We start from the raw sequence: 72089 nt of genomic DNA, 5'->3' as shown, positions 1-72089 counted from the left end.
AGGATCCTGCTCTTTTCCGTGTAAATGTTCTTTCTCTCTGTTTCTCAGAATGTTGTCTCTATGCTTCAACGGCGTGGTAAGTCGGTCATGCTTTCATTCACTTACTTGCCTAAGTCCAGACTTAATAGAACACGCCGCTATAATTTGTTTATGTGATCATTTGGAATAAAGCTGACTGCGGCATTGGCGAACATGCAATCCCTCATTCACTATGTTATATTCTTTTATGTCCACCATAAACGATCCTGCCATCTTCATAGAAGTCTCCATTTTTTTAGATAAGTAGGAGTTCAGCTATTTATGCCATATTTATTATTGCAGACTCTATTGTATTGCAACATGTAATGGTTTTGAAATGAGTACGTGGATGCTGTTGTATGAAGGTCAGTCATATTACAGGAAAAACATATCGACATTTACGGTGATTTGTTATTCTGAGGGCATGGGGTTGGATTTTTGTTCGAGAAAAAATATATTTGCTTTCACTTCTGAACGTCATCGTCATTACAATTTTATTTAGTGCCTTTTGTGGCAAAACACTGCCAAGATGTTGAAACAGAAATAAACACAACATGTGCAACTGTGAAACTGCCGTATAAATATGTCAAATAGATCGCTTTTTACAAATAAACTATATTTCCGAACTCACGATACGAACGCACACATAGGATAAGAAACCAATAGAAAAAACCCATTCAAACGTCTTCATAGATCTGCTTACTTTCCCTGGACCGTGGGTAAAGACTGATGATCTGACATATTTTTCCGTATACCACCATATCGGACAACAAAAAGTAGCCAAGTCGTCTAAGGCGTCACAATACGCTGTGCAGAGCTGCATCTCTAAGGTGTGCCAGACACTTGGATCGTGGGTTCGAATCCTAGATTCGTCGAGATCATGTGTCTAGAAATGTCAATACCATCCCTGTGCTCATGGGTTTCACCAAAGATGTAAACATCCAAAAAACTGCATCACTTTCACCGCGGACTTGGGGGCACGGGTGGCCCAGTCGTCTAAGGCGCCGCGATTCGCTGTGCAGAGTTGCGTCCCTTGGGCACGCCAGAAACCTATGATTGTGGGTTCGAATCTCGGTTCGCCACGATTATGTTTCTAGGTTTGTCAGCACCATACCCGTGCTAGTGGGTTTCACCTAAGTGGTAAACGTCTGAGACTTGCACCTTCCCCCCACATTAAGCTGACACACCGTGATATAACTGGAATGCTGTTAAAAACGGCGTTAAACCCAACTCACTCACTCACTCACTCACTCACCCACTGCGGACTTTCATTTTCTATCAAACTTACACTCGATTGTGTAACTCAAATACTGTCGAAAAGTTTAGTTAAACTAAACTCACTCACTCGCTATGTACAATTTATGTCTGCCTAGATAACATAGCGTTGTCGCCATACACCAGGAACCAGTGTCCAGGGTAGGACAAAGTAATCATGCAACATTTACCCTAGAACATTAAACACCAGAAAGATTTGTTGCAACAGGAACAATGTTCGCCAAGGAATCAATGGTAGGTACCAGCTAGGTACCATTGTCATACTGTGTCAACTACTCCCCCAGTGCGGGTTATAGGTTTCCACCAATCGTTGCTGCTCTCAAGAGGCGACTTGATTGATGGTGTGTGATCGTACCCTGACGGCGTTGATTCTTCCTCACGATATCGATCACTGGATGGACTGGTCCAGACTAAACTATTCACATACCGCTGTCATTTGTAGTAGGAATACTTCGGAGTGCGGCCTCAAACAATATACAAATTGTTACCCACAGCAAATTCTGTATGACGATAATTCCTATCGAAATACTTGTACTTTTACATCGGGTCTTTGATGTGAAAATTCCATATGGTCCATAAGCCATGTCTGGTAGCCACTGCCGTGATACAACTGGTGTATTGCTGAAAACTGTATTGAAACCAGACTCAGTTCTGATCCCTCAATAACTTTGAGATGACTGATTGACGACATACCTAACCTGACTAAGCGATGTCTTTGTTTCTTTTCGGTTTAACGCAACGCTCAATATTCGGTCTGTAAATGATAGGACACGACAATCCAGTGATTGACATCACGAACATCGATCGACGCAGTTGGGATAAGCTGACAGGCATCAACCAGGACACAGAACCTGACCACCCGATCCATATTGTCGCCTCTTAAAACGGGTGAAACGGGGTTTCACGTCGCGTTGAAGATTATTGCTCTCACATAGCGACGTGCATGCGCATGAGTGTGTGTCTGCGTGGCTGTGCTAGCCCACTGAAATACCATAGCGCTGTTTAACATGATAACACTCAGTATAATGACTCCAAGCCGACCAGTCCTTGTTTGAGTACCTTATTGTCGAGCGCCAGGCAGGGTAACAACAAGTTCCATATTTTAACCTCTTATGGTAGGAAGCGGCAGGGTATCGAACCGCGGACCTTCCGCTCTCCAGGCGGACGCTCTATCACTAGACCAGGGAGGCGGTCTCGCCTCTTACGATGTTTGTTTGTTTGTTTGTTTGTTGTTTAACGCCGCACTCAGCAATATTCCAGCTATATCACGGCGGTCTGTAAATAATTTAGTCTGGACCAGACAATCCAGTGATTGACACCGTGAACATCGTTCCACGCAATTGGGATGCGATGACATGCGTCAAGCAAGTCAGTGAGTCTGACCACCCGATCTCGTCAGTCGCCTTTTGAATACCTTAGTCAGCCAACCGATCGATCACACTAGAAACAAATAAAACTACGACAAATATGATAAATTACGTGAAAGATCAAACAAAGTCTTTCATAAAAGCCTTTAAAACTAATGTTACGGACTTTAAATTACACATTGCTAAACCATCTTCAATAATAAACCAATCTCATTGCAATTCGATTCCAGCATGGTTACTTAAAATCGATATTTGAATGAGTGAGTTGGGTTTAAAGTCGCTTGTAACATTATTCCAGCAATACCACAGCGTATGAGCTTGATATGGGAGGACATAACCAGTAAGAGTGAGTGAGTGAGTGATTTGGGTTTAACGCCGCTTTTAACAGTATTCCAGTTATATCGCGGCGTGTCAGCTTAATGTGGGAGGAAAGCCCGAAGTGATGCAGGTCTCAGACGTTGAACACTTATGTGAAACCCACGAGCACGGGTATGGTGCTGACAAACCTAGAAACATAATCGTGGCGAACCGAGATTCGAACCCACAATCATAGGTTTCTGGCGTGCCCAAGGAACGCAACTCTGCACAGCGAATCGCGGCGCCTTAGACGACTAGGCCACCCGTGCCCACTAACCAGTAAGAAGGAAATAGAGAAAAATATGATTCATAAACTTGTATGACGGTCATTGTAATTTTGTGTCATGTTTTTGTTTGATACTATCTAATTGATAGAATTTCGACAAAGACAATCAGGTGATTAATCTTATCAACAATATTGGGGGGCACGGGTGGCCCAGTCGTCTAAGGCGCCGCGATTCGCTGTGCAGAGTTGCGTCCCTTGGGCATGCCAGAAACCTATGATTGTGGGTTCGAATCCCGGTTCGCCACGATTATGTTTCTAGGTTTGTCAGCACCATACCCGTGCTCATGGGTTTCACCGAAGTGGTAAACGTCTAAGACCTGCATCACTCCGGGCTTTCCTCCCACATTAAGCTGACACGCCGCGATATAACTGGAATACTGTTAAAAGTGGCGTTAAACCCAACTCACTCACTATCAACAATATTACGTCCGGCATGGATTGTTTGTTTAATCGACTTATTGGACCGATTGCCAAGCTCGGTTGAATGCATGACTGCCATCGTTCACGGACGGCGTGGTTTGTTGCTTATAATATCAACCGCCTGGTCCAGACTCGATCATTACAGTTGGTTGGTTGATTTGTGGATTTATGCCGCACTCAGCAATATCCCAGTAAATAATCGAGCCTGGACCCGACATTCCAGTGATTAATATCATGAACATCGATCCACGTAATTGGGATCGATGACATGCATCAACCAAGTCAGTGAGCCTGACCACCCGATCCCGTTAGTCGCCTCTTACGACAAGCATAGTCGCCTTATAACAATAACATACACATACACACTCCCACTGACGCACACACAACTACACATTCATGCACAAAAGGAAAAATACATAAATGAAATATATATGTACATATAAGTCATAGAGAGCTGGTTGAACTCTTTGATTGGCATTTAGAGGCAGGAAGGACATGAGTACATGGCAATTTCTTTTGATAGCAACATTTCTTTTCCCTTTGGACGATGTTTCAGGGCGTTGATTGAAGGAGCAAGTAGTTCTGAAATGTAGTGACAAAGAATAAAAGAAGATTTTATGTCGTCGTTTCAGAAGTCGAGTTGAGACGAGTTTGTCATCCAATGATATCAAAATTATGTCATTAGGAGTAGAGTTGGTGTAATAATTTAATACTTAATCAGTTCCGGGTCCTACATTCACGGTTATGCACACGGCATTCGTAGATCTCCACTACACACATAAGGGTGAGGTTGTATGGCTGACATATCACACATCATGTTTGAAATATTCCAGATGGAAAAGGGAAGATTATTTATTTTCTTTGCTGTGATGACGGTCGCCACGGCATGGGATTCCGCCAGTCTCTACCCGAAGAAACCTTACGGTGTTAAGATGTGTTATGAGCTTTGCCGAAGTCTCACAGCATGTGGAGTCTCGTATATAGAGAAATCATTGGCATGTGATTTGAGGATACAGAAACCACCGACACGAGATCTTCATCAAACAAAGGTGATGTACTACCAAACACTTTATTCCGTTAATTTGTATTCAGTGTGTATTCCGTTCACGAGGGTGAATACATTATTGATGATCGCTAAATAACTCAAGTTTGCCACATTGTGTTGTTTCTTCCAACTTGTTATTGTAACACAGTTTACAAATAGTTGTGATTAAATTTCAACTGTATATGTAATAATGTAAGTTCAATTTCGGTCAGATAAGCAATTAGTGTCAAACCAACAAATATAAAGGAAATATATAAGGTTTAATAATATAACTAGGTTTATAAATCTAGATGCGAGATGCGATGCGAGAGGCACGCACTTGCCGACTTATGTAGTTTAAATCCATTCCAGGGAGTTCCACATCATTCTGTATGCGTCCATAGCTGTTCTAGAAGATTCCATATCATACTTGACCCTAAAAGCATCTAAATAATAATCGCTTCCACACTGCTGCTTACACTAGCTAGCACTACATTCTTGACAACTAATTATTGTTAAAACACAATGTTATGAACTTTTACTGAATCTTAACGGAAACAGTGTAAATTATACGGCTATACACAATAATTTGAAATAAAAGCAACAAAAGCATATCCACAATCACAAGAAATCTCTGCAAAAAGCAAAGACTGTTGTGCAATTTCATAATCATGTATTTATCATTCTTAAACACTTAGGGATGATACCAGGTGTTGACGTAAAAAAATAGTGTATCCTGCCTCACCGGTAGTAACACAAACACATTCAAAGGCAAGGCAAGTGCTCACACGAACACGGGAACCTATGGTACAAATTTAATGTAGGGACATGCAGCCGACATCCTTTTTGACATTGATGCGTCAGATGTGGAGTGAGTGCGTCGGGTTTAACACCGCATTATCTTAGTTGAGTGTGTGTCAGCTGAAAGTGCAATCTCATTAAAAACATATCTTAGTTCTCGCTATCTTTAAACAAAGATCTGAGGACATCACATTACGGGTCACGTCACACCGACCTTGCGCGAATTGTGACCGACCAATGGAAGGACTGACAAGAAGTCGTCATTAGCCAATCAGAAGGCAGCTTTCTCGTGCTTTACTTCGCTAAATTGAAATTGGCGAGTACGCTTCGAAACATATTTTGACAAATTCTCGATTAAAAATTTGAAACCTGAACAAAAGAACATTCTGGAATGGCAAATATATAGTCTATATTGTATGGATTCAGTCGTTAAACCCGTAACTATCGTTCTGAATACCCCATGTTAAAGTTTTCGAGGTTGCATTATTAGAAATCACATTCCGACTGTCACCTTCATGATCTGGTAAGCGACGCCTTGATTGGCCGGATGAAAGGTCGTTCTGACATGACCACTAATGGGATGTCCTCAGATCTTTGTTTAGCGGTAGCGAGAACTAAGATCTAATTCTAATGAGATTGCTGAAAGTGATGTGTCGGCTTAATGCCCACATACCTTGAAACATAATCAGGACGAACTAGGATTCGAATCCATGATCATATGTTGCTGGCGTGACCTAGGGACACAACACTGCACAGAGAATTATGGCACCTTAGGTGACTCGTCAACTTTTGAAATGTCCCCCTGCATGAACACTGTAACGCCGATCCAAACACTGCCATTGACGTTTTTTTAATTTGACATACAGATGGATTCGAAGCTCGGTTTAAGATTAAAATATATTTGGATGAAAAGTTTATATAACTCATGTTTTCCAAAACTGAAGAAACCTCACGATAAGTATTGTCTTTTTTAATCGAGTCTAATTTTCTGTCTACTTCGCATACAGGAAGACGTAACAGCAGAGGGAAACGACATTAGACGTTTGATTGTGTCGAGGGGAGGGCAACGACTGTTTGTTTATATTGGAGTGAAGACACAAGAAACTCACATTGGTATGTATTGCAATAAATTTAAGACTTTGACATTCTAATAAGTGGATGTCACATTTATGCTGTGGGAGCAGGCGGATGGAAGAAATACAAAAATAATTAATATAGAGCCTTCTGTTCAGATTACACATCTAGCTATCAGTTGTGCATAGACTTGATCACACTTTCTGTATTGCTGTATCGGTGTTGAAGGCCGTCTTTGTGGCCTGGTGGACAGAACGTCTGTCAGGAGAGCAGAAGGTCGATGCTTCGACCCCGGGTGCATCATACCAAAAGACAGTATACTGTATCTCAGTGGTCTAGCAATATAAAACCGGCCTTACTCCTTTTGATACTATTTCTACAACCTGTCACCCCTACAATGGGAAATGACAAATTCGAATTCCAAGGAATGACTTGTCGAATCCAAACAATGCACAGCTGATTGTGATGAAATTATAACACCTTTCTTTGGACTAAGTTTGGAGGGTTATTTGTCAACATCTTTTTGAATTTTGAAAAAAACCCAATGTGTTTTGAACACTTATTTTAAGCTAGTCAAGACTATGGGTATTTTAATGTTGAACTCTAGCAACATTTGTTACAGATGTTACCTTTTCAGAATGTTCTTCGATAGCAGATACATGTAATCTGCGTAGTTAGGTGTTGCAAGGAAGCACCGTTTTCAAAGCGCTGTTGCCGTCATGGTCGAATGGAGATAAATCTACTGTGTTTTTAAATGCCATGTAGCTAAAGTTCTCGGTTCCAAATTAAAATAAGAGGTACATACTCTACAGTTGGACTACACAAATTTCAAAACACACTAATTGTCCTTAGTATGTAACCGTTTCTCTCGGGTGGTTAATCCAATAGGTTTGTGGATTAAAAAAATCTTGACAACAGAGGTGTCATTTATATGGTTTCATATGAATAACATTTTTATCCTCAGCAGCAGTGCCTAACAGTGTGTTGGCGTCAACGACATCACCTGAGAGTCGCCACGCAAAAATCCATATGAAAAGATTGCGAGTTAGCAGCAAACCCCATGCTGTCATGTCTATGACGCCCAGTGTGACACATCACAATATCATGTACCTCCTGACCCGGTCACACGGACATTACTACATCCAGGCGTTCAATATAACAACTTCCCAACTACTTGCATACAGGCATAAACTGCGCGATAGGGGAAGCAGTACACCTGCACAATTATTCAATGGAACCTGTGTTCGAAATACGTTGGAAACATGTGTCCGTGTGTTATATGCGGACCGACACATTTATACTGCAGCCTTGAAGGAAGAGTCACTGCACCCTCAACTAAAGGAGGATACCAATATGCTTGTTTTAAGGTCAGTTTTAGCTTCTAACTAAACAAAACAAAGGAAGGAAAATATTTATCTCAGTGTTAAACGCCAAATATAATGTTTTGGTGTCAGTGTCTTAGAATGATTGCAGTCGTAGACCTTTCCCACAAAAAGCAAACGTTTGGTGCTACTAAACCATGGACTATTTTTAGGGCGATTCCAGTATTCAAATTTACCCCCAATGGAATGAATACAGGACTAAGGGATGCAACTCTGCACATCCAATAGCTGCGCCTTATTCCACGTGGGCGCCGACACCCACGTATGTTAGAGAGTGACTGAGTAGGTGTGTGAGTTTGCTTTGAAGACGATTTCAATAACATCATTGTATATAAGCTTGACGTGGAAGCGATGCCAGTCTTAAACGTTTGCCATGTTGGTGAACGCTGAGAGAACGTGTATGGCACTGGGAAACCTGGAAACATAATCAGGGTGAACCGAGATTCGAACCCACAATAATAGGTTGCTTCCACTTCTAAGGAACACAATTCTGCACAGCGAAGTGCATCACTTTCTACAATTGGGCAGCCCGTGCCCCGTATCTTGGAAAGCGGAATCGGTTTTGTGTGTTTGTTCAAAATCATATTTCGTGGCAGTCTACACATGTCCGACGCGCATTTTAGCCATCGTTCTGACTAATCTTTGGTTGATAAGTTTGGACGTGACATGTCGGCGTGATGTGATCCCACTGTGCATGTATTGCTGACTGCTGTCACATTTTGAATTCGAGCATTGAGTAGTCTTTCGTCAGCAAACAAAATCGTTAACGTTTGTGTATTTTTCTTCCAGTCTCCATGGTGCTCCAACACTCTGTTTTACCTTCAAGTCCTCGGAACTGTACTGTAGGAATACAAGATCGATCTTCAAGGTCGAGTGCACTGTAAGTGTGTGCTCTGTTAAAAAAGTCTTCCAAAAATTTAGGTTGCCATTCACCGCAACTGATGTCAAAATAGATCCTTATACATGGGGCCGACTTGTTTCTGTAAATAAATATGCCATAAACGTCGGCATCTTTGATCATGGCAAAGTAACTCTCAAAAATTATAAGATACTTAAGATAAAATGCAAGACTGTGGCCTGGCTTAATAATTTGATGTATTATCTTGTTTGAATATTTGTATGTTGTTGAACGCCACAGTCAGCATAATACCAGGTACTCAGTGTATAAGTGAGTGAGTGAGTATGGTTTTACGCCGCTTTTAGCAATATTCCAGCAATATCACGACGGGGGACACCAGAAATGTGTGTGTGTGTCTGTGTCTGTGTCTGCTTGTTCTAGTCCGGACATATGCCGATTTATAGTACTAGCCCACTGAGAAACCATGTCGCAGTTTAACATGAATACCCCACACAGACACAGTATACTGAGTCCGAGCCGACCAGTCCTTGTTTTAGCCCCTTATGCCGAGCGCCAGACAGGGTAACAACAAGTACCATCTTTTAACGTCTTTTTGGTATGACGCGGCCGGGGATCGAACCCCGGACCTTCCGCTCTCCGGGCGGACGCTCTACCACTAGACCACGGAGGCGGTCCTTCACACTTTGTACCCATGTGGGGAATCGAACCCGGGTCTTCGGCGTGACGAGCGAACGCTTTAACCACTAGGCTACCCGACCGCCCAAGTGTTGGGGCCATCTGGTAATAATCGAGTTTAAACAAGTATGTAGTAACTGAAAGCATCATAAAAAAATTAGCCAAGTCAGCCAAATCCCATAACCTGACATCCCGACGTCCATTTTGGCCAGCTCTCAAGCATGGGACCGATCTCCTGGAATCTGAACATCGGATGCCTGTTTGCGAACCAGAATTCGGATCCGGTTGTAAAGGGCATACGTATGTATTTTCCAAAAATAAGAGATCAGCTGGGAAAATGTCAAAAATTGTCATTTCTTAATTTTCTTTATTAAAGTGTAAATTTGTAAATATGTTGTGCGCACCCTTTGTATGCTTCACAACTTCAATCTCTGACCCTGCACTCAGCAAGTTATTTATTTATGTATCAAGATAATATAATGTACATGCAGTGAGGCAACCTCTTTTCTGTACCGCTCCTTCAGGTTAATAAAAAAATGCAAGACACACACAATTGAGCTTTGGGTTATGTTGGCGTTTGACATTGATATAAACACATGAGTGTGCACGTGTAACGACTGTGGGCTTTTGTATAATTATAAAAAAGCATGTGCGCATTTTAATAATAAATTGTTAACGTGTGTATGAATTACACCGTTGTTGTTTGTAGTTCATCGAGTTGAATATGTACTGTTATCTTTCAAGTATGTTTTTTGTTTAATATGTGTTATTTTCCTACTTGTTTGGTTGTCGGTATCGCTTTTTGAAATGTGGCAGCCTTGTTGAAACGTAGTGACTGGGACATTAGCGTTATTCCCAGATTTTAGTATATTACAACAAACCTCAAATAACAAATGCCAGATGCATCAAAATGTAACATAGAACGAACATAAAACATGGGCTTCCTTTAAAGCCAAGGTATCTTTAGAAATGCCAGCTTAAAAATCATCGCTATTTTGCCTTTTACGCCCAATGGAAATTGTTTTGGTGGATAACCGAGATTACTTATTCTCTGGCGTTGATGCTTTATATTTCAATATGAAAACGATATTATTGTGCATCACAATTTGAAAACAAAAGTGAACACTGAATGGATTCTCCTGGACATCAGAAGGGGTAATGCTTTTTGGAAAGTGTTTATTGCTACAGTTTCCTATTGTTAAGATCGTTACACAAAATGAATTGATTTAACGTCTTGTTAAAGCTTTATGAGCAAAACTATTGTTACTATAAAGATCCTTATATGCACTACTAACTTAGTTTTAGTGAGTTATGATGGTAAATATTTAATAAATTCCCATTTTATTAGCCTCTATGAACGACAACTTCCAAGATGGCACTTTAAGAACTACCCATCGACAATGTAACATTCACGTCAGTGATAAAATACTACCTGAATGCTTTAACAACATAACTTTTATCAGTGTAATGCCAGTTCAATTGTTGTGTCTGTTATGTTTAATGCTGCTTTGAACAGTATTTCAGCTATATGATGCCAGAATCAGCTTGATGTCGAAGGAAAGCCTGAAGTAATGTAGATCTTAAGTATCGTGCTAACAAATGTTGAAACATATCAGGGCGAATCTGGGATTCGAACCCGTGAACAAGGGTTTCAAGCATGAGGAACGTAACTCCGCACAACGAATTGCTGTGCCTGATCGACTTTTGCCACCCTGCCAGGGCAATGAAGACCCAAGTGTAGAGCAATTATTTAACCACTGTCTATTTGATAACCTACTCGTTCATATCATTATGACTATGGTAACCATTTGCAACAATTCGACAATAAACCAATATGTGTAGGAAGATCGAGTATAACCTATTGATGTTTGTTTATTATTATAAATGCTGAATGCGCATAGCATCAGTGATAACAATGCGATAAGACGTTATACCTTGTTAAACTACATCATAAAGTGATAACATTGCGGTATCTGAACAGTGGGTTGACTCAAATAATATAATTTCTCAAGTAACTAAATTACGGATTATCTGTCCACCTTGAAAGAAATGCTGTAAATCTTGAAATTAATGCGTCTTCAAGGTAATACGACTGCTGACCACCAACCCAAATCAATGCTATCCAAAGTGTGCAGATTGTTGATGGTCATTTTGGAGACGTAAATGCGAAGTTTCTTTAAGGCGAACAAAGACCACTCGCATTTTTCGCATTTAATTCGCGCTCGCGTTAATTTCAAGATTTACGGAATGTGCATGCCTCGCAAAAATATCGGAGCTTAGGTCATTCATTTACGCTGGACAGAGTGCGGAATTTCTTGTAGCTAGTTGGTTGTATTTTAATGACTTCATATTGGACCTTTTCAATATATTAATCAACAGTTGTTGCTTTTGTACAATGAAACATAATCATATTGTATCATGCGTATCTCCTTCAAAACCTTAAGAACTTTTCTTGACATTGTCAAGGGTCAAATAAAAATAAAAATCGTTCTTATTTGAAGGATAACTGAGTGAGTGAGTGAGTGAGTTTGGTTTTACGCCGCTTTTAGCAATATTCCAGCAATATGACGGCGGGGGACACCAGAAATGGGCTTCACACATTGTACCCATGTCGGGAATCGAAACCGGGTCTTCGGCGTGACGAGCGAAGGCTTTTAGCTATTTCAACATGACTGCTGTGGCCGCCATATTGAAAATCGGAATCGTACCGCTTGAACAAAATCATGTGTCTATGATTTGTGAGAAAAAAGAGAGAAAAAGAATGTGAAGTTTCAGCTTTGTCTAGCATTTTCTGAGGAAAAGTTGTTTATAGACTGCTATCATATACCTGGAATATTGATGATTGCAGCGTTACAACAAACAAACAAACCAACTGATATGATTTAGAAGTTATCTTGTTTTATTCGCATTAAACTGAAGTCAATTGATATAATAGGCACAGCAGGGTTAAACTCAAACAAACAAAATTGAAAAATCACCCCAGTCAGTCTCATTTCACTGATGTCCACTCTGCCGGACGCTATACCCCATTTGTCACCAGTGTGGCGGCTTACATTCAACGGACATAGAAAGCAAAACAGGGACACTGGAGGTGTGCTCAGATCTTGATGCTAGAAAATGTTTTTTAATGAGATGAGAACAAACACAGGTCAAGTTGATTCTGGGGAGAAGAGTCTATGACGGACATTCTCGAATAAGCTTGGAAGGACATTTTGTGATCACCTCAACCACCAACTTTCAAAATATTTACATCATAGTTGGCTGAGTACCTGGTTGTCATATTGAAATGCAACATTAAAACTATCTAGCTGTTTTGGAAAAGATGCTGAAAATGTAAATTGTTCATGGACAATGCCGAAAACGACGGACGACTAGCGATCACATGGGCTAAGCTTGCAGACCAGGTGAGCTATACATTACAAAATCAAGTTTGTATTGACACATCAATGACTGAACTGAACTGAACTGAACTGTATTACACTCGTCGGTTCAAGTATTGGTTATACAAGATGTATGTACATGAACACAGTATTATGGAATCAAAAACATAAATGAGTTCATTCCTCTCTTTTCAAATGAAGGACATATTAACAAATGGCGAAATCATAACCTATGTCATACAATTGGCAGAGTTGGTACTTATTTCAGTCAGTGGCTAATTCCACAGGATGACAATACACTTCGACTGATCGTTTAAATGATTGAACACCTACAAAAATCCTCTATATCCTCGACCATATTTAGTTTTTGGTTCCTTAAAAAGGGGTCTCTCAAAATGACATGATGAACGTTAAGCTTAACAAACAACAGCATCAGTACATGTTGATCAATTTGCAAGTGGGACATTTACATTGCACCTAAGAACTGAACCCCTGGTCAGGTAATTGAGCGAATGATTAAGTTTGGTACCCCGCAGCTTTGAACCGTATCTCAGTTCGTGTGTCAGTTCATCCTAAAGTGATGCAAGTGTTAGAGGTATACCACTTTTTGGTGAAACCAACAAACATAGGTATGTTGTCAGGCCACCCATGAATAAGATGAATATATCTTTCATCAGCCGATATCCCATTTTCCAAAAGTTGATAGTTTCGTCACAACAGCAGATATGTGTAATTGTTGTCAGTACAAACAATCGTACTGTTTCCATAAAAAGATTGTATGATATGTTTTCCTCCGCTACTAAAGGACAGAAGGTTCTGAAGTCCTCTAGGTATTTTGCATTGTATTGCTTTCCAACAACGGTGGGCTGAAGTGAATTTGACTTTTCAACCAGAACTTTTTTCTTACAAGGTCGTATTCCTTTTCGTGGTGCATACTTTAGATGTGCAGATTGTGGTGCATCTACGTGCAACTAGGTGTATTTTATTGGCGATTTCGGATTTTCATCTGCTACCAAAAATAGCGTCTCATCCTTTTTCTTCAAATAAATTTAAATATCCCTGTGATTAACTTTACGATTATACCTCACTGGTTGCACACATTACCTCCACACACGTGGCTAATTTAATAAATAAAATACAATCGTGCTATTGTAATTGTTATCGTTCCTCATTAAACATATATGGTTACATATAGACCAATATAAATTTCGAAAGAAACTGCTCTTACTGATTGATCAATTATTTGTAGGACTTAGCCAAATACTGTACGTGTTTAGCATTCCTTGAAAAGGATTATCCCAAAATATTGTTGATATATTCCGGCTACATTCTGACAAAAGAAACAAAAATCATCCCTATTTTACCGAATTTGAGATGAACATGAACATTTTCAAGGAAACGATGTTGTCAATTTAATTGTGCTAAGAGGGATAAATGATTTGGGGGCCCCTTTCCATTATTTTACATAAGGGTCTATGAATGTTTAACTTACTGTTCCATATTTATCAGTTCTAGTGAGGGATCTTTTCGAAACGTCGACGAAATATTGCATGCCCACTGCTCCTCAAACTTCATTCTTCACATTTGATGCAATGTATAAAATACACACGAGACAACTATGATTTAAAGTGATACTAAACTGGGCGGCAAAAGAAAGTATAGGTCGAGTTCCATGATCGAATTATAATATAATCTAGGGAGGGGTAACAAATGATTGATCAACCATAGTTTGAATGTTATTGTGCAATCACAGGTAATGTAAGCTCAAGGTAAACAAGGTAAACATTTCACCCAAAAATTGTCAGACACACTACAAGTTCATTGTCGACACAGTTGCCTTCAATAGCGTGTATGACGTCCAGCTGCCTCAATGCATGCTGTGATACGCCCCCTCATCGATGTCGTCAGTCTTCTGATGACATGGACTGGAATCCGTTGCCACTCATCTCTCAAGGCCTGCTGCAATTCTTGTCTGTTGACGGGAGGCTGATGGCATGCTCTAATCTGTCTGTCAAGATGGTCCCACAAATGTTCAAGAGGATTCATATTGGGTGAGTGGACAGGCCAGGGCAAAACGTCAACGTTCTGCTGGTTTAGAAAGTTCTTGCAGTATGTGGCCTGGCATTGTCGTGTTGAAACAGTGTCCTCTGTTGTTGGTTTTGTAAGAACAGAAGCACAACTGGCTGCAACACTTGGTCTCTGTACTGCACAGCGTTCAGGTTTCCCTGTATAATAAACAAATCAGTCTTCTGATCTCCACAAATACCACCCCACACCATGACACCTCCCCCACCGAATGGATGGACCTCTCGAATACACGCCGGAGCCAAACGTTCCCCTCTGCGTCGATAAACTCGTTTTCTGCCGTCATTTCGAAACAAGTTAAACCGACTTTCATCAGTAAACAGCACTCGACGCCAATTTCTCACTTGCCAGCGTCGAACCTGCCACGCCCATCGCAGTCTCAGGCGTCGATGTTGAGCAGTCAGTACCATTCCTCGGAAAGGACGATACGATAAATTCCAGCAAGACGAAGTCGTCGTAGTACTCTACGTTGGCTAATGGGATGTCCCAACGCTGTTGCTGCCTTCGCCGTTACGAACCTGTTTCGCAGGTGAATGAGACGTATCTGACCGTCTTCCAGTGGTGTTGTCAAACCTTCTGGCAATTTGGACCTGTATTGCCCCCATTTCGGCCATACCGATGGCTGTCTCTCTCTGCTCCTGTGACAGTCGTGGCATTTCTTTTGTGTGCTTTCTCCACGTGTGGTTATACCCTGCAGACGAACGCATTTATACAGCTAACATGCTCGTGCAGTTTATGCCATAGGCGGGAAACCTGTTTCACCATTTTTTTGTCACCGCACGTGCGCTGTCAAAGGTGGCCCGTTCGGGTGAGGTGTTTTTGGTACCTGTTCTTGGGCAGTCATATTCCCAATAACTACTTTCCACTAGTTATCGCTGTTTTCAGGAAAATAACAAATTGCCAACCTATACTTTCTTTTGCCGTTTAGTTTACATAGCTAACACGCAAATACCTGATAATTTGCTTATCAGACATGTTCTTCGACAGCACATTGGCCCGTCTTAAAAAAACAAGTGTTCCAAATGTTGGACCCAAATGTTTGCACTGAGAAAAGGGGGATCGATTCTGAAAAGAAGTGCTATATAATGCCATCTTGTATAAAGTACACATCGTGAAATTGGAAGCAGCATGTTACCATTTTAAATGCATCAAGATATCTGTGACACAATATCAATTTTCAAATAATATAAAAGGATTTATATTCTCTACGTTCAATAAAATAGCAAAACCATAACGAAACTGAAATTATGTTTTCCATTTTCTTCTAATGAGAGGACGATTTTATTTTTCAGTTTTAGAAAACGAGTTGAGATTTCCGTTTGTACTATAATTTATGATTAACCACTTCCTGGTCACGGGGTATACAAAGCACAAGCGAGATCTCCAAAACATACATAAACGTGAAGTTGTGTTACTGGCATATCACAAATTTAAAATGTTCCAGATGGCAAAGGGAACATTATTTGTTTTCTTTGCTGTGATGACGGTCGCCACGGATTCGGGTTCCGCAAGTCTCTACTTCAAGCAGCCTTACGGTGTTACGATGTGTGATGATCTCTGCCGAAGTCTCACAGAATGTGGAGAAGTCTTTTATAGAGAGAATTCATTGGCATGTGATTTGAGGACACAGACGCCATCGACTAGAGGTGTTCTTGATCAAACAAGGGTGATGTATTGCTAAGAACTCTATTGCTATAATTTTAGTCAGCCTTCGTATCTCAAGCTTGACACATTTTGTTTTCCTTAATATTGTTTGATTCAAGGTTTACAAATAGATAGATATATATATATACATATATTCTTTATTACCTCCAATTGAATGAAGATTAGGATATGCACAGATAATTTAGTTACTTGTTTACAGTAATTTCTTATCAATAACATGACAATTACTGACATAGTTAGCAAGTGTGTCATTTAGGTTATGAGCTGCAGATTATTTAATGACGGAAATTTTATACACCTCACGTAGAATTAAAAACTATCTCTACACACAAATTGATCCAGGTGAACTATTAACATTTCTTCACCCCAAAGTAGATCGTTCTTTTATCTATGTTACACATCGATAGCATCTAATGCAACAATACTAGGTGTGTGCCTGTCGAATTCCTGAAATTGACGTTGTACAGTTTCATGCATGCCATACTCTTTAAGAGAAAGTTTCCACCATACATTGTATTCATAGAGACCACATGATTACCCTGTCCCAGATACCTGCTGCAGATATTGTATTAAGACCACCAAAATACAAGCCCTTGTTATGATGAGCGTTGATAAGTACACATAACTTTTCACATGCAGATTGTGTGCGTCCAGTCGATGATTTAAATGCACCAAGATGGACACCTGTATATTTGATAGATTATTATGTGGGATATGTGCATATCGACAGTTGAGTCATAAGAGGTTTGAACCTTAATATTATGGTACTGCAAATTTAGTTTACATTATATTTTAGTTGCCACATATGAGCATAGTTTTGAACGGAGTTTCTGCAGGCCTATAGTCGACAAAGTAGTGTCATCAACAAGAAGTATCCAAGGGCATTTACCCCACGGCAGGACTGAACCAGAATCTGAGTTTCCAAGTTCATATACATGTAGGAGGTCATTGGTAAATAATGTGAAAAGCCAGGCTGACATTAGTCTACCTTCATCTAATCCTTGATTCCATTGGCAATGCATCAGATTTATATCTACTAAAGCATACACATGATTTCATGGAGCTAAGGGACTCGATGTTATTATCTATCCATTTCTGTATATTATTGAGGAGAAGACTTTCAAAGAGTTTGAAATGCAGACGTCGTGGTTATTCCTCTATAATTGGCAGGTCATAAGTTGGTTTACCTTTGTGCACTGGAAGAATTTTGAGGTGCTTTTTCTTTAAGTCGCTTTACTGTGAAAAAGACTACATCTTCAGTGAATGGACAGTGCAATGGCGACCTGATGTGGTAATCTATATCATCAATTCTTTCAATATAAGCAACTTACTCTTTTACAGTCTGAGCATATACATAGTCACATTTCGCATCAGGGCAAGAAGTAGCCAGTTTATGAAAATAAAATCCAAACAGATTGCAAATATGCTTTCCCTTTTATAGAGACGCTTTTCAATGTTACCCTTGTAGCATTTGTAACGTTCAGTAAAATGCCTTGACATCCACTTCTGCTGCCTCGTAGACCCTAAATCTATTGCTAGATTACTGGTCCTTTGCAACGTTTCTTCCACACGAACCGTTTACTTTCTTAACACATGGCATAAGTAGCATCATTTCATCTAAGACTTTTACTATTACTAATTCACTGGCGGCGACATATTCGCATTTCTTCACGTAGATAAGACCATTTTTTCAAAAAGGGTCTACAGCGTGTAGATGGAATGCTACCGGCAATAGAAGCATGTGGAGGACCTGTGATTAATTCAGTTGCAGTTGGCTTCTCTCTCCTCCTGGCAGCGTATTCCGTTCATGGGGTGGCCTTTCCCTAAGCTTGGAGGTGGATGACTATTAGCGCAGATTGCAACTGTGCAATTTCGTTGGTCATAGCTCGGAGTTAAGAGACTGGCCATAGCTTCAGCTGTGACTGGCCATGAGGTAGACTGATCTGTGGGACAGTTGTCCCAATAATTTGGGTTGTTACCTGCCTCTAAATAGAACAGCATATTTCGGGTATTCATAAATTCATTAATAGCAGAAGCTGTTTTTCCCATTTATGGTTTTGTTTAGAGTCTTTAATTACAATATCTGTCCTCTGGATTTCACTTTTAACATATTGATTTCAGGTTTCATTTTTTTTACACTACAACTGAGCCTGTGAATTATACTGCAGTATATTTTGATTTCAAGTGCCCGCATGTCACACTCATCCATGAACCTTTCACGCGTACGCATATCATCATGAAAACCCATCAGTTTGGTGAACATACGAGCCATTTAGTCCTCATTATTAAAACTACGCTCTGACCTTTTTTTATGTCAGTTTTATGTTCTGTTCCCGTTTTTATGTGTTTTCATGACTTTACACTTGTATCCCAAGAGCTGGCACAGATGAATGATCTGCACAGCAAGTACACAAATCATATGCTTACGTTTCTAGAACAGTTTGACATTCGTAACATTGTATATTGATAGTTGAATATCATTGAGGAGGCCCTCGTCATGTATTTACGCATCACATATCTTTTTGTTGACATGTTTGTCTATCATGCTCGCCATATAGTTCATCAAGTTTTCGTTGAATATCATAGCTCGTGATCTGAGTTAGATAAAATATGGGGGAATTCATAATGCCTCGGCTAACACCTGGATCAACACAGTTGAGCTTTGGATGAAACGTTCTTACGATTAATGCTTTCAACAACTGGATTTCAAGGATTAGTATTGTTTCTAGTAATTTTCTGATAATGTACTTCACATTGACACATACAGGCACACTTCACAGAAGATGGAAACGTAAACGACAGTAGACGTGTGATTGTGTCGAGAGGAGGACAACGAGTGTTTGTTTCTTTTGGAGTTAAGACACAAGAACCTCCTACTGGTATGTATTGTTATATTTGTAAGATTTTAAACAACGAACGAACCATAATTATAATTTGGTTCAAATCCCGACAAGCTGGATTAGTGTTGTTACTGACATGACGAACACGAGGTTACTATGTTGTACACTCCTTAACTCTGCTTCATTACATTTAATTACTTCTTTAGTTTCAGTATTAATTGTAAATATTATCATGGTTATCCTTATATCATTATAAATGTCGACCCGTGAAGAATATGTCTTCAGCAACCAATACTTGAGGTAAAAAACGACTATGCTTGTCGTAAGAGGCGACTAACAGGATCGGGTGATCAGGGTTGCTGACTTGGTTGATGCATGTCATCGATCCAAAGTGCGTGGATCGAGACTCATGATTGTCTGGTCCAAACTCGATTATTTACAGACCGCTGTCATATAGCTGGAATGTGGAGTGTGGCGTTTAACAACAAACAAAAAAACTAAAAACATTATAAATGTCAGTGCCCCTGTAATTATTAGACCTTTGGACATAATTGTAAACCACCGAATTGGAGCAAGTCTATACACCAGTATAACTGACAGATACAAAATGTCTATATCACTCAACTTGCAACTGTTGATGAACATGTTGAATAGATGACAAGTATATTTAAAATTAATATTCCACATGAGCTTCCTATCCTAAAAGATTGTACCATACATGAATCATCTGACAATGTTAGCATCAATGTCCATGTACCAGTATCACAGATACCGATGTAAATATGCCTACACGTGGCAATGTGGGCTTCAGGCTATTATTGATGTTGCGAAATTGAAAAAAATTCACAAGCTTTCATATGAAACAAAGTTTGCTTTATTTGGATTGACAATGTCTGTTGTGGGATATCAACTTATAATGAGAAACTTTTCAACCATCCTCTGTACATCACTAGCTTGATAACGGTGTTATAAAGGACACCGAAATCGCTCCTAATCGTAATAAGGAAGAAGTTCACATATACTATGTCTTGTCCTTACTTAGTACTCCAACTTCTAAATGCCTCTCAAAGAAACTTATTATGAGTTAAAGTTGGTTAGCATCTAACCCATCGATGACTTTATTATCTACAGTTATCTCGGATGGAAAATCTTTCTGTACATTTAAAATACTTGTAAAGAGTTAATCAAAATTGCAAAAAGCCTTCATATGAGACCAATTTCGTTGAAATCAGCCAAGCTGGGTAAAGTTATTTTCAGATAAAATTGTGAGTTGTCATCCCTTCACAAAGTCACCAATTAAAAATCGAGCCGCAATATTTGTTCGCAATTCATTGTTGATCAATACTATCAAGGTAAAATCAGATTGGATCATCTGTCTTAGATTCTTATGGTTTTGAATACACACACCTGTAGACAAATGTTGTGTTTCATAGCAAATATTTTCTGCAAAAAGTAAATAAATAGTGTAAGCCCTCTCTCTACGTTTGATGAAAATACTTGAATGATAATCTGGTAATATGTTAAAATCATTGTTGTCAAATGATCATGATGAAACAAAACTTCACGTTGACTGACCTTATCTTGTTCTTTATGTTTTAGATTTCTAGTGATTCTAGTATTACTGTGGGAAATTGTAAAATAGCTGCAGAAGAAAAACAATTGATTATTCCATTTTAATTTTGTATAAATTAATTAAGGTAATACTGAAAAAATGCATCTAAATAAGTTTGAAGTTTACACAACTTTTCAGAATTAAATATTACTTTTTCTAAATGGGGTTCCTGCTGAGACCAAACAAAAAAGTCACATAATGTTAAACCTTAAACTGGAAGTTGCATTTGAACCTGAAAAATTGTTATGATTTTCCTTAAGAGACAACACACCATCCTTCCTTTTTTAAATCTGGAGCTACAACACTTTTTATCTCCAAGAGACCAAAAGGAGGATCAGCACTTGGGTCGTAAACTTTCCTATCAGGGGATGCTGAAAGCCAGTAACATTGGGGATTCACTATAACATCACATGGGTAGATATTTAGTTCCTTACTCTTTAGATTACTATATGCTTGGGCAGTAACAGACTCGTTGTTGAGTCCAAACTGAAGCTTTGCACCACCTCTGGGCCTTGTAGTCTTCATGTGTTCTAATATTATGGATCTAAGTTGACAAGTGGAGCATGTGGTACTTGCTCTGCAAAGAGAGTATTTTACAAATAGACAAAATGAAGAAATATATATACGATACTTAAGATGTCCCTATAAGAATGGACTCTCCCAAAGGGAAAATTAAATACACTAAAAGTGACAATTTTCTTTCATCATTGTATGGTTGGCTTACAGTTGAAATAATGCTTAACAATGATTATGCACAAAAAAGCAAAGAAAATGTTAAGTGAGAATTTTTTTCTAACCATAAATGGGTAAATGTTTAGTTCCTTACTCTTTAGATTATGCTTGGGCAGCAAAGAAAATGCTAAGTGAGAATTTTTTCCAACCATACAAAATGGACTCTTCCAAAAGTTAACAAGTATGGAAAAATACATGGATACACGCGGATAATATGTAATTGTATCTGTTTTATCACATTCAAATTTAATGTGCAAAACATTGCAAAATAATGTTAAAAAAGTACGGCTACCCACGAGTTGATTACGTACTTGTCCACAAAACCATGAAGAAAAAAACCATGAGCTTGTCAGAATTTACCTGAACCAAATTCATTTCAATTCTCAAAGGTGTTTTCTGAAGAAATATTCAACATATTAATTTCATACCTGAAGAGTGATTTTAATCCGCAATCAAAATTTTCATTTAGAATTACACTCTGGGCTATTGCCTCCAATACATCTGCTATTCTGATAGCGTAGTGTACAACAGTTTTCAAAGGGAGGTCACTCCAGCCTTTTAGACAAAATGCACCAGTAGCAAAATCATGGGTGAAGAAAATGGTTATTATAATTATGTTAAGTTTCAATTCTTTTCAAGCAAATTCTTTTTTAAACAATGTGGGCATGCTATTTTCTGTCATCGTTTGTGTTATGACCATACAAACACGCAGTGAAACCAGAGTTTGAGTCAACTCGTCCGAATTAACGAAGCAAAGTTACGATTTAATGTCCTTTCTGTGTAAACTTTCTTCCCAGTCCATTATCTCATGAAAGCGAAAGTCTAGATTAAGCATCTCTGGACTGCCGAAGTGTTACTTATATGCGTTCATATTCATAACAATTACATTTCAGCAACAGTGCTAAAAAGAGTTGAGTTCAAATCAACGACATCATCTGAGAGTCGCTACCCAAGAATCCAACCAAAGAGACTGCGAGTCAACAGTAAACCTCTTGACGTCCTTTCCATGTCTCCTAGTTTGTCCCACCGCAATATCATGTACCTCCTGACAAGGTCAAACAGACAGTACTACATTCAGGTGGTTAATATAACAACTTCCCAACTACTTGCATACAGGTGTAAACTGCGCGATAGGGAAGGCAGTACACCTGCACAATTATACAATGGGACCTGTGTTCGAAATGCGTCGAGAACCTGTGTGCGTGTGTTATATGTGGCCCGACTTATTTATACTGCAGCGTTGGAGGAAGATCAACTGCGCCCTCAACTACAGGAGGATACCAATATACGTGTTCCAAGGTCAGTTTTGAACAAAATCTCAAGGAAGATATTTGTCTCAGAGTGAGCGATTTGCGTTAAACACTAAATATAGTCATTTAGTGTCTGAAACTGATAAAACTTTATTTAAGGCGATCACAGGATTCGTATCTACACCCAGTGGAATCCTGGCAGAACTAAGGGAAGCAACTACAGCCGCGCTATAGTTCCTTGGGCACCCACGTCCACTTAAGTTAGAGAGTGACTGAGTGAGAGTGTGAGTTTGGTTTGACACTCCTTTGAAGATGATTTCAATTATATCACGATGTGTCAGCTTGATGTGGAAGCAATGCAGATCTCTTACATTCACCATGTTCGTGAAACCCACGATAACGTGTTTGGTGCTGGCAAACCTGGAAACATAATCAGGGGGAACCGAGATTCGAACCCACAATAAACTTTTAAGGAACGCAATTATGCACAGCAAAGTTCAGCGTTTTCTACAATTGGGCCACATGTGCCCTACATGCTGGCGAGAAAGGGAAATCGGTTTTGTGTGTTTGTTTGAAATCATATTTTGTTGCAGACAACACTGGTCCGACTTGCATTCTAGCGATTATTCGGCCTTTTCTGTGACTTTTCTGTGATGTGATCCCACTTGGCATGAATTGCTGACTGCTATCGCATTTTGAAATTGAGCATTGAGTAGTCTTACATCAACTAACTAAATCGTTTACGTTCTAAGTTCAAAGTATGTGTACCTCTCTTCCAGTCTCTATGGTGCACCAACATTCTGTTTTACCTTCAAGTCCTCAGAAGTGTATTGCTTGAATATAGGAGGGATGTACATGCTCGATTGCAACGTAAGTACTTGCCTGAATAGACATTTGCCCCAAACCTTATGGTTGCCCTTCAGCCTGACTGATGTCAAAATAGATCCTTACACATGGGACCGTGTTGTCACTGTGTCTAAATACGCTGTGAACGTCGCCATCTTTGATCATGACAAAGGATCTTTCACAAATGCTGAAATACTTCGGATAAGATGCAAGACTGTGGCCTGGTTTAATTTTTTTATGTATTATTTTGTGTGAATTTGTCATGTTGTTGAACGCCACAGTCAGCATAATAGCAGCTGTACAGTGTATAAGACCGCCCATAAACAATCGAGTTTCAACAAGTAAATAGTAACTAAAAGCATCGAGGATCAGCCAAGTCAAACACGTCTCATCATAACCTGACAACACTATCATGTTCGGTGACATGTTTGAATGTATGGCATCGTATTGCGTGGATCGAGGCTTCCGATGACAATCACTGGTTTGTCTAATCCAGACTCGATCTTTTTACAGAATACTGTAATGAAGCTGGAATATTGTCGGGTGCGGCATTAAACAACAAAAAAACAAAACATATATTTTATGTGCAGTTTGTAAATCGTATGTGCAAAAGAATATGTTTATTTTATATTGTGGAACATAACCCTTCTGCTTTCAATTTGATGTTTGACAGCAATATTCGTTTCACCTTTGACATCTCCGGCTTTACGAAGTTGAAATTATATGTGTATGTAAATAAGGGTTTTGATTGCTTAAAATAAGAGATCCGATTGTAAAATGTTAAAAAATATATATGATAGTGTGATAAGCAGGTAATATGACGTATACTAAATATCACACGCTGTGTTAGCTTTACAACTTCAACCTTTGACCTATTGTTGACCCTCCACTCATCAAATTGTGCATGAATGAAGATAATCAATGCACTTGCAGTGAGATACCCCCTCTTTCCAGCACTGCTCCTTTCCTTGTGGTTAATAAAAAATGAAATACATACCAAATTAAGCTTTGGAGAAGATGCATGTTTGCATTTGACACTGCTATCTACACATTGACATAAACACATGATTGTGTATGTGTAATGATTGTGGGTTTTTGTATAATAAACGGCTAATTTAAAATGTAAATTGACCAATGGAAGCATGTGAGTGAACATTTTAATAATAAATTGTAAATGTGTATATGACACGTTTTTGTTTTTATTTTAGTTCAGCGAGTTTTCTTGATATTTACTTTCTGGTTTGTTTTATGTTTACCATATTCTATTTTTCTACTTGCTTGGCTGTCGACATCTCTTTTGGACAGGTGGCCACAATATTGCACCACAGTAACTGGGACATTTGAAAACAAAAGTGAACAATTTATGAATCCTTCTGGACATCAAAAGTGTCTTTTGCCGCAAAGCTTCCCGTTTGATCGTTACACAAAATGGATTGATTTTATAATATCTTGTTAAAGCTTTATGAACAATAGCATTGTTTCTGTTACGATCCATATATGCACTACTTGCTCTGTTTGTGTGGGATATGATGGTAAATATTTAATAAACTCTGAAAGACGGCCTTCGAAGAACACACCCATCGATATTGTAACATTCAGGCAGTGATAAAATACTACCAGAATGCATAAACAACAGAAACAACCATTCTTTCATGGCATATTTTAAGGTGCCTTTATTCAGTGTAATGCAAGTTCAGTGAGTGAGTATGTTATGTTTTATGCTGTTTTGAACAGTATTTCTGCTTGATGTGGGAGGAAAGCCCAAAGACATGTAGGTCTTTGACGCTTTTCGCGTTCATGGGTATCGTGCAACAAACATCAAAACATAATCAGGCGAATCGGGGATTCGGATCCACGAACATTGGTTTCACCCATAAGAAACGTAACTCAGTACAGGGAATTGCTGTGCTTGGTCGACGTGCCCCTGTCTGGTCGATGAAGACCCAAGTGGCATGGATAGTTATTATATTTTCACATTAACAATAACCACTGTTTATTACATTGCCTCCTTTTGCCTATAGTATTGTAAGTATCTTCCTATTTCGTAGCAGACTTGTGAGAGGTACTACTTTCAAGTGATACCGCCAAGGAGATTTTACAACTATGTTGAATTTTATGAATCAGCATTTTGATATGAATGTGTTGTTGATTTTTGATTGGTTAAAAGTCACATTTTTAATTCACTCAGAAATTCCATGACGTAAATATAACCTGCAACGTCACAGGTCGCGTTTAGTTTTGTACCCCACTGGTTCCCCATTGATCCACCAGGTGATGAAAGGGTGTTCAATCTTGCAGGTCCTGACTTCAGTTGTGTACATGCTGAACGTGGTCTTTCTCTCGCACGATTTCATCGTATTGATCATACCTCAATTGAACTCCGGTAATGATTTGCAAATATAAGACAATAAACCAATATGTCTGTAAAGATCGAGTAATGTCCTACGAATAGTTGCACATGTACATTTAACCGATTAGAAATGCTGAATGCGCATGGTATCATTGGGAATATACACAATAATTAACTCGTGACGAGGAATGACGGATTTTCTGTCCGGAGTGTAATTAAGGTAAGTCAAGACTAACATTTATTTCACGAGGGACAGATAATCCGTCATTCCTTGTCACAAGTAGTTTATTGTTTTTATTACCCATCGTTCCGAGGCTAAAAATACAAGAAACATTTACTCTGCTAACAGAGGCGAAGTCACATTTACTTACTTTTTACTTTGCTATTACTTCTTCGACAATTTAAGCAATATAGTGAATTTTGGCGATAAATATACATTTTGATACATGTATAGTTGTACAATAATGAATTTGAAATGACTTGCCATTGTTTCTACAAATTCCAAACAAGTGCCGACAGCGTTCCGTCAGTCGCCTCAAAGTCACTAGCTCTCATGACTACGGAAGCAAAACCAAAACGTCTAAACATTCTCACCAACAAACTGTATAAACTTATTCTAAAACAAGTAAGGTTTATTTAACGCACTCTTTCAATTGACTTACTTACTTACTTACTTTGGAGATTTAACCCGCGCTTTCCGACTGATGCGTATTTCGCACACGGGCCCTGCCAGGCCATTTAATGTGTTTCCGAAAGGGGCGAAAGTGGTCTGTGCAACCCAAGAGGGAGCTTTAGGGGTTGCTTATATAGAATTTGGGAATTTTGAGATTTGGATTAGATGTAGGTTCTAACACCGTTATCAAGCAAGTGATTTACAGAGTGCACAAAGCAAGTATATATACACGTAGGAGGCAATGTTTATACAGTACATACTGCACTCTGTAAATCACTTGCTTGATAACGGTGTTAGAACCTACACCGAAACGTCGCTCTTAATTGTAATAAAGAAGTTGTTCATCCATAAATTCTTATCCTTACTTAAATTGACTTCAGTGAGTCTCTCGATGAAGGCGAGGATCCCCTTCAGGTGTTCATCGCACTGCATGGAATCAGTTTGTATTGATAAAGATCATCCGGGGTCCCAAAAGCTGATACCAGCTTGGCACTGATTACTCCTCAGAAAGTGGCAAAAATACCATCCAAAATCAGAATTTGAAGAGCACCATGCAGTAACCATCAAACGGCAATGGGCACAAACACTGGAACTGTCACCTTTAGCTGACACAAAACCTTCACGAACAAAAGGTACGTAGTCTTCTCTCACAACAGACAACAGCAGCCAACTCCTCATTAGCCGAACCACAAGAAGCCTATGACCTGACATTCTCAGAAGAATTCGTGGAAGAATGACAGTTCTTGAAAACGAGCTTTCCACACTCCGAAATGATATGTCCTGGTTTGCTGCAAAATCATGTCTGAACCAGACAATCCCGTGATTGACATCATGGGTATCTATCCATGCAAATGGGATATGATGACAAGCATCCACCAAGGCAGCAAACCTAACCTCTTATGACAAGCATAGATGTCTATCACGGCAATCATGGGGTGCTGAAGACCTATTCTACCCCCGGTCTTCACGGGGCAACAGCAATGTGTAACTGATCCAATTTCTGCTCATCCAGATGTGTCTGAATGTCCATTGACACACATTGCTTAAAAGCTCCAGCCAAACCAACTGACTAAAATTATCAAATCACTATATATATTGACCTCCCTTTAAGTACAGCACTTATCAAACAGTTTCCTTCTTCCTTCAACCTCAACAAAAGTAGAACCATTGTTTTTTTTTTAGCAAAACCAACCAGTTGCCTGCAAGCCTCAGGAACCAATTCATAAGCCTTCAAAACTTCAGTCTTAACAACCTGATAAATAATCAGGACTCCGATCAGGTAAAGCACAATAGACTTCCTGAGCGTTTCCCCTGCAACAACATGGTCCACTGATTTCAAACTGTTAGACCACCTTTACAAAATAAAAGGAAAACTCAACATCATTTTCCGAGAAAGGGCTAAACAAGTATAACCTGTTGAGGGAGATCTTTCTGTAATTCAAGTTGTGTAAACCTAATTTCTTTATCAGCTTCGAATCTCAACTTTTCTTTTTATTTCTCAGCTTTAATTTTTATAAGTCCAAATTCTCTCTCTTCTTTTTCATTCTCTTTTCTGCTCCCATTTCTCATAGCCGTATTTCTTTTTCAATTTCCATAGCCAGTTTTGCTTTTATAAATCTTAATTCTTCAATGCCAAAACATTAGTTTCTTCTTCAAGCAATTCTGATGCATCATCATCCAACCTGTCTTCCTCAACCAGTTAAATTGTCAAAATTTTCTTAATTCTACATGATTTCACGTAGAAGGTTAGCTAACAAAGTCTGTACACCAAGTACCATAGTGATTGTTGTCTTCACACAACATTGATGAATGCTTGATTCTGATTGGTTAAAAAGAGGTTTCCTTTTTGCTATGGAAACCCCTTTCAAATATATTAACCCTGTTCACAAAAAACGTGCATATGAATACATAGAAAGCCTACATATGGATTCATAAAAAATGGCTTCCGATCGATCACCCCAATGTCAACTGTAAAACGAATCTCTATTTCCTCTAATACACACTGGGACTCTAATACCAGCCAGGTCTCTAATACACACTGATTCAAGTGCTCTCGTGAAATTAATTGATGGTGTAGCGTCAAATAGAGGTAATACGGTAGTTTGATATCGGATGTTTGGGGCGTTCTAGGCCACAAACCTGACTGCTTTGATGATGACATTAAAAGATTTAACGAGGGCATATCTTTTGCATACAAATGAAATGTTTATGAACCTGCTAGAGAAATGTTCTATTTTTACAAGACTTGGAACAATTTAAGCTCATTGAAACAACTGATAATGAAAGTAAAATACAACACTATAAAACCTTTATTCATGACAACATGTTGTTCACAAACCTTTTTCTGATTGATATTAGTTGCCACCTCCATCTAACCCCATCGTAAGGATTTGACAGAAGAGCATTTGAAAGAAAACACTTGTCGAAAAGCCACAAAAACAATGTCCCGACATCAATGAAGTCAAACTTGATGAAATTCATTTCAGAACACGCACAAATAAGGAAATCATACACCACCCATTATTTCTGGGGTGCTCATTCCATTCACACCTTGTTTTGGAATTCATGAAATCTTGAAATTAACAGGTCACACCAGGCAGGAATGAGATGTGTCCGACCTCTTGTCAAAATGTCGACTCATCTGCAGCCTAAAAAGCGGCTGTTCAGTCATACTCAGTTACATTGGTAATCATATTTGCCAGAAGGCTCGATCAATCCCAAGATCGGGGTTCATCTTGCTTCATTTAACCAGTTACGGAGAATGTAAAAACAAGATTGTCAGCCATTGACAGCTGCGAGGTGTGAGTAACCGTGATGTAGGTCAAGTTCATGCCACATCGAACTTTGGGGTCGAGTGGCATTTATTTTGATTTTATAATGGTCTACGGGGTGTAACTGCTAACTAACTAATAACACTTACACATAAATGTATAATAGAATGTTAATTCATAAAGTTTGTTGTAGAAATATATTCGTTTAGCATTTTAAAACAATTTATAACCTGTCACCCCTACAATAGAAAAGATGGCATGTTCGATTTCCAAGAAATGACCTCTCTCGCAAAATTCCGAGAAATGACAGGCAGTCCACAGTGTACAACAGGTTGGTAGTTTGGAAGTTTAGAGTGTTATTTGTCAACTTCTTTTGAAAACCTATGTGTTTTGAACACTTATTATGAACTCCTCACGACTTAATCTTGAACTTTAGTTATAATTGTTACATATATAACTACCTGTGACCACTTTTTGGAATGATCTAACATTGCGGACCTATGTACCTGTGTTGTAACGCGTTGCAAGAGAGCACCGTTTTCAAAGCATTGGTGCCATCATGGTCGAATGGAGATAAACCTACAGTGTTTTGAAATTTGATGTAATCCCACTCTTTATTTTAATTTTGAAATGAGCGCTCTTCAGTGCTTTTTAACGCTAAGGTTCAAAATTAAAGTTATGATTAATGTTACTGTCAATATAAGGATTGAAGCTGTATTTGTTGACATTCAACAGCTGATGAAGACAGTACCTTACGTGAGAAAATTAGCCATGAAGCGGTGTATATGACACCTTTATACGCTGTGCACATTTGCATTCCTTACCTGTGCCTGATTCGATAATCGTGAATTTTAGCCTCTGACTCGCTCTGATTAAAATATTCTTGACTTGTCAGTTCGTGTGCTTCACCAGTATGAAAAACCTGCAATTTCTCAGGCACTCATCTTAAAGCAATTGCCATGCCATGCTATTATTTACATGAAGCCAGGAAGATCATCGTGCAACATGGAATTTGCTCATGTAAGGCACTGTCTTCATCTGCTGATGAACGTCAAATAATACAACGTCAGTCCTTAAATGCACATGTATATAGTGTATGACATCTGGGTAAAATAGTGGTAAATGCTCATTGCGATAAAACTATCTTTATAAATGCATCCCAGTTCAGAAATTATTTGGGGGCATGGGGTGTGCTGTTATACAATGTGTGCATTAGCATTCCTTAGCTGTGCTTTACAGACCGCTGTCATATAGGTGGAATATTGCTGAGTGTGGTGTTAAACAACAAACCAACAACAACACCAACCTTAGGTGTGCCTTGATTCGATAAGCATCAGTTTTCGCCTCAGACTCGCTCTGATTAAAATATTCTTGTGCTTCACCAATATAAAAACCCTGCATTATATCAGGCATTCCTCTTGCCGCAATTGACATGCCATGTTATTATTAAAATGATGACAATACTTTATTATAATGGAAAGTCCATACAAATGTAATGTATAAGTAAGATACACATAACAACACATATAGAGATAAACATAACACACACGGGAAACAAAACTTATGACAACCAAAAACAAATATAAATAAAACATTTTTTATACACTTTTTAAAAAAGAAACGCAAAGCTAGATTTGTGCGAGGTAGGAAAATACATTTATATGAGGAACAACTGTACATGGTATTGACCCAAAATGTTGTTGAGAGAACACTTGGTGATTGTAGTCATCTCAGAGAACACTTGGTGATTGTAGTCATCTCAGAGAACACTTGGTGATTGTAGTCATCTCAGAGAACACTTGGTGATTGTAGTCATCTCAGAGAACACTTGGTGATTGTAGTCATCTCAGAGAACACTTGGTGATTGTAGTCATCTCAGAGAACACTTGGTGATTGTAGTCATCTCAGAGAACACTTGGTGATTGTAGTCATCTCAGAGAACACTTGGTGATTGTAGTCATCTCAGAGAACACTTGGTGATTGTAATCATCTCAGAGAACACTTGGTGATTGTAATCATCTCAGAGAACACTTGGTGATTGTAGTCATCTCAGAGAACACTTGGTGATTGTAGTCATCTCAGAGAACACTTGGTGATTGTAGTCATCTCAGAGAACACTTGGTGATTGTAGTCATCTCAGAGAACACTTGGTGATTGTAGTCATCTCAGAGAACTCTTGGTGATTGTAGTCATCTCAGAGAACACTTGGTGATTGTAGTCATCTCAGAGAACACTTGGTGATTGTAGTCATCTCAGTAATTGGTACACAGGAAAAGTCCAAGGTGAAGGTCAGCTACCATGAATACCGCGCATGCCCCCCTTGAAATCAACATCGGCCTGACATCACCTGCCAATAGAAGAGACAAGTATGCAAATCACATACTGGGGAATGGTAGCCCACTCCAGCTGCAACGCAAAACCCAACTACTACAACGTTTTGGGTTGTAGTTGACGTTGGCACAGCCGTCTATCCAATTAATCCCACAAGTGCTCTATCGGGTTCAAATCCGGGGATCTGGAGGGCCAAGGGAGAACATCAATGTTGTTGTTAGACAGGCTCTTGTGATCCGTGCTGTATGCGGTCGAGCATTGTCCTGCTTGATTACACCGTTGCCATTGGCTGCAATTGGGTTGGCGTGCGGTAGGAGAATTTCGTTGATGTATCGTTGAGCTGTAAGATTGCTCTGGATATATACAAACCTGTCGTGCCATAATGAGTACCCACATTACGCTACCCCCACTTCCAGTTTCTGGCGAAACGTTCTCCCAGACGTCTGTAGACCAGTGCTCTTCCATTCCCTCGACGGAGGAGAAATCTTTATTTGTCACTGAACCAGACATCTCTCATCGCAGTTGAGTCAATACCAACTGTTGACAACACCAATGCAGTCGTTGTTGACGATGTTGTCGACTCAATATGACAAGTTGAACAGGACGTCTTGCTGGTAGACCTGCTGCTTCGTACAGTATGGTCGGAAATTCTATGCAGTTTTGGTATTTGGGATGCTGTTGAGGTGGCTGTGATCGTCCTTTCACGTAGGTGGCGCAGTCCGCGATCTTGGGCGGGGCTGGTTACTCTTGGTCGTCCCGACCTTGGCCGATCAAGTGTTCACCCATGCTGTTGAAACCGATCCCATAGCATTGTGATGGTGCTGAGCCCAACATTGAAACCCTGGCTAAAGCTGGTCGGGATTCTTTGCCCTTCTGTTAATCTTGGCATGTTGTTAAACTGTCACTGTTTGAATGACGCAGATGCCAGGCAATCAAAAACCATGGACTTTAATACCGTTCATAGTGCTGCTCCATGACCCTTTTGTTAATGTACTGGGTTTTCCAAATCGTACGTGTTTCCCGACTAATGATTTGCACGTCCTTGTTGTGATATTTTGATCAGGGAAAGTTGTCACTGACACAATAACACATTAAACCTCTCCATTTTGCACCTCTTGGTCCCCTAATTTTGCTTTAATGGCCGTTTTCTTTTCTGAAGAGTATATCTGACTATTCTAAAATAAGATATCGCTGTCAGATAAAATTGTAATGGAAACAGTAAGGAATTTGGCCAATGACACAGCATGGCAAAAAACTTTCACTGATCATTTATATGACTGACCACCTTCAAAACACCTCTATATCCTCGACTACATTTAGTTTTTTGTTTCCCTATTAAGGGGTCTCTCAAAAAGAAATGATGAACATTAAGCATCGGAACCCAATACATGTTTGTCAATTAACAAGTAGAACACATATCGCTTAAAACCCCCTGGTCAGGTAATGTAGGGAGTGATTTAGTTTGAACCGTTTCTCAGTTTTGGTGTGAGTTCAGCCCGAAGTGATGCAAGTTATAGACGTTTTAGAGATTGAATTATATGTTTTCCAAGGGGGAGCATCTATCAGTTACTAAAGTATAAAAGGTTCTGAAGTTCTCAAGGCATTTTGCGTTGTAATGCTTACCAACAACGGTGGGCCAAAGTATTGGTTTTTCAACCACAACTTTTCTCTCACAAGGGCGTAATTCTTTTCGTGGTGCATACTGTGGGTGTGTTTGCATTGATACCATGTATGTAGATGTGCAGATGACATCTGTGTGTTTCTTTATTGGTGGTTGCGGATTTTCATCTGCTACCAAAATAGCGTCTCTTCCGTTTTCTGCAAATAAATTTAAATATCCCTGTGATTAACTTTACGATTAAACCTCACTGGTTGCACACATTACCTCCACACACGTGACTGGATTTGGCTCATTTAATAAATATAATACAGTCATGCTATTATGACTGTTATTGTTCATCATTAAACAAATATGGTCACATATCGAAATATATACATTTGCTGTATTTGGAATGATCAATTATTTGTAGGATTAAGCCAAATAGTTTTCATGTTAAACATTCCTTGAAAAGGATTATCCCAAGATATTGTTAATATATTCCTGCTACAGTCTGACAAACGAAACAAACAATCTACACTATTATAAAGAATTTGAGATGATCCTGGCTTGAACATAGAGTTTTCATTTTCATAGAAACGATGTTGTCATTTAAATTGTGCTAAGAGGGATAAACGTTGTTTGTGCCCCTTCAAAGTTGTCACTATTGTACACAGGGGTCTATGAATGGTTGACATTACCGTTACACATTTATCAGTTCTAGTGAGGGATTTTATCGAAAACGTGGAGCCCACTGCTCCTCAAACTTCATTCTGCACAGTTGATGCAATGTATAAAATACATACAAGACAACGATGATACCACTGATACTATGTGTCAAAAACGCAAATACCTGGTAATTCGCTAATCAGACATGGTCTTCAACAGCACATTGGTTCGTCTTCCAAGAACAGGAGTTTCAAATGACGGAACCGAATGTTTACACTCCTATGTGAATTCTAATCTTTGTGTAATCGACATATTGGATGTTTGTCAAACTCTGTGACACAGCTGATTGGATGACTGCCAACGTTCACGGACGGCGTGGTTTGTTGCTCATAAAATCAATTGATCTGTCCAGATTCGATCATTTACAGGCTGCCGTCATATAGATGGAATGTGGTACTGCATGAAAGAACAAACAAGATGCAATACTGGGCAGGACAATGCAGAATAAGCAGTGATTTATTGTTACATCCTGTATTTAGTGCACATTTTTAAAATGGAACTAGCATGTTTCTATTTTATATGCATCAAGATAACTGTGTCTTAACATCAATTTTCAAATATCAAAAGATTTGTATTTTCTGCTTCCATTAAAATAGTAAAACCATAACGAAAGAGAAATAATGTTTTCCATTTTCTTCTAATGAGAGGACGATATTATTTTTCCGTTTTAGAAATCGGGTCGGGTTTTCCGTTTGTAATATCGTTCGTCTTACTGTAATATCAAAATATTTTTGGGGGGAGAAAATGGGTGCAATAAATCAATTATTAACCACTTCCTGGTACAACATTCACGGCGTATACAAAGCACAAGCGAGATCTCCAACACATACATAAACGTGAAGTTGTGTTACTGGCATATTACAAATTTAAAATGTTCCAGATGGCAAAGGGAACATTATTTGTTTTCTTTGCTGTGATGACGGTCGCCACGGATTCGGGTTCCGCAAGTCTCTACTTCAAGCAGCCATACGGTGTTACGATGTGTGATGATCTCTGCCGAAGTCTCACAGAATGTAGAGTAATCTCTTATGTAGAGAATTCATTGGCATGTGATTTGAGGATACAGACGCCATCGACTAAAGATCTTTTTGATCGAACAAGGGTGATGTATTGCTAAGAGTGAGTGAGTTAGTATGGTTTTACGCCGGTTTTAGCAATATTCCAGCAATATCACAGCGGGGGACACCAGAAATGGGCTTCACACATTGTACCCATGTCGGGAATCGAACCCGGGTCTTCGGCGTAACGAACGAACGCTTTAACCTCTAGGCTACCCGACCGCCCCGTATTGCTAAGAACGCTATTGCTATAATCTGTAGTCTGCCTTCGTATCTGAAGCCTGACACATGTGTTTGTTTATTTGTTGTTTAACACCTGTATATTTCATAGTTTTTTTGTGGGACATGGGAATATCGACAGTTGAGATACGAGTGGCTTGAACCTTAATGTTTGAGCATCCAAAGTATAGTACTGCAATCTAGTTTACGTTATATTTTAGGTGCCACATATGAGCGTAGTTTTGAACGGAGATTCTGCAGGCCTATAGTCGACAAAGTAGTGTCATCAACAAGAAGTTTCCAAGTTCATATTCATGTAGGAGGTCATTGATAAATAATGTGAAAAGCCAGGCGGACATTAGTCTACCTTCATCTACTCCTTGATTCATGGGGAGTCAATCTGACGTATATCCACTAAAGCATACACATGATTTCATGGAGCTATGGGAGAGTTTTAATGTTCGCCATAGTTTACCCTATTATTTCTGTATAATTCAGTCACACACGATCAACTAAGAATGCACAGTACACAGGCGATATCCTTTCATGGCAATAATCAATTACGTATTAACTTAAATACAGCTGTTTGAGCGCCCTAGTGACGTCTAAATGCAAATTGCCGAGGATGGTGAAACTCGATGTTATTATCTATCCAAGTCTCTATATTATTGAGGTGAAAACTTTCAAAGAGTTTACTTAATGCAGACGTCATGGTTATTCCTCTTTAATTGGCAGGTCATATTTTGGTTTGCCTTTGTGCACTGGAAGAATTTGACTTATAAAAAATTATTCAGGAATGTAATCAAAGTTAATAACGACATTGAATAGGAAGGTCATAGCATGCAGCAAAGATGTGCCAGCATGTGCTCATTTACAGTACCGCCAGGACCAGGCGACTTTCGTACTTTAAGTCGCTATACTGTGAAAAGGACTTCATCTTTAGTGAATGGACAATGCAATGGCGACCTGATGTGGTAATCTATATCATCAATTCGTTCAATATTAGCAGCTTGCTCTTTTACAGTCTGAACATATACATAGTCACATTTCGCATCAGTGCAAGGAGTAGCCAGTTTATGAAAATAAAATCCAAACAGATTGCAAATATGCTTTCCCTTTTTAGAGACGCTTTTCAATGTTACCCTTGTAGCGTTTGTAACGTTCAGTAAAATGCTTTGACATCCACTTCTATTGCCTCGTAGATCTCACTCAATCTCTCTTCAGATAACTGGTCCTTTGCGACGTTTCTTACAAATGAGCCATTTACTTTCTAAATATTTGGCATTAGTAGCATCGTTTTTATGTATGACTTTACCATCACTAACCCAATGAAGGCGACAATTCCGCATTTCTTCACGTAGATAAGATGTTTTGTCCCAGTAAGGTATGAGATAGGGCCTACAGCGTGTAGATGGAATGCTACCGGCAGCACGAGGACATGGAGAACCTGTGATAAAGTCGCAAAAGTATTCAATGTAGTCTGCATTGGCATCAAAGAGAGTGTTAATTTCAATGCCATGGAAGTAGATTCTTGTTACAAGTCGATATAGCATTTGTTTTGTTTAACTTGTTTTAGTCAAGTTTACGCTATCTTCTTGATAGTACCCAAACTTTACAGGAAGTATACAAACACGTATTGGAAAGTGATCTGAGATGTTATGTGGAATGCTAGTGTCTATTGCATATCCTGTAACACTGCTTAGTGAATCAATATACATATTAATTAATTAATGTGTTTCCCGTGTTGCATTTACTATGGAATGTGTACCTAGACTGATTAAATGGAACCGTCGAATAAAGGTTACTCTCGCAATGAAGTCGGAAAAGGCACCTAGCTCTGGTTTCATATTAAAACCATGACTTATGCTAGTATTAATGTCTCCTAGAAGGTGGGTTGGGTCTTCTTGACTGAACAATATCATACAGTTACATAAGATAGTACAGTTCTTAACAGTATATACTACCGAGGACATTTGTTGATAACAGACTCGTCCCAAGTACATACACACATGCCTTGTACCGATCTGCAGTTTACTTCATAGAACGTGGCGGCTGAAGTGGGTGTCCTTGGGTCACTTAAAACAAGTCACATTTCCGCCCAAACATGGCTACACCCAAGAACTTTGTGGTGCTCGTTAGTCACAACTGGATTTAGAATATAAAGTTGCATGGAATGTTTCCAGAAACTGTGAATTGACCCTTTCTAGCCAATGCTCTTAAAGAAGCACAACATCACTTATGTCGAGTTTATCGCACAGCCCAGCCGTTCCATGTTTAATACCATGAATGTTCAATGTAGCTAGGTTCAGTAAGGTCACCAGTATACATACATAGATGGCTAGACTTGCAGGATGAGGCATTATAGTTCATACTCTCTCTCACCTTGTTTATCATTTGAGTACCATGTTTAATGCGGGAACCTATTCTCCACAGTTCACGTTCTCGGGCCGGAATGTGTTGTATTTTAATATTATCTTGGCACATTGTACAGGGACAGCATGCAATACAGATTGTATAGGTTGTGTTCGAACCTTCCCTGTGTCGTAGGATAACTATAGTCGTAATGGTCTCACCCAGTTCCTTGGCGTAGTCAACGATAAAGTCCATGTCAAATGTTTCCTCTGCTCTAACATGTGACATCACGAGCCTCCTGTTGAGCAATTATTGACTCTCCACTGATTGTCAAACGCACAGATCTGCTAATGGAAGCGGAAGGTCCGGGGTTCGATCCCCGACCGCGTCATACCAAAAGACGTTAAAAGAGATGGTACTTGTCGTTACCCTGTTTGGCGCTCGGCATTAAGGGGCTAAAACAAGGACTGGTCGGCTCGGAGTCAGTATAATGTGTCTGAGTGGGGTATTCATGTTAAACTGCGGCATGGTATCTCACTGAGCTAGCACTATAAATCGGCATCAGTCCGGACTTGTACAAGCAGCGACACAAACACACACACGTACATGCACGTCGCTATATAAGTGCAATAATCTTGGACGCGACGTTAAACCCCATTTCACCTCACCTCCTTAGGTAGATTAGATAGATTGCCTTTGGTTGCGGTTGGCTTGTCTCTCCTGCTGACAGCGTGTTCCGTCATCTTGAATATCTGCTCAGGTTGCGACTGTGCTATTTCGTACTGCGCAATGTGTTAGTCATAGCTTGGAGTTGAGTTACTGGCGATAGGTTCAGCTGTGACTAGCCTTGAGGTGGACCGAATTGTGGGGCAGTTTCGCCATAATATCATCATGAAAACACATAATTGTGGTGAACATACGAGCCATAGCGTTCTCATTATTCAGACTGACTGAGCTTTCTTATGTCAGTATAATCTTCTGTTTGAGTTTTCTGTTTACTTTACACGTCTATCACATCAGCTGGCACAGATCCATTTATGTATCTGTGCAGCAAGTACACATCATATGCATACGTTTCTGGAACAGTTGTCAATTGCCCAATTACTCGTTTGATGAGTATCCCGTCAGGAAAATTTGTCTTTTGTAACATTGTATATTGATAGTCAAATTTAGGAGACCCTCGTCGTGTTTGTACGCATCACATGGTTTTTGTTGACATGTTTGTCTTTCATACTCGCCAAGTACTTCATCATGTTTTTGTAGAATGTCATAGATCGTGAAAAATATAGATGAATTCATAATGCACAGGTTAACAAATGGGTCAACACAGTTGAGTTTAGGATGAAACGCTCTTACGATTAATGCTTTCAAACAACTGAACCAAACCCCAAGATTAATATTGTTTTTATTAATTGAGTCTTCTCGTAATTTGTTATTTACCTCACATTGACACATACAGGGACACATTATAGAAGATGGAAAAGAAAACGACAGTAGACGTGTGATTATGTCGAGGGGAGGGCTACGAGTGTTTGTTTCTTTTGAAGTGAACACACAAGAACCTCCTTCTGGTATGTATTGTGATATTTTTAAGTCTTAGTTGTCACATTTATGTTGTGTGTTTCACATCACCATGCTCAGCTATAGAGGGAGCAGCGGGTGGAAGAAAATACATAAAAAGAAAAAATATTGAACCTTCTGTTGAGATTATACATCAAGTTGTCATTTGTGCATAGATTTGATCACTTTTTGTGTATTGCTTGAAGACCGTCTCCGTGGTCTAGTGGATAGATCGTCTGTCAGGGGAGTGGAAGATCTAGGAATCGATTTTCGGGCGCATCATACCAAATGACGTTAAAAGATGGTACTTGTTACACCGCCTCAATTTTGGCATTTGGGGGATTCAACAACGACGGTTCGTCATGGAAGTCAGTACTTGCACGCATGTCGCTACCCCATTTCACCTCACCACCTTTACGGACGCTGGGAATTGTAAGGATGGACAAAAAGCTTTGGACAGAGTTCACCTCCCAGTCCTCCTCTTTCCTTACGATAACAGGCAGGAAAGTGGTTATTTTTTTCTTGTCGCCTGACGTATATTCAAGCATGGGAAATTTATTACCCAGAAACGTATGCCAAAAATGCACACGCCCTATTACAAGACATGTGTAATTAGTTCTGTTTTGAATGAACAGTTACTGCAGAGGATGTTTCTAAACATTTTTTTATGGATATAAGTTAAAAAGTGGATCATGTAGTGCATGCTCTACAAAGGGATTATTCTGCAAATAAACTAAATGCGAAAATAAATAAATACTTCAAATATACATTTATCATTTGCATTTTACATTACTTCAGGAAATTAAAGAGATTTTCCTTTAAGAATTGGACTCCCCACATAAGGAAAATTATAACTCTAAAAGTGGCATCCAAACCCTTGAAGTGAAATAATAATAGCACATTGCCAATGCTAAACCATGATAATGCATCAAAAGCAAAGAAGCGAGAATTTTTCCAACTTTTAAAATGAAACTTCCAAAAGTTCACAAATATGAAAAACCCCACTGATAATATGTAATTTTATCTGTTTATCAAGACTGAACAAATTAATGAATTTTACAGTATCATACGCCTTACAGTGCAAAATAATGTCAACAACCTACGACTACCTACGAGTTGATAATTTACTCGTCTACAAAAGCATGAAGAAAAACCCCATGAGTTTGTTTCGAGAAATTCCATTAACCAAATTCATGTTAATTCTCAAAGATTTTTTTCTGAAGAAATATTCAACATATCAATATCATACATGTACCTGAAGAGTGATTTCTCTCCGCAAACAAATTTTTCATTTAGAACTACACTGAATGGGGGCTCGTGCATCTATTGCATGTGCTCTTCTGACAGCATAATACATAACAGTTTTCAAAGGGAGATCACTCCAGCCATTTGGACAACAATGCACCACTAACAAAATCACGGGTGAAGAAAATGGTTATGATAATTATGTTAATTTTCAATACTTTTCAAACAAATTAATTGTTAAACAATCTGGGCATGCAATTGTTGCTGGTCTTTGTTATGACCATACCACATGCAGTGAAACCTTGTTTTAAGTAAACTTGTCCGAATTATTGAAATTCCTGAAAAACGAAGCAAAGTTACTTAATAATGTTCTTTCTGTGTAAACTTTCTTCTCGGCCCATTATCTAAAGAAAGAGGAAGTCCAGATAAAGCATCTCAAAAAGTGTCACTTTTAAGCGTTCATATTCATAACGATTACATTTCAGCAACAGTCCCAAAAAGAGTGTTGAAATCAACGACATCATCTGAAAGTCGCTACCCAAAAATCCATACAAAGAGACTGCGCGTCAACAGCAAACCTCTTGACGTCCTTTCCATGTCTCCTAGTTTGTCCCACCGCAATATCATGTACCTCCTGACAAGGTCAAACAGACAGTACTACATTCAGGTGGTGAATATAACAACTTCCCAACTCCTTGCATACAGGCATAAACTGCGCGATAGGGGAAGCAGTACACCTGCACAATTATACAATGGGACCTGTGTTCGAAATGCGTCGAGAACCTGTGTGCGTGTGTTATATGTGGCCCGACTTATTTATTCTGCAGCGTTGGAGGAAGATCAACTGCGCCCTCAACTACAGGAGGATACCAATGTGCGTGTTCCAAGGTCAGTTTTAAACAAAATCTCAAGGAAGATACTTGTCTCATATTGAACGATTTGCATTAAACACTAAATATAATGTCTTAAACTGATAAAAAAAAGTATAGATTATATTTAGGGCTTTTACAGGATTCGTATCAACACCCAATGGAATCCTGGCAGAACTAAGGGAAGCAACTACAGCCGCGCTATAGTTCCTTGGGCACCCACGTCCACTTATTTTAGAGAGTGACTGAGTGAGAGTGTGAGTTTAGTTTGACGCTGCTTTGAAAAGGATTTCAATTATATCACGATGTGTCAGCTTGATGTGGAAGCGATGCAGATCTTATAACGTTCACCACATGTATAGTGCCGGCAAACCTGGAAGCCTAATCAGGGGGAACCGAGATTCGAACCCACAATAATAGGTTTCTCCAACTTTTAAGGAACGCAATTCTGCACAGTGAAGTTCAGCACTTTCTACAATTGGGCCACCCGTGTCCTCTATGTTGGAGAGAAAGCGAAATCGGTTTTGTGTGTTTGTTTGAAATCATATTTTGTTGCGGACCACCTTGGTCCGACTTGCATTCTAGCGATTTTTCGTCCTTATCTGTGGTTGATAAGTTTAGACGCGACATGTGGGTACGATGTGATCCTACGTTGCATGTACTGCTGACTGCTATCGCATTTTGTAATTGAGCATTGAGTAGTCTTAAGTAAGCAACATCGTTAACGTTCTAAGTTCCAAGTATGTGTACCTCTCTTCCAGTCTCCATGGTGCACCAACATTCTGTTTTACCTTCAAGTCCTCAGAAGTGTATTGCTTGAATAGAAGAGGGATGTACATGCTCGATTGCAACGTAAGTACTTGCCTGATTAGACATTTTCCCCAAGCGTTAAGGTCGCCATTCAGCCTGACTGATGTCAAAATAGATCCTTACACATGGGATCGTGTTGTTACGGTAACTAAATACGCTTTGACCGTCGCCATCTTTGATCATGACAAAGGAACTTTCACAAATGCTGAAATACTTCAGATAAGATGCAAGACTGTGGCCTGGTTTAATTTTTTTATGTATTATTTTGTATGAATATGTCATGTTGTTGAACGCCAGTCAGCAGCTATACAGTGTATAAGGCCGTCCATAAATAATCGAGTTTCAACAGGTACATTTTAACTGAAAGCATCAAGGATCAGCCCAGTCAACCACGTCTCATCATAACCTGACAACCCTTTCATGTTTGGTAACTTGTTTGAATGCATGACATCGTATACCAATTGCGTGGAACAAGGCTTCCGATGACAATCACTGGTTTGTCTTATCCAGACTCGATCTTTTTACACAATGCTGTCACATAGCTGGAATAGTGTCGGTGCGGCGTTAAACAACAAACAACCAAAAGATATGTTTTAAGTTCAGTTTGTAAATAGTATGTGCAAAAGAATATTATGAGGTTTTTTTCATATTGTGGCACATTGCCCTTTTGCTTTTAATTTGACTTTATATAAATTCGCATAACTTGTTTGACAGCACATTCAATTCACGTTTGACATCTCCGGCTTTAAGAAGCTGAAATTATGTGTGTAGAATAAATGAGATTTCTTATTGTTTAAAATAAGAGATCTGATCGTAAAATGTTCAAAAATATATTTGATAGTGTGATAAGCAGGTAATATGACGTATGCTAAATATCACATGCTGTATATGCTTTACAACTTCAACCTTTGACCTATTGTTGACCCTCCACTCATCAAAGTGTGCATGAATGAAGATATTCAATGCACTTGCAGTGAGACACCCCCTCTTTCTGGCACTGTCTTTTACTTGTGGTTAATAAAAAATGAAAAATACCAAATTAAGCTTTGGAGTACATGGATGTTTGCATTTGAAACTGATCTATACATTTATATAAACACATGATTAGATGTATATGTAATGATTGTGGGGTTTTGTGTAATAAAATTTGAAATATAAATTGACCAATGTAAGCATGTATGCATTTTAATGATAAATTGTTAATGTATGTTGGACACGTATTTATGCATTTAAGTTCGTCGATTTTTCTGGATGTGTACTTTCTAGTTTGTTTTATGTTTACCATGTGTTATTTTTCCACTTGTTTGGCTGTGGACATCTCTTTAAGAAATGTGGGTGCAATATTGCAATGTAGTGACTGGAACATTGGCCTCACTAGATTGCAATTTTTGGTATATTTGACGAACAGGCGACGTGAGGTAAGGTGAAATTGGTTTTTACGTCGCTTTCAAGATTATTGCTTTTATATAGCGAAGTACAGGCACATTTTAAATTTCAGCAAAATTTCAGTGTTTTAGCCCCTTAATTCCGGGCGCCAGGCAGGGTAACGACAAGTACCATCTTTACATGTCTTTTCATAAGACATGGCCGGGTATCGAAGCACGACCTTCCGCTCTCCTGACGGGCGCTCTACCACTAGACCACGATGGTTGTCTTTGAACAAAAGTTTCAAATTACCCAATGGTTGATACATCTTAAGATCAATATTATAAAAATGTAGCAAAGAATGAACATAAAATATTGACTTCCTAATAACCTAGGTATCTTCAGGGATGTCAGAGTAATGGGCAAAATAGCTTGCAACGCCATTTTGCCTTTGCCCCCCATGGAAACTGTATGGGCGCATAATCGAGACTGGTTATTCTCTGGCGTTGAAGTTTTATATTTCAATATGAAAACGACACTAATGTACATCAAGAATTATGGATTCTTTTGGACATCAAAATGGGTAATGCTTTTTGGAAAGCGTTTATTGCCGCAAAGCTTCCCGTTTGATCGTTACACAAAATGAATTGATTTAATAATATCATGTTAAAGCCAGCTAGCTCTGTTTGTGTGGGATATGATGGTAAATATTTAATAAACTCTCATTTTATAAGCCTCCCTGAAAGACGGCCTTCGAAGAACATACTCATCAACATTGTAAAATTCAGTCAGTGATAAAATACTACCGGAATGCCTTAACAACAGAAACAACAATTCTTCCATGGTATATGTTAAAGGTAACTTTTTACTATGTAATGGCAGTTCAATGAGTGAGTATTTTGTACCCCACTGGTTCCCCATTGATCCATCAGGTGATGAAAGGGTGTTCAATCTTGCAGGTCCTGACTTCAGTTGTGTACATGCTGAACGTGGTCTTTCTCTCGCACGATTTCATCGTATTGATCATACCTCAATTGAACTCCGGTAATGATTTTCAAATATTATACAATAAACAAATATTGTCTAGAAAGATCGTGTGTAATAACTAACGAATAGTTGCACATGTACATTTAACCGATTAGAAATGCTGAATGCGCATGGCATTAGTGAGAATATACACAATAATTAACTCGTGACGAGGAATGACGGATTATCTGTCTGGAGTGAAATTAAGGTTGTTAGTCGAGCCCTGGCGAGTGATTTTCAACATATATTTCACGAGGGACAAAGGGCCATGACCTGGTCACATACAGTCTACACTCAACACTCAACAGTTCGTTTGAGCGCTATTACTTTTACATGTTTCACTACATGGTATCCCGATGTTGTTTTTTAATTCTTTCTGAAATATCCCGCATGTAGTATAAAACGACGGACATGTCGCTCAATCAGATGCTAAAACTGTTCAATGGTTATATTATGTTCACTATTCTTCAAATCAAACTTCCATCAATCTTCATGAGGTCGTTTACTTTTATCGGGGATAAGAATGTTGTTGTTAACATGCAGAGATAGCATACGATTTAGTCAATCCAATTTTACTATACTTACGAATCTTTATTAATTTTATGTTTTGTGTAGTCCAGTATGTGTGAACCATATTGTATTTCGGTTAATAAAAAAACTTGTTTTGGATCGCCTAATGTTGTAGATTTTAAATGACAAACCTCATCTAAACAGCTGGTTGACTTAAATAATTTCACTGTAGGGTTGACAATTCATATGTTTTCAGACAAAGCCTTACGAGTAGTTTTATTTATATAAAGTTACCTTTAACATATACCATGAAGGAATTGTTGTTTCTGTTGTAAAGGCATTCCGGTAGTATTTTATCACTGACTGAATTTTACAATGTTGATGAGTATGTTCTTCGAAGGCCGTCTTTCAGGGAGGCTTATAAAATGACAAACCTCATCTGAACAGCTGGTTGACTTAAATAATTTCACTGTAGGGTTGACAATTCATATGTTTTCATATATATATAAAACTACTCGTAATTACAGATTATATTTCCATCTTGAAAGAATTATGGAAGTGCCTTGCAAAATTCTCGGAGCTTAGTCCATTCATTTAGGCTGGACAGATAGTGCGTAATTCCTCGTAGGTCTTTGGTTATTTTTTAATGAGTTCCCAGAGGACCATTTCAGTATATTCGTAAACTGTTGTTTCCAGTAGTCTAGTAGAATGCGAATAAAACATATTGTGTGACGTATGTTTTCTTTATAGCCTTGGGACTTTGTCCCCAGTATAAAGTTTCTGAATACATTCTAAGGATAAACAGTATATGACAATAGTAACTAAGTATTGTTTCGTGTCGATTCTCATATTAAAACAATCTGTCAACCAAACATTCTGTACGTAAAAGAATTGTGTGAAACCAAGAAACAATCAACAAATGGTATACAATCAACAACTGTATTACACAATGAACTAGGTTTACACATCAATGCAAATTACTGCACAACAATCACAATGGCAGTATGCTATAGAGTGGTAGTTCAATATTCAATAACAGTATCAAATTCAAAGTATGATGACCAATGTCGCAGGCATCTACTGCCAGGTTGAAAGATTTTCAAAGTATGTTGCTTGGAGAACTGGTGAATTCCTGAAAAAGGCTATGGTTTTTCAGAAGCAGCTTGACAATTGCTGTCCCAAACACATTTCTTCCCAGCATATTAGTGAGAGGGGCTAACACGTGTGAGTAAGTTTGGTCAAATTTACGATTGTACAAGCCATACCCAGAAATCTCATAAGTTCCTGTTTGGGTAAGTAAGTGAGTTAATGCTTTACGTCACATCGGCAATATATTTCAGCCATATCGTGACGAAAGTTCCTGTTTGTTTTGTAGAACTTGGAAGTTTGGAATATCTTCCACCTTTGCTTGTACGGGATGTACCTGACTTTGGTCCATGAAATGACCTAAAATTGTACATATGCAAATTCACCCTTGAATTAATTTACAGTCAAATTGGCTTCGGTGAGTCTCACAAAGAAAGCGGGAATCCTCTTCAGGTGTTCGTCGCGCTGTATGGAAACAGTTTGTTTTGATAGAGTCCATTTGGAGTACCAAACGCTGATACCTGCTTAGCACGCTCATTCAGTGGAATCTGCTGACACCCCTTCAATAGGTCAAAGTTGTTGACGTACTTGGGTTGACCAATTCTGTCAATACAGTCATCGAATCTTGGTATTGGGTAAGACTCAGTTTTAGAAACAGCGTTCACACGTTTTATGTCTATATAGTATCTGTTACTACCCTCAGGCTTCGGCACACGAATGCAATGTGAACTTTGTGTGGTTCAATTATGTCATTGTCCAGCATGCATTCAATTTCCTTCTTCAGAGCCTCAAGCTTGATTGGATTTATCTGGTAGGAATGTTGTTTCCCTGGCACAACGTCACCTCCATCATAACATACTAAATCTGTACAGCCAGGTAAATCCGGGAACAAGTTAGCAAACTCTTACATTAATTCTTACACTAGCATACTAGTGCATACTACGGCACATTAGGACTGGCATAATCAGCACTGTCATCAAACTGGACAAAGCACAATCTTTCACAATATTTGTATATCACAACATACAGATTTCTCACAAGTTTTGTTTACACCCAAATGACCTGCCCTAGGCGTTTCACATGCCATACTCAAAACATATTTTCGATATAAATTGGGAAGAACAATTTGATGGAAAACCTTCCATTTATTATCAGCAGGTCAAGCTGGCGGCCTCCATTTGCCGATTAATACGCTATCCTTGAAATAAAAACAAACCTTGTCAGCTTCTTCCAAAGAGAGACCCCTGTTGGCAAGAACTAAGAGTTCTGGGTCTGCCCCCTGTAATTTAAACTTGCTCCTCTCCCATAACTGTTTTTTTTCAAGATGTTCAGTACTTTCCGTAGTGCTAGGCTCATGACAAACAACCGGATCAGCCAAACATCTTTCCCTTGACAAATCAGTCCCAATGAGAAAGTCCACACCTTTCACAGGTTGAGTTTCTACAACCCCTACCTTGACAACCACTGACACCAATTCTGTCTTCAAATTCACACAATGGAGAGATACACAAGTAAAACCACATAAACTCTCTAACAAACCTCGGAGTTCACTGATGACTCCTCAGAAAGTGGCAAAATACCATCAAAAATCAGAGTTTGAAGAGCACCAGTATCCCTCAAAATGGGCTTAACTGGATCTGTCACCTTTAGCTGACACGAAACCTTCACGAACAAAAGATACGCAGCCACAGCAGCCAACTCCTCATCAGTCGAATCACAAGAAGCCAGATCTTGGAGGGGATGAACTACCCTTTCCTGATTTGTAACCCTGCGAGCTCCTGCCTGTAAACCCTGGTGGCTTAAAACTACCTATGTTTGTTTGTTTAACGCCGCCACAATTCAGCTGTATTACAGCGGTCTCAATAATCGAGTCTGGAACAGACAATCGAGTTGTTGACATCATGAGCATCTATCAACGCAGTTGGGATACGATGACATGCATCAACCAACTCAGCGAACCTGACCACCCGATCCTCTTAGTCAACTCTTACGACAAGCAAGGTCGCCTAGTAACCATGTGAGATAATGAATAATCATCAGCCAGAATAACAGTCAAGTGTTTGCTTGTTTGTTGTTTACCGCCGCACTCAGCCATAGGCCAGCTATGAGACGGCAGTCTGTAAATAATTGTGTCTGGACCAAACAGTCCAGTGATTGACATCATGGGTATCTATTCACGTATTTGGGATATGATGACAAGTATCCACAAAGTCAAGTAGCCTTACCATCCGATCCCGTAAGTCGCCTCTTATGACAAGCATAGTCCCCTATTACGGCAATCATTGGGTGCTGATGCCTATTATATACCCGGTCTTCACGGGTCAACAGCAATGTGTAACTGATCAAATCATTTTTGACCTCCTTTTTAGTACAGCACCCATCAAACAGTTTCCTTCTTCCTTTCAAACTCAACAAAAGTAGAACCATCCCTTTTCTTAGCAAACACAAACATTTCCCTGTAAGCTTCAGGAACCAACTCATAAACCTTCAAAACTTCAGCCTCAACAACCTGATAATCAGGACTCCTATCAGGTAAGGCACAAACGACTTCCTGAGCTTTCCCCCTGCAAAATAATCCATTCATTTCCATACTGATTTTAAACTGCTAGCAAAAATATAAGAAAAACTCACGTTCTGAGAAAGGCGAAACAAGTATAATCTGTTTGAAGAGATCAAACGATCCATCACCTGTTGCGGTAAGGTGACAGAGATCATTCTATAATTCAAGTTGTTTCAACCTAATTTCTTTATCAGCTTCAAATCTCAATTTTTGTTTTTAATTCTCAGCTTTAATTTCTATAAGCCGAAATTAGCTTTTCTTTCTTGCTCTTTTTCTGCTCCCATTTCTCTAAGCCGTATTTCTTTTTCAATTTCCACAGCTAAAATTTCTTTTTCAAATCTTAAATCTTCAAAGCCAAAACATGAGTTTCTTCTTCAAGCAATTCTAAAGCATCATCATTCAAATTGTCTTCCTCAACCAGGTAAGTTATCAAAATGTTCTTAATCCTTCATGTCAAATTTGTAATATTGTGCCTATTCAATATTTTGACCAGAGAGACTTGTTCCGTAGACGTTAAGCTAACAAAATCTGTACACCAAACACCAAAGTGATTGTTGTCTTCACAAAATATTAAGCAAGGAAATGTTTACCAAATAATTTGACAAATAACTTGATATATATTAAATTTGCATCCCAGACGTCCCGAGCCCCCAATTTCTCTTACGTTTCAATACCCGAAATTAAAACAATAGGGGAGGGTAAGATGATACAATTCCTTTTAGACCAATCATGTACATATTGCGGGACACTGAAATGAAGCGTCCATTCAAAGTTCCAACAGAGCTTGCCCTACTTACCAAAAGAAATCACTAAACTCCACAATGTCGTGTATTACGTAAGGAAATCCAACCGCAGCGTTGTAAGTGTTAATCCCCTTAAATCAGCACCGCAACTAGCCTTTGTGTCAAGCTAGCCTAAGACTCACACACGCCGGCACGCACGCACGCACGCACGCACGCACACATATTAACCCATTGTAAGCGTCAACCGTGTCTGGAATTTAATCAGTTTTACCAGTACTGTGTGCAGCTTCAATTTCATTGAGAATGAAGCCACCATTTTATTACTTTTGCAAGTCCAAGGGACATAACTCCCAAAGGACTTTTTGGGACGGTGAACGTCACAACAAAAGCAACCATCCGCGTTAAAACAGTTCTCTTACATAATTAGGTTTAAATGGATTTTATTGTTATAATTAATGTAACTGTCAATATAAGGACTGAAGCTGTGTTTGTTGACATTCATCATCTGCGCATGATTCGATACTTCGAGTTTTAGCCTCTGATTCGCTCTTATTAAAATATGCTCCATTTATCAGTTCGTAGGCTTCACTAGTATGAAAAACCTGCAATCTTAAACCATTGACATGCCATGCTTTTATTTACATGAAGCCATGAAGAATTTGCTCATATAAGGCACTGTCTTCATCAGCTGATGAACGTCAACAAATACAACGTCAATTCTTAAATGTACATGTATATTGTGTATGTGTGGTGGTGGCTTGATAAAATAGTGGCAAGTGCTCGTCACGATTAAACTATCTTTATTAATGCATTCCAGTTCAGAAACTATTCGGTGCATGGGTGTAAATGGCGCCGTTCTACACTGTGTGCATTTGCATTTCTCAGCCGTGCCTGATTCGATAATCGTGAGTTTTAGCCTCAGACTCGCTCTGATTAAGATATGCTTGATTTGTCAGTTCGTGTGCTTCACCAACATGAAAAACCTGCATTATATCAGGCATTCCTCTTACAGCAATTGACATGCCATGCTATTATTAAAATGATGACAATACTTTATTATAGCCATCGGAATTCTTTTTACAAGAGAAAGTACATGCATATGTAACATATAAGGAAGATGCACATAACAACACATATATAGATAAATATAATACACGCAGGAAACAACAGTGGTAACAACCCAAAACATAAACTATTAAATGAAAAAGTATCGAGCGCTAACAACCATTAAAAGCGAAATACTTGAAGAATTAAAACATTTTGTACATCTGATTGTTCTTAAATGACGCATAAGATATCCCCGTTTAGAAGTTAAAAGAAATTATTTGAAAATTTAAAAGTGGCTGGGGTAAGGAAAACTATATTGGAAAGAGTAAGAACACAAGAGACCCAAAAGACTGGTAAATGATCAAACGGAACTCTACAAATTTTGCTCTCCATCAAAACTATTTCGTTGAGGTAAGATTTGTTTTTGACAAACCGACATTGAAAAAGTTAAAATACTTTAAATTACAAAGAAAATTGTAAAATTGAGACATGACATTTTCGCTTGCATTAAAAATCTTGATTTACTCATAAAATGGTATCTTTGTTCAAATTTCTTGTCCCCGTAAGTTTTTATTGTCCATGATTGTACCAAGATCTACATACATGTTTGTATTCAGTAACTCTTTCTATGTCTTTACTTTTTATTTTCATTGGTGTAATGTCACCTTTCTTGCTTCTGATAACAACAGGGAGTTATGTTGTTTTATTCGCATTTAATTGGAGTCAACTTAGATAGAAGGCACAGCTGGGGTAAACTCACAGAAACACTAACATCACCTTGGTCAGTCTCGGTTCACTGCTGGCCACTGGGCCGGATACTGTACCCGCTGCGAACAGCATACATCCGAAGATGCAACAGAGATAGTAAGCAAAATATTAAAGGGACACTGGAGGTGTCCTAAGGTCTTGACGCAGACAAATATGGTATCGTAGTAAAACATTTGTTTTTAATGAGATTGGAATAAACAAAGGCCTAGTTGAATCTAGGGAGAGGAGTCTGTGGCGAACATTTTCCAACACACTTGGAATGACATATTGTGACCGTCTTACCAAGCAAGTTTCAGTATATTCACATCAAAGATGGCTTGGTACATGGTGGTAACAAACAATGACGCTAAAACTATCAGGCTATTTTGGAAAAGAAAATGTAAATTGTTCACGGACGATGCCGACGTCGATTGGAGACTTGCGATCACATAACAAAGACTGTCAGTTCAGGCCAGGTGAGCTAAAACATGCCCAATTCTAGAACTAAGCTTGCAGTGATAGACATAGACGTGACATTTGGCAGCATGACAACACACTTTCACTGATCATTTATATGATTGAACACCTACAAAAATCCTCTATATCTATAATTCCGACCATGTTTACTGTTACTGCTTCCTTACTTCATCACTAAGTTCTCAGGAAAAGAGTCTCTCAAAATGAAATGATGAACCTTAATCGAGCCTACAAAACTACGAGGGAAACCCAATACGCGTCGATCCATTTACGTGGTATACATGTCGCTTAAACCATGATTAGTTGAGGTGTGTGTGTGTGTGTGCTTGTACTAGTCCGGACTAATGCCGATAGTGCAAGTGCACTGAGATAACATTAATACCCACGGACACTGTATGCTAAATCCGAGCCGACCAGTAGTTGTGTTAGGCCATTAAAGCCGAGCGCAAGGCAGGGTAACAACAAGTACCATCTTTAAACGTTTTCGGTCTGACGTGGTGGCGGCATTGGTAAGAGGCGGTCTCAACCCATGGTTACATGTAGTAAAGGGAGTGTTCGAGTTTGGTACAAAGCAGCTTTGGAACCGTATCTCGGGTCATGTGATATCAGGTCGGAGTTGTGCCAGTGTTGCACGTTTACCACTTTTGGTTTGGAAACCCACGAACATTGGTATCGTGCTGGAGAACCTAGAAACATTCGTGGAGAAATGGACAATAGGTTTCTGGCACGCCGAAGGTACGACACTCGCCAAGTGGTACTGCTGCGCCTTAGATGACTGGAATTCCTGTGCTCAATGTACGTATACTTAATGCTACCTGACATTTTGAACACATTGACAGGGACAGGCTTTACAAAGTGTGTGTTATCCATGGTCAAAGTCCATCCGTACTTGTAGGGATGGGAAACAAAACCCAGCCAATACTAGGGTTTGAGTGTCATTGTTTGTGGTTTTGACACAAGGGACACTTTGATAAAGACTGTTTTCATAATTAATATTATTCACTGTTCTTCTCCAAAGTCATCATTGTCCGCTTGAGCTAGCCTCCGAAAACCGGCGACAGCCACGGTTTCGTCATTTGTGATCTCTGAACTTAAAGGGGCGGTCGGGTAGCCTCGTGGTTAAAGCGTTCGCTTGTCACGGGTTCGATTCCCGACATGGGTACAGTGTAGGAAGCCCATTTCTGGTGTCCCCCGCCGTGATATTGCTGGAATATTGCTAAAAGCGGCGTAAAACCATACTCACTCACTCTGACCTTAAAACAAAGTTTAAAAAAATGGTGTTACGTGTACTGTAATTCTTCCACGTTCTCTTTGTATAGCACTGTACATGAGTCACAGTACAAGCTGAGAAATATAGAAATATCATAAGATACAACCTAGTAAACGTCTTTCCCATGCTAGGAATACTTTTCTACATTAGTCTCAAAACGTGAATAAATTATTGTTTTGGAATGCCCACAGTGCACCAGTGAACTACGACCACGAGTTTAAAGTAACAAAAGATTAAGTTATATTTCACAAATAAACTGAAATATTTTATCACATGGTTGGTCGGTCCAACCCTGTCCCTTAAAAAAGTTCACCGAAAGATCGGCACAGTTCTCCTTTCCCCCTGCATCATTCCTGTGATGGGGTTCTCCATTTTGCCATTTACTGAACGTTACAGATGACCCGTCAATCCAGAAGAAAGTGTCATTGTCATAGACATCCTTCAAACCTATCCAGTGGGACTCTGAAATAATACATATGTTGTCTAGTAATATACTACATTTTCAATTTACAAATTTCAAACATATGCACTGAAAAATTTGATTCCTATCCCCAAAACACGTGAGTTTCAAATTCAAAACATCTTGACATGGGCCACGGGGTATCCAGTATGGACGCAAATTTCGAAACTCTGCAAAACGTTTTGATATCATGAACGTTATGAAATGTGTGTACACGAAAAAGAATTAAACTATATCAATTTCAACACTTACATGATTTAGGCATATACTTATTGTATAAGTTGTTCTAAAAGTCTGATTTAAGGGAATTTATCAATATACTGAACAACATAAGTTCCTGTGACATTGAATAAAATTTAATGCAAAGTTATGGTTACTACCAAATCTGAAACAATTTCGGTTTGCAACAGATAAAATAATCCTGTAAGTCTTCATACTGACTTCAGAAAATGCGTGATCTCATAAAAACAGGAACATGAACATGCCAAAATGTCAATTGACAAATCAATAGCGTGTGTGTCCACCTCTGGTTGCGATGCAAGCAACAAATCTTCGTCTCATGGAATGGTCCTGTGGTCTCACAAAGTCCTGTTGGATATCTGTCCATATCTGCTGGAGTATATTTCGAAGTTCCTGGAGTGGATGTGGAACACGTGGTTGATGTCGAAGGCGCCGATCCATCTCATCCCACATGTGCTCGATTGGTGAGAGATCAGGGGAGCGAGCCGGCCAGGGGATGACATTCACGTTGTTTTGTTGAAAAGAATCCTGAACAAGTCGAGCAATATGAGGCCGGGCGTTGTCATGTTGTCAAAGTAATGCCTGGGCCATGACGACGCAAAAACGGTAGAACAAAAGGGCCGATGGTCTCGTCATGGTAGCGCTGTCCATTGAGATTTCCCTCTACCACTATCAAACAGGCCCTCTGTCTTGCTGTAATCCCACCCCATACCATAACGCTGCCGCCCCGGAACCGATCTTCTGCCCTGACACAATGATTGACGTAACGTTCTACTCGACGTCGGTACACTTGAATCCGTCGATCAAATGGCTTAGGTGAAAAGCGTAGACGCTGTCTGCACCACTGTAGACGTGCTTGACGGTGGTTTCCTGTCAACATGGGACGTCTGGCGGGTCTTCTGCCGACAACCCCTGCACATCTGAGGCGATGACGTACGGTTTGTGAAGATATTCGTCGAAGGCCAGGGATGCTGCTTGCAGTCACTGTTGCTGGCAGGAATCGATTTCGTAGGTGTGTTGTTCGAATCCAGTTGCCTTGTCGATTATTGGTTACGCGTGGTCTGCCACTCCGAGGATGGTCTCTGACTGCATTCGTTAGTTGCCAACGTTGACATAAACACCAAATGGTGTTTCTGTGGACGTTAATTTGTCTTGCAACATCACGTTGACTCGATCCTGCTTCAAGCATACCAATGATTCGCAGACGCTCATTTTCGGACAGGCGTGGCATTTCGTTATGTTGAATAATTGCGTAATTTTGTTGTTTTTCTGAGTAGTTGTTGTCAGCACGATGCTAAACAATTCATATGGAATCCTGTTAACGCACATGTTTTTATACCCTGTCTTGAGGTAGTGAAATACATGGGGCTTGCATAAACGTCAACTTTTGCATGGAATGCATGCTTTTCTGTAGCAGTTGCGTTTTTGTGACTTGATTCCATACATGTACTACAACACTGAAAACCGAACTTTACTTGTTACAAAAATACACCAAAATATTGGCGTCAGAGGAACATTGGTTGTTGAGTACATTTGAATAATCTTTGGTCACGGCTTACAATTCGATTGTTTCTCCAAATCCTACTTATATACAAACTGATGCCAGAAGTCTCACACTTCTCTGTGAGAAAGTAGAAAACAGAAAAGGCCAATTGTCAGTCATTTGAATATGTGTGACATCTTTATACTGATTTTCAAGGTTTTCTGCATTCCTGTAATGAGCATAGGTTAAAATAGGCTCGTATCACACCCCGATATATGAGCTTTAGATGCATTTTCATAAATATCGGCAGTTGTGAGTGGCATGAGTCAAATATTTATTCATGTATTGGTCATGTTGGGTTTTAATCGCCTATGTTTGTTTTCTCCAGATATTCAAACCGAACCTGTCTGAAAAAAGATGATCTATGATGTTAAGGTCCATCATAAGTAAAATCAGTCTTTTATTTGGAATAGTGATAGGGTTAGAAAACTAATCGACTTCGAAATGTGAATATTTTGTTTCTGGGAAACTGTCATGAGCATAATCGTGGCCAAAGGTCAGTTGGACCATTCAGACCACTGCAGTCTAAAATAGCATGGCTTAACCTGATACTTGTTATTACAAATTATATATTATATATATAAAAGCAAATGCCTGCAAAAGAATGGGTTTGGAAATGGCACATGGCTAAAATCCCGGTGGAAATGGTCATTAGGAACCCATGCTTGTCAAATGCCGCGACGAACGGGATCAAGTGGTTATTGCATGACTCCATATACCAAATCCAAAGATCGCTGCTCATGAAGTCAATCACTGGTTTGTCTGGTCCAGACTCGATTACTCGCAGTCCGCCGTCATAAAGGTGGAATATTGCTGTGTTTGGCGTGCAATCAAATACACAAACAAAACTAAGTGTATGTGTGTGTGTTAGTGTTAGTGTGTGTGTTAGTGTGTGTTAGTGTGTGTGTGTGTGTGTGTTTTGTGAACAAGGAACATTCAATATGTTGCATGGTAAAAAAAAACCAAACAAACGTCCTACTTACTGAAGAACGCATATTTTCTCATAAGTGACCGGTTCTTCAGGCGAGTGTCTAATTTCACAAGTGTTCCTCCATCAGAACGACACTTTTCCAGAGCTTTCTCCCACGTTTTCTTTTCAGCATACCTTTTGACAGAAAACGTTGTACTTCCCGCCTTCAACTGATCATAGCCCTGTCGACCTATCAAAACGGTATTCTATTATTTGAATGAAGCACCATGAAGAACCGTACTAAGCAAATAACTAAAAAGAAAGGTTAACATTTATCAAATGCACAGTAGAAAATGAGAAAATGTAACGCTTACTGATGTTTCACATCTTATCAACTTTGGCAAAGAAGTAATGAGTATTTCAATGTTTCGGTAATGTTCCGTCTTTGTAGGAGGGCTCGTAATTAATGGTGTCTGGACCAGGTAAGCTATTGAGCAAAATATGAGCAAAAGTCCACGCTATTGGGCAGGGTGACATAGAATATGCCCCCCGGGAGTTACCATCTCCGAGTCGACCTCAGTTTGCCCTATCTGGATCTGTTATTGAGGCAAAGGTGTGGACATACGCAGCATGTACATTCTGGTATATAACGATACATTCTTGATTTGTGAACTCAAAGAAGGGGAGGATGCTGTCTACTGTACGATAGCTTGATCTACAACGCAGATTTTGATATAGCACAACTTACTTGGAGAAATATTTTTTTTAATTTGACTGACGTCATCTCCTCCAGTCTTCTTTTCATTTACTTGTTTTTTGTGCATATTGTCACTGTTGCGTGATGGTGAACTGAGTGTGGTTTCATTTATTCTTCCCCTCTCTGTCCCCTTACTCTTTGTATCGTGGTTGGGGACACCACTGCGTGTGGTTTCATTCATTCTCCCCCTCTCTGTCCCCTCAATCTTTGTATCGTGGTTGGGGACACCACTGCGTGTGGTCGAACTGCGTGTGGTTTCATTCATTCTTCCCCTCTCTGTCCCCTTACTCTTTGTATCGTGGTTGGGGACACCACTGCGTGTGGTCGAACTGCGTGTGGTTTCATTCATTCTTCCCCTCTCTGTCCCCTCACTCTTTGTATCGTGGTTGGGGACACCACTGCGTGTGGTTTCATTCATTCTTCCCCTCTCTGTCCCCTTACTCTTTGTATCGTGGTTGGGGACACCACTGCGTGTGGTTTCATTTATTCTTCCCCTCTCTGTCCCCTCACTCTTTGTATCGTGGTTGGGGACACCACTGCGTGTGGTTTCATTCATTCTTCCCCTCCCTGTTCCCTTACTCTTTGTATCGTGGTTGAGGACATCACTGCGTGTGGTTTCATTTATTCTTCCCCTCTCTGTTCCCTTACTCTTTGTATCGTGGTTGGGGACACCACTGCGTGTGGTTTCATTCATTCTTCCCCTCTCTGTTCCCTTACTCTTTGTATCGTGGTTGGGGACACCACTGCGTGTGATTTCATTCATTCTTCCTCTCCCTGTTCCCCTACTCTTTGAATCCTGTTTGATGACACTGTTGGGTGATGTTGAACTGGGATTAGTTTCATTCATTCTTCCACTCCCTGTCTCCCTACTCTTTGAATCTTGGTTTATGCTGATTGGTGAACTGGATTCATTCACTTTTCCTCTCAATGTTCCCTTATTCTTTGAATCTTGGTTGAGGACAATGATGCGTGTTGGTGAGCTGTGTGTGGTTTCATTCAATCTTCCCCTCATTGCTCCCTTACTCTTTGAATCCTGGTTGATGACACTGCTGTGAGACGGTGAGCTGGGTTTGGTTCCATTCATTCTTCCTCTCACCGTTCCCTTAGTCTCTGACTCCTGGTCTGGCGGTTTGCTTGGTGGTGATGAAGGCGGTTTAGTTTCGGTCAATCCACCTAGGTTTGTTTTCATTCTGTTTGGATCTTGTGTTTGCACATTACTGAGCGACTGGGTGTTGCGGCGGTGTTGTGTCTTCTCTCCTGTCTGTTGATAACTGGTGATTTGACTTTGGTTACGGTTTGCTGTGCCATGCTTCATCCTCCCGATGTTTACTTTTGCCTTCAGTATTGAGTTTTCCAACACTGATTTGCAGGGCTCAGTACACTTCATGACCGTGGCCGTTTCCAGAGTTTGACTGGAATGCTATTGTTTCAAGAAATGAAAACAATATACAAAATGTATAATATAAATATATTCAACCAGAAATGTATTTCCATGATATTGATATATAGGAAAGTGTAACACTACATGTAAAAACAGGATAGGTCCCGTCCTCACCTCTACCTCAATGCCCCGAGACAGTGCCTTTAGCTACTGCAATCTATATTCCAGTTTTATGACATTACTACTGGTTCGGAAAAGCATACGCCTAAACGTCTTCATCAGCACCTCCGATTTAAATACATCACTTTCGGCAGTGAGACTGTCTCATCTGTTTCATATTTAGATCTATGCATAAAGATTCAGAGTAACAAAACACTCCATACAACACTGTATGACAAGAGGAATGACTTTCCCTTCATGTCGAGCAATATTCCAGAAGCTCCAGCTTTTGGTATTTGCATTTCGCAACTTTTGAGATATGATTGAGCATGCTCTGTCTACCTAGATTTCAAAGGGCGTCATAAGACTCTTGCTCAGAAGTTGTTTGATCAAGGTTACAACATTCAAGGCCTCAGTAAAGCTTTCAAAACGTTTTATGTTTCCGTGTTTTTTTCAGGTGAACAACTGACTTGCCTCTGCATGTGTTTTTGACTTTTTGATAATGATTCATAAACACATGCTAAAGTCATGATGAAGTCGGAATTGTATAATCGACACTCCTTTATGCAGAGAAATCTATTGTATATTATTATTATAATTATAATTATTTACAGATTAAAATATAAAATGAAGCAAGGGGGATTTGGGTGATCCTGGCACAGTCAGGCTGGTTAGGCTCATCATCAGCTCAGGGCCCTTGCCCCTCTACACGCAGCCCAGACCGCGAATGGGACTTCTCCCAGGAAGCGATGCCTAGTCAAACCCACCCAGAACTTTTCGGAGAATGTGAAGTCTCCCCAACACTGCAACCTTCTGCAATACCCAGTTTGACAGAAGGGCTGTATTCCTGGAAGCAAACCCGGGTACTCTACCAATGTCAGTCAACAGATTGGGAGGTACCAAACCTAAGGCACCGAGAACAATGGGGAATCGGACAATTTGGTACTTGGGATGCAAGCGTGACATTTCGAAAGCGAGGTCCGCATATTTGCTATGTTTTCCCCCAGTCTTGTCAATCACATTAATGTCAAAGGGGACAGAAAATTCAATGATATAAATGATGTCATTGGATTTATCAAAAAGGACACGATCAGGTTTGTTGGCCTGGGCACGTCTAAGGCTGGAAATGGGCCTATTCCAAATAATTGTATATCTATCATTTCTTCAGAGTGCTGTTACAGAAATAAAGTCACAACACCACTTCCCTTTAGATAGAAAAAGCTTCCTCAAAACTTACTAGGAAAGTTTCTCCTGTGTCTCCATCGTGATGGTTTTGTTTGTGGCAGGCAAAGGTGACAATTCCTTCTTGGAATAACACACACGTTTCAGTCATCCCACAGACATCCCTACACAGATGTATGCTATTGGAACTAGATGGTACCAGCTTACTCAAAGTCAGTACCAATGCACAAAAATAAATCATCGTGTTAATACAATGTTCCTTCATTGAGTGGAAAATACAATGCAACCCTTTATCGTGGTTTGAAATCACTTGATGTTCAAAGTTTATTCATTCATGGAGACTCAGCAGCTTGTAACATGATCCCCCAGTATATACCACCGGATCGATATGTGGGATGCCTTTGCTTTGAATATGTAAATATTTCATCATCTGGAACTACCCAGTTACTATTGTATGCAGAGCTAACGAAACCGAACACTCCATGCTTATTCAAGTGTGATATCGGATTGCAAGACATACCATCGTGCATGAACTGGTGTGTTGGGCGTTTTGGGAGGAACAGAAAAGAAATTCTCGACGATAGCCACCCAGAATAGGAGAGGCATAAACGGAAATATCACAAAAAGCTTCATGTTCCTGAATGTGAAATTTGCTAATACGGTAATTGATGCTTTAAACTATCAATATCAAGTATCAATCGAAGACAAAAATCAGTTTCACTTAATGTCGAAAAAATATTTGAATTTTCAGGGAACCATCAACAGTTCCATATTTTTTATAAGACCTTCATGTAATCCAATTGTTAAATTAAAGGAACTCGTCGTAGAACGTTGGCAGAGTTGCTCTACTACTAGTGGTTGCCAAGACTCTACATACTGGTATCAACCTCGTGGTCATGTGACTTCTCTATAAATTTGCATTGACAATAGCAACCTTTGTCGGTAAAATATCGTTAACACACTGCTCCTAAGTGGGATCACAACTTATAATCAGTATGCATGCTGTTAACAAAATAGTTCGCAGAATGCACAAAATGAATAAACCAATTCTGTCCCAGCCAGATGTCATTCAAAGTCAGGAAACGTTTGTAGTTGTTCATACTGGCAAGGCCTCGAAATAAACATAAACATTATATGTAAGCATTGCGGCATGAATTGTTTTATCAAAGAACTTGATATATGTTACATAAGGAAATGCCACATGTAAGGCCAGTATGTTGATTGAGGAAGAAATCTGCCCAAACCACGCTTTAGGGCTTGATCAAACCTTAAACACATGTCCAACAAAGCTCAAAAACAAAGGCAAAGACATCTCAAACCCAAATCCGAAAGATTTTCCGTAGTCCTTAATACAGTCAGGAAATGAGCTTCTTTATACTCACAGAATGTATTTGGGACAGGTGGAATTAATACTACGTGGATTGATCCATGGATCCTCTGTCACAATGAATTCTTACCATTGATCTACATATTTACATATCTATGTGCAGAAGCTCACGAGAATTTGTTAGAAATGAATGCAAATGTCATCTGAAGTAGTGAGTGAGAGAGTTGGGTTTGACGCCGCTTTTAACAATATTCCAGTTATATTGCGGCGTGTCAGCTTGATGTGGTAGGAAAGCCCGATGTGATGCAGGTCTCAGACGTTTACCACTTCGGTGAAACCCACGAGCACGGGTATGGTGCTGACAAACCTAGAAACATAATCGGGGCGAACCGGGATTCGAACCCACAATCATAGGTTTCTGGCGTGCCCAAGGGACGCAACTCTGCAGTGCGAAGCGCGGCGCCTTAGACGACGGGGCCACCCGTGCCCCATCATCTGAAGTATAATGAAAAACAATATGACTTGAAATAGACAACATCTATGTGAAAATCGGGTTTGGGGACCTTTCTGAATTCCCAGGGGCACCAGTTTTGCTTTCTGTATGCATATGACTCGGAATGTCAAGTGAGATAATGCTTCAGTACTCACCTTTCCCTTTGTGTGAAGCAATATCCCAGCAGCTCCAGCATTTGGTGTCTACATTTCACGTTTGAAGTACAATAGAGCATGCTTTTTATCCCTCCGGCATATAATGCGGGGGGATATAGCGATCAGCCAGTCTGTCTGTCCGTCCGTGTGTCTGTCTGTCTGTCCGCCTGTCCGTCCGTAATCAGTTCATTTTCCGGGGCAGGCTTCCCAAACCATTCAGTGTATTTGATCAAAACTTGGCAAAGCTATCAGGCACATACTGAAGTGGTGCCTATTGATATTTTGGGATTTTTCTAATTTTTATTTTTTTAAATCTTTATGGAATGAAGTTGGACATAGACTCAATTGGGGATGGGGTTCGTTTCCGGGGCAGAATTCGAAAACCATTCAGTGTATTTGATCGAAACTTGGCAAAGCTATCAGACACATACTGAAGTGGTGCCTTTTGATATTTTGGCATTTTTCTAATTTTTATTTTTTTAAATCTTTATGGAATGAAGTTGGACATAGACTCAATTGGGGATGGGGCTCGTTTTCGGGGCAGAATTCGAAAACCATTCAGCGTATTTTATCGAAACTTGGCAAAGCTATCAGGCACATACTGAAGTGGTGCCTTTTGATATTTTGGAATTTTCCGAATTTCAATTTTTTTAAATATTTATGGAATGAAGTTGGACCTAGACTCAGTTGGGAATGGGGTTCGTTTCCGGGGCAGAATTCGAAAAAAAAATTCAGTGTATTTGATCGAAACTTGGCATTTATATGGATGCGACCATGGTGAATCTTTTGTGGGTAAACAATGTATGCCTCTTAAAGAACTTTAAACTGTTGACTCATTACATACAGAATTGCACATTTACTAGTGGTTACTTTACAGACAGCTGCCGGGGGATATGTCATCTTTCTGATGACTCTTGTTCTACAAAGACTTCAAAGTGCGTCATGTGACGCGTGCTCAAACGTGGTTTGTTTAGGGTTACAACATTCAAGGCCTTATTGAGACTATTTTGACGTCTGATTTGCATTTGCAAGGATTTACGATTCGTGCCACTGGTAGGGTATTCTCACCGATTCCCGAAATGACTGGTATCATAACCAATTTATAGTGATTCATTTGACATCGTCAGAATATTACATTTTTATCATGATCACAGATATGGCTTTTATTAATATATCATTCAGTCATTCTGGTAAAAAATAAATGATCAAACCTTGTAAGCCGTTGAGATTTCAGTTAAACTTGCAATGTGAAGTGAAGATCCTGAACTCCCTACCACTCTTTTGGAAATGATGCGTTCATGCAACGTTCTCACATTATAGTGGTATCACATAAAAGTGGCGTTTTAGATCTGTAGTAACTTTTTTTATGGATAGCGATGTCTCTTATTCTTTGTCACGATGTATGAGACCTACTTCTTGGTTCTTCAGCAGGTGAATGCTGAGTCATGCATGTATATATACTCACACGCAAAAGAAACGCAAGTTGAGTATGCAGTATACATGTTATTTATTTTCAACAGTAAAGACAAGAAATACTAATAGGGCAAGATTGACAAAAAATAGACTGAAGACAGTTTAATGGATCAAAAGGCAGATGACATAATTGTTTTTCTCAAATGTTAAGCACTTACACAGTTTCGGGTCAATACCCAAAATGTCAGTCAATACCTGGTGTGACCACCATTAGCATTGATCACTGCCACACATCTCCTGTACATTGAGTGGATCAGACGATTTGTGAAGGCCCTATGGATCCTCCTGCACACATCCAGAGCAGCTGTGCGTAGTTCATCGGCAGTTGTAGGGCGCATTGTGCAGACGCCTTTGAACCTCATCCCACAAGTGTTCGGTGGGTTTCAGATCAGGGCTGAGGGCTGGCCACGGTAGAACACGGATGTTGTGTTGTTGCAGAAAGGCCATGGTAGCTCTGGCAACATGGGGACGAGCGTTGTTCTGCTGGACAATGTGTTGTTGATGTTGTGCAAAAAATGGAATAGAAGGCAGGAGCCACTGATCACCTGTCTCTGATTTTGGTCGCGCCTTATTGGCCAACGCGCAACTGGATCCCCAACTTGCTAAAGCTCCCCGACGAACGATTTCATCCTCCGTGACGACCTCCTCATTCAACTGCACTCTCGGTGGCTCCATCAGTCTCTTACAACGGCTCCATCTTTGCGTTTGGCGCATCTGCAGAAGTCCCTCATAGCAAAAGGTTACTCCCAGCGGATAGCGAAGACCATCTTTGCTGCCCATCATGCTTCCAACAGGCGCCTTTATGACCACAAGTGGACGGCTTTTGAGACTTATTGTCGCGCTCGTGATATTTCCACTCCTACCTCGGCTTCACCTCAACAGATTGCCGAATACTTAACTCACCTGCTTTTGACTCGGAAACTTTGAGGGTCCTCGCGGCTATTAACACCGTCATCCCCACCACTTCCACGGTTACGGAGCTACAATCACTCATCCGTTCCTACAAATTAGCCGACCAAGTTCCTCCTTTTCGGCCTCCTTCGTGGGACCTAAACATTATTCTTCAACACCTGGTTTCCGGCGATTACAAACCACTGACGTAGAAGGATTTCGAGACAGTTACGCTGAAGACCATTTTTTTGTTGGCTTTGGCCACCACTGCACAGGTTAATTCATACTTTGGATGTCGCTAGGGTCCAATTTGAACACACCTCAGCCAAGGGTTTTATGTCTCTACGCAGAGGTGGCTATGCCATTGAAATTGATAATGATCTAATAATAACTTACAAAATACCTTAACAATAACCCTCACTTAAATTTTCCAAAACGTTTTCCAGAGATACTAAGCTGTGCGATAAAAAGTGGCTTGAACCTTTAAGCTGAGCGATAACAAGTGGCTTGAACCTTTAACACCTGTGCAAAGTGGTTTTAATATCTTCTTTGAAAGACATTTAGAAGTTGAAGTACTAAGTAAGGATAAGAATTTATGGATGAACAACTTCTTTATTACAATTAAGAGCGACATTTCGGCACTGCCTTCACTGATGATTGTCATCACTGCCCTTGTGTGTACACAACAGGCTTCTCTACTCCAGTATACAATATCTACCCTACTATATAAACATTGCCTCCTACGTGTATATATACTTGCCTACTACACTCTGTAAATCACTTGCTTGATAACGATGTTAGAACCTACACCGAAACGTCGCTCTTAATTGTAATAAAGAAGTTGTTCATCCATAAATTCTTATCCTTACTTGGTTTTAATATGCCTTAAAAGTCCATGGTAGGATACTATATTCTCTGTGAAGGAGCGAAGAGAAAAATAACCGAAAGAAAAGTCTAGTTTCACATTGCTGCTTATTTCACCACTGGAGTATATATCTAAGGTATTTACAGGACCTTCAAACTAGACTTTCAAAACAACATGTAATTCATAATGAATCTTTGGGGTGCTTTACGAATTGTTTGCATTTAGAACTGCTGTCAAATTCTGACATGGGGCGGTCGGGTAGCCTGGTGGTTTAAGCGTTTGCTCGTCACGCATTCCCGACATGGGTCAAATGTGTGAAGCACATTTCTGGTGTTATTGGTTATTGTTTGAAAAATATAAATATGAAGTCCATGTCGAATACACACTTTTTAATGTGTGGAATATGATGACTCGTTATTCATAATTCACAGAAAAACATCTTCAACTGATCACACGGTTCGTCATCCCAACCAACTCCCTTGAACACATGTACAGATAGTTCTACGCAATTCTCTTTCTTTCCGTCATTGGTAATGAGAGAGGGCTGCTCCTTTTGCCACCTGCTGTATGTAACACGTGACCCATCCGTCCAGAAGAAGGTATCATTGTCATAGACATCTTTCAAGCCTATCCAATATGGTCCTGTAATAGAATTAATGGATGCATGTCACCGAAACTCAAGATCGTTTGAATCTTAAAGCTGACAGTTTAATTATCTTTGAAATAAATAACTTAAACTTACGAAATGTGGTTATACAAAGATGAACTTCTGAAACGAGTTAAAGCTATATCTAATTTGATAATTCACGAAAAGACAAAACTAGACATATATTTCAAAACATCTATGGAATGCGTGAAATAACTATATAAATATAGTTCAGAGTTATTAAGGACAAAATTACACCAATTTACTTCTAAAAGTTTACATGCAATCGAATGTTAACACCTCCCAGGAGTTATATATATGCAATTAGGTGTTCATCCGCACCACCTAGCGAAGGTGACCTTTCTTCGTTTTGACGAAGGTCATATTTTTAATTACTGCATCTGTTTCTGCATCTTTTTCTGCATTAAGCAAATGCTCAAATCTGTCTTTTATATATTCATTTGAAGAATATGCCTCGCCGTTTACCAGTCGAGCTTGAGAAAGCATAGGGAGTATAATCTACTGTTTCTATAACTTACTAAACAATATTTTTACGGCTCGTTGCTTGTCTCGAGTATCTATCTTAACAAGGGTTCCTCCATCTGAACGGCACGTTTTCAAAGCTTCCCCCCAGGTCTTCTTTGTACTGTAGCTTTTAACATAAATCTCTGCCTGACCAGCTGTCATTTTTTTGTAGCCCTTGGGACCTGTCAAAAACATAACGCATCATGGAGGTATTGTATGTGTTATAACTATCATGTTCACTATCATTATGAGTGAGTGAGTGAGTGAGTTGGATTTAACACCGCTTTTAACAGTATTCGAGTTACATCGCGTCGTGTCAGCTTAATATTGGAGGAAAGCCCAAAGTGATTGAGGTCTCAGACGTTTACCACTTCGGTGAAACCCACAAGCACGGGTATTGTGCTGATAAACCTAGAAACATAATCGGGGCCAACCAGGATTCGAACCCACAATCATAGTTTTCTGGCATGCCCAATGGACGCAACCCTGCACAGCGAATCGCTGCGCCTTTGGCGACTGCGCCACACGTGCACCCCTCCCCACTATCATTATGAATAAATGAGAAATTAATTTCCATTCAATATTAGATTATAGTTCATATTTTGTTTTATTCAACGTCGAGCTGTCATGAATCTATTCAATATCTTCCATCGCAATGTTTCACCTAGTGACCAGAACACGTTAATTTATCAGCACACCAAGCTGTTTATAACCTCATTTTCTACACGTATTTTAATATAACATAATCATTAATAACTGCTTAGAAGGTGGATAATATACAGCAACAACATGTTGTTTCAAATATCAAGATGGTCTGAAAGATCAAGAGAAGACAGTTAAGTCTTATAGTCTGTAGGCCTAATTAATAGGCCACATGTTTTTGAAAGTGTTTCAAGTATTATCTGCCCCAACTTTCAAATATGTTTTGCAATAGGTAAATGTGTACTGTTTGATTGAGTTATTGAAAGTTTGCTTTCTTTTCTCAGAGATGTTAGTTAAGTCTACAGGAACTTACGTTTTTTCTTGCGCACATTAGTCACTACTTGTGTGGTTGATGTCTTATCCTCGAGCTCAGTACCTTGTCCGATTCTATTTATGATAATTTCTTTCTTCTTGTTTAATGCACCTGCCTCCATGTTGTTTTGCGAGATAATACTCATGTTTTTCTTCATGTGTTGTTTTTTTCTTTACATCTTTGTCTTCAACACTGCCGCGGCCTTTGAACTCTGATGTTGTTTTTACCTCAGTGCCTCGTCCGACCTTCGTTTGTCTCACGTTTCCTCTCCTCTTTTTCGTATTCCCTGATTCACCCTTTACCATGCAAAAATGTAATCCTCGGTTTCCCGAGCAGCTGTAGATACTTTTGGAGTCGTTCGTGACAGCGACTCTCCTATAAGTGCACCCTGCATTCAGTGTTTTCTTGATGCGGTTGGGTTTTCCTGTGTGACATTCTCACATGTTATAAACACACATGATAATCAAAGCCCTCCGATGACCTAAATCTATTACATAACCAACGTTTATAGAAAACTCTGTATCGCCGTCATAAAACTCTTAGAATTCAGGTTAATGAGTTTGAGTTTGAGATACTTTGAACGGCATTTAATTTATATCTCAATCTGTAAGCAAATAGGACCCGAAAATCCAAGGATCATAATCAAAATGATTCAGTGATTTGTGACACGGTGAGTGTTAATGGGCTGTATTTAAGTTCTGCCTCAGATAGTCACCGGTTGTAAGCAATGAAAGCCCAAAGTGACCCATGGTCAGTTCACGGACCCTCAAGGGTGGTAAATGAGACAAACAAAAGATCATACTCAGATTTATGAGGGATACGAATCAACCGCGACATATATTTCATATATACTCTTACATTTAGTATATTGTTTTTCAATTTTCATTTACTTCGTCTGTGTATTGGTATCACTTACTGATCTGGCAATGTGGATTCAAAAGCGTCTTCGTATCCAGACCATCAAGTGTGCACTTTATTTCTGTTACAATCTCGGGAGTTGATGGAGTTTCAATTAAAAATACATATGCAAGTAACAGCATCAATGATTTTTACATCAACTCATTATTATTATTCTTAACACTACTTATACTGCCTCCGTGGTCTAGTGGTAGAGCGTTCGCCCGGAGAGCGGAAAGTCCGGGGTTCGATCCCCGGCCGCGTCATACCAAAAGACGTTAAAAGATGGTACTTGTTGTTACCCTGTCTGGCGCTTGGCATTAAGGGGCTAAAACAAGTACTGGTCGGCTCGGAGTCTGCATACTGTGTCTGAGTGGGGTATTCATGTTAAACTGCAGCATGCTATCTCAGTGGGCTAGCACTATAAATCGGCATCAGTCCGAAATAGTACAAGCAGCCACATACACACACGTGCATGCACGCCGCTATATACGTGCAATAATCTTGGACGCGACGTTAACCCCCATTTCACCTCACCTCACCTGATACTACTTCGTAACCATGATTACATTTTCTCTTAAACCATCATTGATGTAGCATAATTGATGACCATACAATGTTCTGATGACAGATTGTGTGTCTCTGTATCTGTGTATGGGACCCGTGAAGATCCGGGTAGCATTTGTCTTCAGTAACCCATGCTTACAGTAAAAGGTGACAATGTTTGTCATCAGAGGCGACTAACGGGATCGGGTGATCAGGCTCGCTGACTTGGTTGATGCATGTCAATTGCGTGGATCGATGCTCCTATCAATCACTGAATTGTCTGGTCCAGACTCGATTATTTACAGACCGTCATATAGCTAGAATATTGCTGAGTGCGGTGTAAAACAACAAACCAACAAACCAACCAACTCTGTGTATGGTTATAATAACAGACCTTATTGTATTGGTCAGTGAACTCATAATGCAATACTCACCATCATAGTGTCCTTGTCGTCAACAGTCTCCCTTCTTTGTCTTCCTATAGTCTGTCTGTGACAGGCAACGGTGAATATTTCCTGTCTGAATGATTCACACACTCCAGTTTTTGCACACACATGTCTACACACATTTTCAATGTAGGAGGAACCAGTTAGGCCAAGCTTACAAGCCAACACTACCAGGGTATGCAGCCAGAGTGTCATGGTGCTTCAACAGGACCTAAATGTACGTTCAAATGATGTTTTGAGTAAAACGAATCGACATACAGAGCAAAAATTAAAGTTAAAATATGAGCCATCCCCATTTCCAAAGGATGAGTGTTTTATTGCTGCAGTTAATAATTTCTTTTGTACACAAACAATAACAGAACGTTGTATAAAATTGTGTATAGGTAATGTTATTAACCACATAATAGTTGGTCTTTCGTCTGATCAACTTTTAAACACAACAAATTATGGACAAAACCCAAACAGAGCAGCAGAGGAAGGAGTGGTTGGTTTGTTGTTGGTTGGTTTGTTGTTTAACGCCGCACTCAGCAATGTTCCAGCTATATGACGGCGGTCTGTTAATAATCGAGTCTGGAGCAGACAATCCAGTAATTAATATGAGCATCGATCCACGCAAGTGGGATCCATGACATGCGTTAAGAAAGTTGGCGAGCCTGACCACCCGATCCCGTTAGTCGCCTCGTACAACAAGCATAGTCACCTTTTACAGCAAGCATGGGTTGCTGAAGACCTATTCTACCCCGGATCTTTACGGGTGGAGAGAGGAGTGATGTGGGAACTCATTTAACAATGTCAATATCGGCTATATCCACCATTGGCAGCGCATTGAATGCATCAGATGATTCAACACAGCCTGGGGAATGTTGTCGACCAAAGATTGACGCAACTGAAGAAGCGTTACCGTCTGGGTCTTGTCTTGTCGTAGACATCGTTGTAACTTATACAAGCAATGTTATGCTGCCTTGAGAAGTATGTTGCAAAACGTGCAAGCTTGGGGAGGTGGTTATGTTGTTGCACTGTAACATTTGCACTTGCATTTGCACAAAGGATAGATCACGATCTCGAACGACGTCGTCCGATGATGAGTTGTGTTCACCCATGAGTTGTGTTGCCGTCCCTTACCATTCCACTTCAACCCCCAAACTGACGCTGTTGAGTAACACAAGCGTCACTGAAACGTTCTCCAAGACACTTGAAAACACATTGACAACAATCAGAGATGACCAAATGAAACTTATCAGTGAACAGTATATTTCCAGTATACATGTATTTTCCTTTTAGCAAATATTATATACATATGTAATATTATAAGCACTTTATGAAAAGTTGTTGTACCTTTGATCCTTAAATTAGAGATCTTATATTGATTGAATTCATTACTAAATAGTGTTGAAGGCAGTAGTGGTGATTGCAAGTGGAAGCAGTTTCATTGAGGCACTCGTACAATATCGAGCCTTGGCAGTGACCTTGAGAAAACGGCATTTTGATATTAAGTAACTCGGTTTGTGACAATATACACATCTAACACCTGATAATGAGCCTGAATCCTGTTTCGAACCAACTGAGCTATCTGATTTCCTAAGGCATGAACTACCTTACTGTCCTGAACCAACCAACCACCTAAGCTAGAAAAACGCCTCACCCACATAGGGACGACTCGTAATAGGCGCAAGAGTTACATAACGAACGTGAATACACACACGCGTGAATACGGAAAAAAAATAAGACCTATTGCAATAAGGCGCATTGACAAAGATAAAACAACTGAAGTTAAGGATTAGAAAATAACAACCCAGTTAAAGCGTTAAGTCTTCAGGTAGTTGCAAGTTGAACTGAAGCGTGAGATACACAAGTTAGTAAATATGATAGTGTCCTAGTCAGTATTAATGCACAGCTTGTATTATCTAAATACACAAAAGGTATTAAATCTACACAAGTATAAGTTGTCACGACGCCACTCTACGTTGATTAACAGACATCGGATCAAATCAGCTGTTACATAACCAGCTTCTATGTTTGCAAGCAGGTAGGAATTTAAAATCAAGAGGGGCAGTGTCCACACCAAATCGTATTTCGTTGCACGGGTATGGTCCATCTGAAGAAACAACGGTTAGCACTCGTTTACCACGTTATGTAAGAGTTCAGGCTTGGTTTTATTGTTAATAGCGTCCTACACGGTCAATGCAAACATCGATGAGTGGGAGGGATGACGGTCACCCTTGATGTGTTGATTTACATGTCTCAGGTCGGCTGCAGCACTTTAACTTCCTTTGGGCTTGGGAACTAGCAAGCCTGCTGAATTTCAGTCGCTATTAGATTCCAAGTTCCCATGAGTCCATGTTTCCCATGAGTCCATGTTTCCCTTTGTGGTCCACCTCCGCCTTCAGGTACGATCTCTTCCGGGGGTCCAGCCGGTGTGGGTGTAGCTTGACTGGGGTCGCTTCCTCTATCTCGCTGTAGTGGATCATTGGTGTAGTCAACTTGGGGCATCATGTGGAGAGTGAGGCGAATTTCAGCTTCTTCAAGTCGTCTCAGTTGAGTTGAAGTTGACTTTTGCAGCTTGATATCAAGTTGGCCACGATCGCACTGCTGGATGGCTTCACGTCGACCATCACATTATCCTCCGGAGATGTAGTGGCGTCATCTCTCACGAGGTTCATCCCTGGATTGCTTATCTCTCGTGATATGCTTTCAGCAGGTCGACGTGGCATAACCTACATGTAGTCTTTCTACCTCGATCTGGTGCGTGAACAACGTACCCAGTCTCGATAACCCTACAGTCTAAAGCATAATGACCAAATAACTTTGATCTGAGAGTTGAGGTATGGAAGGGTA

At 39.6% G+C, this 72089-nt stretch overlaps 1 protein-coding gene across 1 annotated transcript; it reads right to left on the bottom strand.

Moving 5' to 3' along the window:
• Nucleotides 1–48879: 48879 nt before the first annotated feature.
• LOC139460262 (peptidyl-prolyl cis-trans isomerase G-like) lies at nt 48880–58442 on the bottom strand. Its single transcript, XM_071241768.1, has 4 exons — nt 57389–58442; nt 56570–56746; nt 53657–53805; nt 48880–49008 (listed from the first exon to the last, which is right to left on the bottom strand). The coding sequence occupies exons 1-4, from the start codon at nt 58440–58442 to the stop codon at nt 48880–48882; spliced, it is 1509 nt and encodes a 502-aa protein (XP_071097869.1).
• Between the last annotated feature and the right edge of the window lie 13647 nt (nt 58443–72089).

This window comes from Haliotis cracherodii, unplaced genomic scaffold (assembly GCF_022045235.1).
Source record: "Haliotis cracherodii isolate W230 unplaced genomic scaffold, xgHalCrac1.p SCAF_14, whole genome shotgun sequence".
NCBI classification, from domain to species: domain Eukaryota; kingdom Metazoa; phylum Mollusca; class Gastropoda; order Lepetellida; family Haliotidae; genus Haliotis; species Haliotis cracherodii.
The sequence above is the reverse complement of the archived record's forward strand: the minus strand, read 5'-3'. Positions and strand labels throughout refer to the sequence as shown.

Coding starts and splice junctions, on each gene's coding strand:
- LOC139460262 (XM_071241768.1), bottom strand. CDS start 58,442: ATGAAAACAAACCTAGGTGGATTGACCGAAACTAAACCGCCTTCATCA. Junction 53,806..56,569: donor GAGAAAATATGCGTTCTTCA/GTAAGTAGGACG, acceptor GTATTATTTCAG/AGTCCCACTGGATAGGTTTG. Junction 49,009..53,656: donor AGAACTGTGCCGATCTTTCG/GTGAACTTTTTT, acceptor CCTGATTATCAG/GTTGTTGAGGCTGAAGTTTT.